This window comes from Aquarana catesbeiana, linkage group LG07, assembly GCF_042186555.1.
Source record: "Aquarana catesbeiana isolate 2022-GZ linkage group LG07, ASM4218655v1, whole genome shotgun sequence".
Classification (NCBI taxonomy): domain Eukaryota; kingdom Metazoa; phylum Chordata; class Amphibia; order Anura; family Ranidae; genus Aquarana; species Aquarana catesbeiana.
Window position 1 is genome coordinate 17,747,561 of NC_133330.1, and position 72,089 is coordinate 17,819,649.

Consider the following 72,089-nt stretch of genomic DNA (forward strand, 5'->3'; position numbering starts at 1 on the left):
TTCTGGGACCCCCAAGTATCAGTGTGTCATTGTTATAGGACCCCCAAGTATCAGTGTGTCATTGTTCTGGGACCCCCAAGTGTCAGTGTGTCATTGTTCTGGGACCCCCAAGTATCAGTGTGTCATTGTTCTGGGACCCCAAGTATCAGGGTGTCATTTTTATGGGACCCCCAAGTGTCAGTGTGTCATTGTCATTGTTCTGGGACCCCAATTATCAGTGTGTCATTGTTCTGGGACCCCAAGTATCAGTGTGTCATTGTTCTGGGACCCCAAGTATCAGTGTGTCATTGTTCTGGAACCCCCAAGTATCAGTGTGTCATTGTTATAGGACCCCCAAGTATCAGTGTGTCATTGTTCTGGGACCCCCAAGTGTCAGTGTGTCATTGTTCTGGGACCCCCAAGTATCAGTGTGTCATTGTTCTGGGACCCCAAGTATCAGGGTGTCATTTTTATGGGACCCCCAAGTGTCAGTGTGTCATTGTCATTGTTCTGGGACCCCAATTATCAGTGTGTCATTGTTCTGGGACCCCAATTATCAGTGTGTCATTGTTCTGGAACTCTGAGTGTCATATTTTACACACTGAGTAAAGTAAATTTCATGTTTTGGCACGCACAAGTTAAATATTACCCATCCAGTTATATTGCATCAGTGTGCCATTGTTCGGTAACCCCTTAAGTGTCAGTGTGTCATTGTTCTGGGACCCCAAGTATCAGTGTGTCATTGTTCTGGGACCCCAAGTATCAGTGTGTCATTGTTCTGGGATCCCAATTATCAGTGTGTCATTGTTCTGGGACCCCAAGTATCAGTGTGTCATTGTTCTGGGATCCCAATTATCAGTGTGTCATTGTTCTGGGACCCCCAAGTATCAATGTGTCATTGTTCTGGGACCCCAAGTATCAGGGTGTAATTTTTCTGGGACCCCCAAGTGTCAGTGTGTTATTGTTCAGGGACCCCCACATGTCAGTGTGTCATTGTTCTGGGACCCCAAGTATCAATGTGTCATTGTTCTGGGACCCCAAGTATCAGTGTATCATTGTTCTGGGACCCCAATTATCAGTGTGTCATTGTTCTGGGACCCCAATTATCAGTGTGTCATTGTTCTGGGACCCCAATTATCAGTGTGTCATTGTTCTGGGACCCCAATTATCAGTGTCATTGTTCTGGGACCCCAATTATCAGTGTGTCATTGTTCTGGGACCCCAATTATCAGTGTCATTGTTCTGGGACCCCAATTATCAGTGTGTCATTGTTCTGGGACCCCAATTATCAGTGTGTCATTGTTCTGGGACCCCAATTATCAGTGTGTCATTGTTCTGGGACCCCAATTATCAGTGTGTCATTGTTCTGGGACCCCAAGTATCAGTGTGTCATTGTTCTGTGACCCCCAAGTATCAGTGTGTCATTGTTCTGGGACCCCCAAGTGTCAGTGTGTCATTGTTCTGGGACCCCCAAGTGTCAGTGTGTCATTGTTCTGGGACCCCAAGTATCAGGGTGTCATTTTTCTGGGACCCCCAAGTATCAGTGTGTCATTGTTCTGGGACCCCCAAGTGTCAGTGTGTCATTGTTCTGGGACCCCCAAGTGTCAGTGTGTCATTGTTCTGGGACCCTAAGTATCAGTGTGTCATTGTTCTGGGACCCCAAGTATCAGGGTGTAATTTTTCTGGGACCCCCAAGTGTCAGTGTGTTATTGTTCAGGGACCCCCACATGTCAGTGTGTCATTGTTCTGGGACCCCAAGTATCAATGTGTCATTGTTCTGGGACCCCCAAGTATCAATGTGTCATTGTTCTGGGACCCCAAGTATCAATGTGTCATTGTTCTGGGACCCCCAAGTGTCAGTGTGTTATTGTTCAGGGACCCCCACATGTCAGTGTGTCATTGTTCTGGAACTCTGAGTGTCATATTTTACACACTCAGTAAAGTAAATATAATTTGGTTTTTGCACGCACAAGTTAAATATTACCCGTCCAGTTATATTGCATTGTTTGGCGTAATCTGCAGAATAAAGACATCACAATGAGGACACGGAGCGTTTTGCTCATCTTGGTGATTCTTCTCTCTCTGGGTCTTCTTCTCTATATTTCACTGAATGCAGCAAACCTCCCAGGTGGGTATGTATGGAGATTCAGGTAGGTACCTGTAAAAGTAACTGCTATTTCACTTCAATGTTAGGCAATAATTACATATATTACTTGCAGAACTAATCAATAGTCAGAGTGTAAATCAGTCAGCTGATCGGTATGGCTGATCAATCAATAGCTATACCGGTACAGGTAAAGGGGAGTGTGGAGACCACAAAACTGGCATGCTGGATTACGCAGCCTATGGACAAATATCCCAATACTGGCAATGTGACCCAGAGACAGGGACCTGTACTAGGGAGAGGAGTCAAAGAAAAATTGATGGGTCAGAATTAAAAGGGGGACAGGGGGTCCGAGACCTGTACTAGGGAGAGGGGTCAAAGGAAAAATGGGGAGGGGGGGGGGTCAGAATTAAAAGGGGTTTCCGAGGGATCTGGCTGCTCATTGGAGCATTAGGTTCTGTAGTACTATACCTGCTGTGTGCTGCTATAAGAACACTGGGATTTGTAGTTCTACACCCGCTGTGTGCTGTTATTGAAGCAATGGGACTACCTAGGTTCTACCTAGGGTGTGTTCCTTGTTATATAGTTTCATAGTTACATAGTAGGTGAGGTTGAAAAAAGACACAAGTCCATCAAGTCCAACCTATGTGTGTGATTATATGTCAGTATTACATTGTATATTCTTGTATGTTGTGGTCGTTCAGGTGCTTATCTAATAGTTTATTGAAACTATCGATGCCCCCCCGCTGAGACCACCGCCTGTGGAAGGAAATTCCACATCCTTGCCGATCTTACAGTAAATAGCCCTCTACGTAGTTTAAGGTTAAACCTCTTTTCTTCTAATTTTAATGAGTGGCCACGAGTCTTGTTAAACTCCCTTCTGCAAAAAAGTTTTATCCCTATTGTGGGGTCACCAGTAGGGATGAGCCGAACACCCCCTGGTTCGGTTCGCAGCAGATCTTGCGAACAGGCAAAAAATTTGTTCGAACACGCGAACACCGTTATAGTCTATGGGACAGGAACATGAATAATCAAAAGTGCTCATTTTAAAGGCTTACAGTGGGGATGGAAAGTATTCAGACCCCCTTAAATTTTTCACTCTTTGTTATATTGCAGCCATTTTCTAAAATAATTTAAGTTCATTTTTTTCCCTCATTAATGTACACACAGCACCCCATATTGACAGAAAAACACAGAATTGTTGACATTTTTGCAGATTTATTAAAAAAGAAAAACTGAAATATCACATGGTCCTAAGTATTCAGACCCTTTGCTCAGTATTTAGTAGAAGCCCCCTTTTGATCTAATACAGCCATGAGTCTTTTTGGGAAAGAAGCAACGAGTTTTTCACACCTGGATTTGGGGATCCTCTGCCATTCCTCCTTGCAGATCCTCTCCAGTTCTGTCAGGTTGGATGGTAAACGTTGGTGGACGGCCATTTTTAGGTCTCTCCAGAGATGCTCAATTGGGCTTAAGTCAGGGCTCTGGCTGGGCCATTCAAGAACAGTCACAGAGTTGTTGTGAAGCCACTCCTTTGTTATTTTAGCTGTGTGCTTAGGGTCATTGTCTTGTTGGAAAGTAAACCTTCGGCCCAGTCTGAGGTCCTGAGCACTCTGGAGAAGGTTTTCGTCCAGGATATCCCTGTACTTGGCCGCATTCATCTTTCCCTCGATTGCAACCAGTCGTCCTGTCCCTGCAGCTGAAAAACACCCCCACAGCATGATGCTGCCACCACCATGCTTCACTGTTGGGACTGTATTGGACAGGTGATGAGCAGTGCCTGGTTTTCTCCACACATACCGCTTAGAATTAAGGCCAAAAAGTTCTATCTTGGTCTCATCAGACCAGAGAATCTTATTTCTCACCATCTTGGAGTCCTTCAGGTGTTTTTTAGCAAACTTCATGTGGGCTTTCATGTGTCTTGAGCTGAGGAGAGGCTTCCGTCGGGCCACTGTGCCATAAAGCCCCGACTGGTGGAGGGCTGCAGTGATGGTTGACTTTCTACAACTTTCTCCCATCTCCCGACTGCATCTCTGGAGCTCAGCCACAGTGATCTTTGGGTTCTTCTTTACCTCTCTCACCAAGGCTCTTCTCCCCCGATAGCTCAGTTTGGCCGGATGGCCAGCTCTAGGAAGGGTTCTGGTCATCCTAAACGTCTTCCATTTAAGGATTATGGAGGCCACTGTGCTCTTAGGAACCTTAAGTGCAGCAATTTTTTTGTAACCTTGGCCAGATCTGTGCCTTGCCAAAATTCTGTCTCTGAGCCCTTCAGGCAGTTCCTTTGACCTCATGATTCTCATTTTCTCTGACATGCACTGTGAGCTGTAAGGTCTTATATAGACAGGTGTGTGGCTTTCCTAATCAAGTCCAATCAGTATAATCAAACACAGCTGGACTCAAATGAAGGTGTAGAACCATCTCAAGGATGATCAGAAGAAATGGACAGCACCTGAGTTATATATATGAGTGTCACAGCAAAGGGTCTGAATTCTTAGGACCATGTGATATTTCAGTTTTTCTTTTTTAATAAATCTGCAAAAATGTCAACAATTCTGTGTTTTTCTGTCAATATGGGGTGCTGTGTGTACAATATGGGGTGCTGTGTGTACATTAATGAGGAAAAAAATGAACTTAAAAGATTTTAGCAAATGGCTGCAATATAACAAAGAGTGAAAAATGTAAGGGGGTCTAAATACTTTCCGTCCCCACTGTATATGCAAGTCATTGTCATAAAAAGTGTTTGGGGACCTGGGTCCTGCCCCAGGGGACATGTATCAATGCAAAGAGAATTTTTAAAAACGGCTGTTTTTTCGGGAGCAGTGATTTTGCTTAAAGTGAAACAATAAAAGTGTAATATTCCTTTAAATTTCGTACCTGGGGGGTGTCTATAGTATGCCTGTAAAGGGGCGCATGTTTCCCGTGTTTAGAACAGTCTGACAGCAAAATGACATTTCAAAGGAAAAAAAGTAATTTAAAACTACTCGCGGCTATTAATGAATTGTCGGTCTAACAATACACATAAAAGTTCATTGATAAAAACTGCATGGGATTTCCCCACAGGGGAACCCCGAACCAAAATAAAAAAAAAAATGTGTGGGGCTCCCCCTAAATTCCATACCATGCCCTTCAGGTCTGGTATGGATATTAAGGGGAACCCCGCGCCATAATTTAAAAAAAAATGGTGTTGGGGTCCCCCTAAATTCCATACCAGGCCCTTCAGGTCTGGTATGGATATTAAGGGGAACCCCGAGCCAAAATTTAATAAAAAATGGCTTGGGGGTCCCCCTCAAAATCCATACCAGACCCTTTAGGTCTGGTATGGATTTTAAGGGGAACCCCGTGCCAAAATTAAAAAAAAATGGCGTGGGGTCCCCCCAGAAATCCATACCAGACCCTTATCCGAGCACGCAACCTGGCAGGCCGCAGGAAAAGAGGGGGGGACGAGAGAGTGTCCCCCCTCCTGAACCGTACCAGGCCACATGCCCTCAACATTGGGAGGGTGCTTTGAGGTAGCCCCCCAAAGCACCTTGTACCCATGTTGATGGGGAAAAGGGCCTCATCCCCACAACCCTTGGCCGGTGGTTGTGGGGGTCTGCGGGCAGGGGACAAGGTGCTTTGGTGGGCTACCTCAAAGCACCCTCCCAATGTTGAGGGCATATGGCCTGGTACAGTTCAGGAGGGGGTCTCTGTCGCCCCCCTCTTTTCCTGCGGCCTGCCAGGTTGCGTGCTCGGATAAGGGCCTGGTATAGATTTTTGGGGGACCCCACGCCATTTTTTTTTCAATTTTGGCACGGGGTTCCCCTTAATATGCATACCAGACCTGAAGGGCCTGGTATGGAATTTAGGGGGACCCCCACGCCATTTTTAAAAAAAATTTGGGTTCCCCTGTGGGGAACTTCCATGCCGTTTTTATCAATTAACTTTTATGTGTATTGTCGGACCGACAATTCATTATAGCCGCGAGTAGTTTTAAATGACTTTTTTTCCTTTGAAATGTCATGTTGCTGTCAGACTGTTCTAAACACGAGAAACATGCACCCCTTTACAGGCATACTATAGACACCCCCCAGGTACGAAATTTAAAGGAATATTACACTTTTATTGTTTCACTTCAGCATTATTAACCACTTGCCGACCGCCTCACGCAGATATACGTCTGCAGAATGGCACGGGCAGGCAAAATCACGTACCTGGTACGTGATTGCCTTCCCGCGGGCGGGGGGTCCGATCGGACCCCCCCGGTGCCCGAGGCAGTCGGCTTTGGTCTGGGAGCGATGAGAGGCGAGACATCCGTTCGTGCCCCCCCCCCTCGCGATCGCTCCCAGCCAATCAGAATCATTCCTCTGCTGCTGTATGCTAAACAGCAGCAAAGGAAATTATGTCATCTCTCCTCGGCTTAGTAATTTCGGTTCTGGCGCAGAGGAGAGAAGACTTCACTGTGAGTGCACCAACAAACACACACAGTAGAACATGCCAGGCACACTTTACACCCCCGATCGCCCCCCAATCACCCCTGTCACACTGACACCAAGCAGTTTTTTTTTTCTGATTACTGCATGGTGTCAGTTTGTGACAGTTAGTGGGGTAGGGCAGTTAGAGTTAGCCCACTTTAGGTCTAGGGTAGCCCCCTAACTCCCCCTAATAAAGTTTTAACCCCTTGATCACCCCCCGTCACCAGTGTCGCTAAGCGATCATTTTTCTGATCGCTGTATTAGTGTCACTGGGGACGCTAGTTAGGGAGGTAAATATTTAGGTTCGCCATCAGGGACCCCCATATACTACCTAATAAATGTTTTAACCCCTTGATTGCCCCCTAGTTAACCCTTTCACCACTGATCACCGTATAACCGTTACGGGTGATGCTGGTTAGTTCGTTTATTTTTTATAGTGTCAGGGCACCCGCCGTTTATTACCGAATAAAGGTTTAGCCCCCTGAACGCCCGGTGGTGATATGCGTCGCCCCAGGCAGCGTCAGATTAGCGCCAGTACCGCTAACACCCACGCACGCAGCATACGCCTCCCTTAGTGGTATAGTATCTGAATGGATCAATATCTGATCCGATCAGATCTATACTAGCATCCCCAGCAGTTTAGGGTTCCCAAAAACGCAGTGTTAGCGGGATCAGCCCAGATACCTGCTAGCACCTGCGTTTTGCCCCTCCGCCCAGCCCAGCCCACCCAAGTGCAGTATCTATCGATCACTGTCACTTACAAAACACTAAACGCATAACTGCAGTGTTCGCAGAGTCAGGCCTGATCCCTGCGATCGCTAACAGTTTTTTTGGTAGCGTTTTGGTGAACTGGCAAGCACCAGCGGCCTAATACACCCCGGTCGTAGTCAAACCAGCACTGCAGTAACACTTGGTGATGTGGCGAGTCCCATAAGTGCAGTTCAAGCTGGTGAGGCGGCAAGCACAAGTAGTGTCCCGCTGCCACCAAGAAGAAGACAAACACAGGCCCGTCGTGCCCATAATGCCCTTCCTGCTGCATTCGCCAATCCTAATAATTGGGAACCACCACTTCTGCAGCGCCCGTACTTCCCCCATTCACATCCCCAACCAAATGCAGTCGGCTGCATGAGAGGCATTTTTATGTCCTCCTGAGTACCCCTACCCAACGAACCCCCCCAAAAAGGATGTTGTGTCTGCAGCAAGCGCGGATATAGGCGTGACACCCGCTATTATTGTCCCCCCTGTCCTGACAATCCTGGTCTTTGCATTGGTGAATGTTTTGAACGCTACCATTCGCTAGTTGAGTATTAGCGTAGGGCAGGGATCCTCAAACTACGGCCCTCCAGCTGTTGCAGAACTACACATCCCATGAGGCATTGTAAAACTCTGACATTCACAGACATGACTAGGTATGATGTGAATTGTAGTTCCTGAACACCTGGAGGGCCGAAGTTTGAAGACCCCTGGCGTAGGGTAAAGCATTGCACAGACTAGGACACACTTTCACAGGGTCTCCCAAGATGCCATATCATTTTGAGAGACCCGAACCTGGAACCGGTTATAGTTATAAAAGTTACAGTTACTAAAAAAAGTGTAAAAAAAAAAAAAACACAAAAAAATATATACAATAAAAAAAAAGTAGTTGTCGTTTCATTGTTCTCTCTCTATTCTCTCTCTATAGTTCTGCTCTTTTTTACTGTATTCTATTCTGCAATGTTTTATTGTTATTATGTTTTATCATCTTTGCTTTTCAGGTATGCAATTTTTTATACTTTACCGTTTACTGTGTTTTATTGTTACCAGAAAAGAAAAAAGTTTAACCCTGCGCTTACCCAACAAGTCAGCAGCTCACACAACAAATAAGGATTTTGTCTAAAAATTACAAGTGCACAAACAAGTGTAGCGCTAGAGGTTTTGCAAACTTATGATATTACGTATACATAACAAGAATATGAAAAAGAAAAGAATAAGTCTCTATCAATTCACAATGTGCAAAAATAAAGTCTCTGGTAATCTTCAGATGTCACTTCAAATACGGAAAATTATTCATAATCCAATGGTTGCATGCAACTTCCTAATCACCACGTGGATAACTCATGCAGAGAATTGAGTGTGATGGACCCTCCACACAGAAGAAATGAAGGCTTACCAGAGGGGTTGGACTCATAGGAACATATGTTCGATGAGTCAACCAAGCTTGTATCACCAACAGGTAATAAAAAGGAAAGGACCTCTCAACTGGATGGCAGCAGAACTCCAAACTTGTCCAGAACCGTGAGGGAACCCTCTTTATAATGGATGGCAACCCGTCCACTGGACCGTCTCAGGGGAATAGCCCATATGAAATAAAAAGGGGCCCCATATGGTGATTAGGAAGTTGCATGCAACCATTGGATTATGAATAATTTTCCGTATTTGAAGTGACATCTGAAGATTACCAGAGACTTTATTTTTGCACATTGTGAATTGATAGAGACTTATTCTTTTCTTTTTCATATTCTTGTTATGTATACGTAATATCATAAGCTTGCAAAACCTCTAGCGCTACACTTGTTTGTGCACTTGTGTTTTATTGTTAACCATTTTTTTGTCTTCATGCCTGCTGGTTTAGGTATCATCTTGGTATCATTCTTTTCAGCCAGCAGTCGGCTTTCATGTAAAAGCAATCCTAGTGGCTAATTAGCCTCTAGACTGCTTTTACAAGCAGTGGGAGGGAATGCCCCCCCCCACCGTCTTCCGTGTTTTTCTCTGGCTCTCCTGTCTCAACAGGGAACCTGAGAATGCAGCCGGTGATTCAGCCAGCTGACCATAGAGCTGATCAGAGACCAGAGGGGCTCCAAACATCTCTGTGGCCTAAGAAACCGGAAGCTACGAGCATTTCATGACTTAGATTTCGCTGGATGTAAACAGCGCCATTGGGAAATTGGGGAAGCATTTTATCACACCAATCTTGGTGTGATCAGATGCTTTGAGGGCAGATGAGAGATCTAGGTTCTAATAGACCCCAATTTTTTCAAAAAAGAGTACCTGTCACTACCTATTGCTATCATAGGGGATATTTACATTCCCTGGGATAACAAAAAAAATGATTAAAAAAAATGAAAGGAACAGTTTAAAAATAAGATAAAAAAGCAAAAAAATAATAAAGGAAAAAAAAAAAAAAAAAAGCACCCCTGTCCCCCCCTGCTCTCGCGCTAAGGCGAACGCAAGCGTCGGTCTGGCGTCAAATGTAAACAGCAATTGCACCATGCATGTGAGGTATCACCGCGAAGGTCAGATCGAGGGCAGTAATTTTAGCAGTAGACCTCCTCTGTAAATCTAAAGTGGTAACCTGTAAAGGCTTTTAAAGGCTTTTAAAAATGTATTTATTTTGTTACCACTGCACGTTTGTGCGCAATTTTAAAGCATGTCATGTTTGGTATCCATGTACTCAGCCTAAGATCATCTTTTTTATTTCATCAAATATTTGGGCAATATAGTGTGTTTTAGTGCATTAAAATTTAAAAAAGTGTGTTTTTTCCCCAAAAAATGCGTTTGAAAAATCGCTGCGCAAATACTGTGTGGAAAAAAAAAAATGAAACACCCACCATTTTAATCTGTAGGGCATTTGCTTTAAAAAAATATATAATGTTTGGGGGTTCAAAGTAATTTTCTTGCAAAAAAAAATAATTTTTTCATGTAAACAAAAAGTGTCAGAAAGGGCTTTGTCTTCAAGTGGTTAGAAGAGTGGGTGATGTGTGACATAAGCTTCTAAATGTTGTGCATAAAATGCCAGGACAGTTCAAAACCTCCCCAAATGACCCCATTTTGGAAAGTAGACACCCCAAGCTATTTGCTGAAAGGCATGTCGAGTCCATGGAATATTTTTTATTGTGACACAAGTTGCGGGAAAAAGACACATTTTTTTTTTTTTTTGCACAAAGTTGTCACTAAATGATATATTGCTCAAACATGCCATGGGAATATGTGAAATTACACCCCAAAATACATACATGTGTGGGACTTTTTGGGAGCCTAGCCGCGTACAGGACCCTGAAAACCAAGCACCGCCTTCAGGCTTTCTAAGGGCGTAAATTTTTGATTTCACTCTTCACTGCCTATCACAGTTTCGGAGGCCATGGAATGCCCAGGTGGCACAAACCCCCCCCAAATGACCCTATTTTGTAAAGTAGACACCCCAAGCTATTTGCTGAGAGGTATAGTGAGTATTTGGGGTCATTTGGGGGGGGGGGGGTTGTACTGCCCTGCCATTTTAGCACCTCAAGAAATGACATAGGCAGTCATAAACTAAAAAGCTGTGTAAATTCCAGAAAATGTACCCTAGTTTGTAGACGCTATAACTTTTGCGCAAACCAATAAATATACGCTTATTGACATTTTTTTTACCAAAGACATGTGGCCGAATACATTTTGGCCTAAATGTACGACTAAAATTGAGTTTATTGGATTTTTTTTACAACAAAAAGTAGAAAATGTCATTTTTTTTCAAAATTTTCGGTCTTTTTCCGTTTATAGCGCAAAAAATAAAAACAGCAGAGGTGATCAAATAACATCAAAAGAAAGCTCTATTTGTGGGAAGAAAAGGACGCAAATTTTGTTTGGGTACAGCATTGCATGACCGCACAATTAGCAGTTAAAGCGACGCAGTGCCAAATTGTAAAAAGTGCTCTGGTCAGGAAGGGGGTAAATCCTTCCGGGGCTGAAGTGGTTAAAATCACTGCTCCCGAAAAAATGGCCGTTTTTAAAACTTCTTTTTGCATTGATACATGTCCCCTGGGGCAGGACCCATGTCCCCAAATACTTTTTATGACAATACCATGCATATAAACCTTTAAAGTTAGCACTTTTGATTTCTCCCATAGAATTTTAAAGGGTGTTCCGCGGCTTTTGAATTTGCCGCGAACACCCCAAATTGTTTGCTGTTTGGCGAACTGGCGAACAGCCGATCTTCGAGTAGAACATGAGTTCAACTCGAACTCGAATTTGTATTTTATTGAAATCATATCCCCTCTCAAGCGTCTCTTCCCCAGAGAGAATAAGTTCAGAGCTCGCAACCTTTCTTCATAACTAATATCCTCCAGACCCTTTATTAGCTTTGTTGTGCTTCTTTTTACTCGCTCCATTTCCAGTACATCCTTCCTGAGGACTGGTGCCCAGAACTGGACAGCATACTCCAGGTGCGGCCGGACCAGAGCCTTGTACAGTGGGAGAATTATCCAGATACACCACGTCTACGGGCCTTCCTTTATCTAGATGGCAACTCACCTCCTCATAGAAGGTTAATAGATTGGTTTGGCAAGAATGATTCTTCATGAATCCATGTTGATTACTGCTAATGATACCATTCTCATTACTAAAATCTTGTATATAGTCCCTTTTCATCCCCTCCAAGAGTTTACATACTATTGATGTTAGGCTAACTGGTCTGTAATTCCCAGGGATGTATTTTGGGCCCTTTTTAAATATTGGTGCTACATTGGCTTTTCTCCAATCAGCTGGTACCATTCCAGTCAGTAGACTGTCAGTAAAAATTAGGAACAATGGTCTGGCAATTACTTGACTGAGTGCCCTAAGTACCCTCTTGTGCAAGCCATCTGGTCCCGGTGATTTATTAATGTTAAGTTTCCCAAGTCTAATTGTAATTCTGTCCTCTGTTAACCATGGAGGTGCTTCCTGTGTTGTGTTATGAGGATAAACACTGCAGTTTTGGTTACTGAAGCCCCCCGATTCCCTTGTGAAGACTGAAGAGAAGAATAAATTCAATACCTTCGCCATCTCCCCATCCTTTGTAACCAGATGTCCTTCCTCATTCTTTATAACGCCAATATGGTCTGTCCTCCCTTTTTTACTGTTTACATACTTAAAGAATTTCTTGGGATTTTTTTTTGCTCTCCTCTGCTATGTATCTTTCATGTTCTATTTTAGCCGCCCTAATTGCACCCTTACATTTCTTGTTGCATTCTTTATATACTCTAAATGCTGATGATGATCCCTCAACCTTGTATTTTTTGAAGGCCTTCTCCTTTGCTTTTATATGCATTTTTACATTGGAGTTAAGCCATCCAGGACTTTTGTTCGCTCTTTTAAATTTATTACCCAATGGAATGCATTGGCTAATGCCCTTATTTAATATGCTCTTAAAGCAAGCCCATCTCTCCTATGTGTTCTTTGTTCCTAAGAATTTATCCCAATTTATGCCTTCTAGCAAGGCTCGTAGTTTAGGGAAGTTGGCATTCCCCTTATGTTTCCTATTTGTGTGATTTATACTGAAGCCAATTGACCTGTCATCGCTGTTACCTAAATTGCCCCGTATTTCCATATCCGTGATCAGGTCTCTATTGTTGGTAATCAGTAGATCCAGTAACGCTTTATTTCTAGTTGGTGCGTCTACCATCTGACCCATAAAATTGTCATGCAAGACATTTAGGAACTGGCGAGCCTTAGATGAATGCGCGGTTACCTCCGCCCAGTCTATGTCTGGATAGTTAAAATCCCCCATTATGATAACACTTTCCATCCTTGCTGCTAATCCAAATTGTGATAGGAGATCTGTCTCCCCTTCCTCCCTCAGGTTAGGTGGCCTATAGTATAGTCCCAGTATTATTTTCCCCTTAGCTTCATCCCTTTGGAGCTCTACCCATAAGGATTCCACCTCCTCCCTAGCTCCCTTAGTGATGTCATCTCTCACATTCACTTGTACATTATTCTTGATATATATAGGCATACCCCTCCAACCAGGTCTCTGAAATTCCCACAAAATCCAAATCCTCCTCGTGCAACAGTATCTCTACTTCACCCATCTTGTCTGCCAGGCTCCTCCTATTATCCTCTTATTGGGTGTTCCGAGATTGCAACTAGGACTTGCTACTATACTTACCTTGGGTTTATGTGCTTTGGTCAACCTACCACTAATGCCCCCAATACTACCCTCTGGAATATGTTCCGCGCTGACTATCTCTACCTCTGGACCCCCCCCCCATCGCCTAGTTTAAAAACCCCTCTAACTTTTTGGCCATCTTCATTCCCAGCTGATCTGCACCCTCCTCATTTAGGTGCAGTCCGTCCCTACTATAGTACTGGTTATTGACTGAGAAGTCGGCCCAGTCCTCCAGGAGCCCAAACCCCTCCTTACTACACCAGCTCTTCAGCCATTTGTTTACTTCCCTAATCTCCGTCTGCCTTTATGGCTCGATGTACCGGTAGTATTCCTGAGAATACTACCTTGGAGGTCCTTTTCCTCAATTTAGCTCCTAAGTCCCTAAAATCATTCTTTAGGACACTCCATGTGCCTCTGACTTTGTCATTGGTGCCAACGTGCACCATGACAGCCGGGTCTTCCCCAGCCCCTCCCAGTAATCTGTCCACCAGATCCATGATGTGCCGATCCCGAGCGCCTGGTAGACAACATACTGTTCGGCGCTTCAGGTCTTTGTTACAGATTGGTCTCTCTGTCCTTCTAAGAATTGAGTCCCCTACCACCAGAATCTGTCTTTCCTTTCCCTTTGCTTGCCCCCCACTCTCACTGGTGGAGTTCTTCCCCCGGCAGCTAGGAGAGTCCCTCAGCTCCAGCAGTGCTGGTCCCTGACTGGTTTCACTTTCACTGGTTATAATTTGCTTTTTATGATGGGGCTGTTTTTCTGCTGGTGTCAGATTATGGGTGGCATCCCTGGACCCTGTGTTGTGAACCTGCGAACATCCACCTATGCCCCAATACCACATGAGACATGACTAGGGTATTAAAGATGATTTGTCTCCATTCTGCTCTGACCATCACTCCCTTCATCCCTTATAAACAACCACATAACCACAAGCTGGAGTTAAATGGCCATAGCAGCTAGACGTGCGATTCCTTTAGTTTCCAAATTAATAATCAGAGAAATTTTTCGTTATTTGGAGATTCGGCTATATCCGAATACCCGAATTACAATATAAACAAATTTTAACAAATGCTCCGAATAACGTAACAAAATTCGTCTGAGTTTCGGAAATTCGAACTGAAATTCTAATCGAATTTTACATTGAACTCCAGTCGAATTCTCACTACACATATTGCTGAAAACAAAGACTGTGTGTGTTATTAGAACACCATTTCGAAATAATGCTGTTTTTGTTAAACCAAAGGTGATTTAAAGAGTCATTGTATTCATTTGATGAAGATTAATTTTTTGTTTGTTCACTTTGCTACATTCGAATCGAAAACAATATAACATTTTCGTTTTAAACAATTCGAAAATGTATCGATTTGATTGTTTTGAATAGAAAAAAAATCGGTAAATGCGAAGAAAATACGAATTCCAAATACAAATTCCGAAAAAGAATTCTGAAAACAAATTGAACTGACCCACCGAATTTAACTAAACGAAATAACTAGAGTAACGAATCAAAATGAAACTAAACTAAACAAATTTTTTCATCATGCACATGTCTACTAGCAAACTTTTATTACCAAACTGTATACATAAGAGGTAAATAACACGTTAAACCCAGTGGAGCCTCAAGGTCCTGGTAGGCATCAAAGAAGAAAGTACCTGCATCCAACTTATTAGGCCTTAAGCACCGACTTAGGGACAACAAGTCGCAGAAACCAACATACCAACTACTGGGAGCCGTACCTCAGACGGGTCTCTATCAAGTATATGTTTGCCCCATACTAACCTACCAGGACCTTGTACCCTGCTTGCTGCCATGATATAGAACCACAGCAAAAACAATAAAGCTTTTTTTAAAAAGTAGGGGGGGGGGATCCCAGAACCAAAATCCAGAAACAAGAAAGGGGAGAGAGGGTGGGAAATTTTTCCCAATGCAGCTTTCCTCTGATTGAAGACGCCCTCAGAACCCTAGCTTGACTACTGTAGCTCTACCCATTCCTGGCCTACACACCAATCAGTAAGTCCCACCGCTTATATATCCTATCATACTAGGCTGAAACCACTCCTTGACCCAAACCCCTTTAACCCCTGTCATGCCGGACCTCCGTCCATGTCTTTTCTCTCCTTTACTCCGGGCCTCTCTTTACTGTAGATACCAGGACCATAACTGACATTTATAAACAGAAAAGTCAGTGCTACTACCCATACACCACCACATAGATAACAGAGCTCCACAGTCGCTGGCTGAGTAGAGTAATGTAGAAATGCCTTAATGACAATCAGTTAAATTTGCATTTTTCAATTGAGTATGATGCTTTTAATATCAACTTTTTAGACATCACTCTAATGGGTGATCCAACTACAGGTGATGTTTCAACGTGCACCTATAGGAAACCGTGCTCTGGTAACACTACACTTTTTGCAGCCAGTTGTCATCCATCCCACGCCATCAATGCCATCCCTTCTGGGGAGTTTATTCGCGCCAAACGAAACTGTTCAACAGACTCAGCCTTTAAGCTGGAATGCAAAGGTCATTCATCAGCGTTTATTGGACCGAGATTATAACGAATCTGTTATCCCCCCGTACACACGATCGGATTTTCCGACAACAAAACCGTGGATTTTTTGTTCACACGGTCACTCAAATGTTGGCCAATAATTCTGAACGTGGTGACATACAAGACGTATGACGAGCCAAGAAAAAGGAAGTTCAATAGCCAGTGCGGCTCCTTCTGTTTGATTCCGAGCATGCGTGGAACTTTTGTGCGTTGGACTTGTATACACACGATCGGAAATTCCGGCAACAAAGTTTTGTTGGCGGAAAATTTGAGAACCTGCTAGCCAACATTTGTTGGCGGAAAGTCCGGCAACAAATGTCCGATGGAGCGTACACAAGGTCAGACTTTCAGCCAACAAGCTCACATCCAACATTTGTTGTCGGAAAATCTGATCGTGTGTACGGGGCATTTATACACCAAGGACTGAAAAGGGTTTGATAATGGACAGAGAAGAATTACTGTCAGATAAACCTAAAACCAAGAGAGAGTATAGGAATAAGAATAAATCTTATAAACCTTACAACTCTAGAAATAGAAGAACGGGCAAACCTATTACGTTTGTAACTAGACATGTGCACACTGAAATATTTCGTTTCGGAATTTAGTTTTCGTCCGAAAAATAAATTTAGTTAGTTACTCCTGAAATTCGTTTTTTATTCATTTCGTTTTTCGTTACAAAATTGCATTCGTCCGAAAATCCAAATGAATTAAGGTCGAATCTGTCATTGAAGGCTTATGGTGTCTGTCGAATGTTCAAAGAAGATTCGACGGAGCAGCTAAACTGTACGACGCCGCAATCGTACATTTCCGGTCGAATTTTCCAGCTACAAGCTAGCTGTAGTAGAATTCTAATGTTGTATGACTAGTAATAATTATATTTATTAATTATTTTACTAGTCAAGCAACATTAGAATTGTTCTATAGCCTATGGGCGGATGCATTTGACCGGAAATGTACGATTGCAGCGGCGCACAGTTTAGCGGCTCCGTCGAATCTTCTTAGAACTTTCGACAGACACCAAAAGCCAAAAATTCGACGTTTGTATGTTTTTCGTTGCTTTGTCGAATCTTCTGCGTTCATGTTGAATGGTCTACTCTACCCCAACAGTCAGCCAACTTTCACATTCGTTTCTCAATTCTCAAAGTGCAATGGCGGGCGCGGGATCCGACGTTGTGTCAGATATTGATATGGCATTATAATATAGAATCTATAATAATAAATGACCCCCCCCCCAACAACACGGGCAGCCTCTGAGGCTATCACAACACTAGCAAAACTAGTATCACTATCAAGTTCACAACACTAACACAATAGCAGCAGATTATTATGAAAAAGTTAAGTTGAACTGTAGCTTGCTTCACTATTGTTCTGCTGCTGTGATTATGCTTAATTGCTAAATAATTCAGGTTCTCTGACAAACGGACCAGCTAAGATTGACTGTCTTCTGAAATGATTCAGTGTGTGTGTCTCTCTCTGCTAGCAAATCGTAAGTGAAAGTAAGTTGGCTGTACGTGTGTACTTAGTTCTAGCTATTTTACTGCCCCTCCTCTTTGGTTACAATCGGCCAATAACATTCATCATCATCATCATTATTTTTACTTCCCCCACCCAATTCCAGCAGCGATCTTTTCTCTCTATGTCGAATCTTTTCTCTCTATGTCGAATTATCTTGGACTAATAGAGTTCAGGTTAGGCACATTCGACCACAGGTTCGATGGACACAGATCGTTATTGTCAGCGTCATGTCGAATCTCCTATCTATATCGAACTGTTGTCGCAACAAAAACGAAAATAAAGCATTTGTTTATGTCGGGTCTTTCGGTTTTCGTATTCTGCGCTTTCGTTATCGTTTGTTAAAACGATGACGAAAATACCTGAAATTCGGACAAAACGCATTTGGGCGAAAACGAATGCACATGTCTATTTGTTACTACATTTTCCCAAGAATTTCATCAAATAGTCAGAATAATAAAAAAGAATCTGCCAATACTGTATACAGATAAAGATTTAAGTGGGATTTTACAAGCAGGTTGCCATTTTTCTAGCTGACGTGCGTCCACGTTAGGGACTGCACTATCACCCAGTCTTTTCTCATCTAAACAATGCCAACCCACCTGGCTCTCCTATCCTGGAAGTTACCATTGTAATACAAAAATCTGTAGGTACTGTAATTTGTGTCTTTTGGGTAAAACGTTTGTTGCCACAGCCACAGATGACGGGTTCATTATACAGCAATACATCAACTGTGGCACAAACAATGTAATTTATCACCTGTATTTTATGCCACCTCCAATATGTTGGTTGTATCACACGTCCTTTGAGAGCCCGTATAAGGGAACACTACTGTGACACAAATAATCCAAATGCTAAAAATATTTTGAATGCAACAGGTTACTTTAGAGAATGTCATCAGGGCGATCCTTCCTCATTCAGCTTCAGAGGAATAGAACGATTGTCTCACTCGCCCAGAGGAGGTGACAGGGAGAGAGGCATGGTGCATTTTTAGATTAAAAACTAGATGCCTCAGGGGTTAAACCTGAGGTGGGATCTGGACTTGCACTTACATTAAGAATGCCTCTCCCCAGAGCCTCCTCTCTCTCTCTTCCTTTCTTTCTTCTGGGTTTTTTTTTTCACATACGTACCTGGATTATTATTTTCATCTTTTTTTATTTAATGTTTTTTGAATTTCATGGTGTACTCCTTTATGCATATGTCTATATGTGTATAAATGTATGCACATGTGTGTACATACGCGTGTGTACACACATGTGCATATTGTCACTACAAGTTGTGTGAAAATTAGTGGCATACACATGGATCACCCTATATGTATTGCAGCTGATTCTCTTTTTTAGATAATTGCCTGCGGTCAATTAGGACAACCAATGGGTGGAGCCTGTGATCTTTAGAGCTACTATTTGTTTCAAAGTTTTATGTCTGTAATGTGGTTATGACTAAGGCCTTATAGGTTGAAACGCGTCAACTGATTTAACCAGCGTTTGTTCACTGTGGCTATTCAATAAAATGAAGAAATTTTAAGAGCAACAACCGGAGTGCGGATAATTTTTTCTACATTACTCTACTCAGCCAAAGTTTTATGTCTGTAATGTGGTTATGACTAAGGCCTTATAGGCAAAAACCTGTTAACTGACTTAATCAGCGTTTGTTCACTGTGGCTATTCAATAAAATGAAGAAATTTTAAGAGCAACAACCGGAGTGCGGATCTTTTTTTTCTACATAACTGACATTTAACCTCTGTTTGTTATAGACGTCCTATCCACTTTTGTGTTTTGAAACACCACCAATAAACACCCCTAATAAACACACCAAAAAGCACCCACACTAAACAAACCCAAAAACACCCCCCCCATAAAGACCCCAATAAATACCCACAAAAAACACATCCAATAAATACCTCCCAAAAGCACCCTCAATAAAGACCCTCAGAAAACACTCCCAATCTATAAACACCCTGGACGCTATATTACTTCTATTCGGCCGCGGTTTGTTCCCTCTCTTTGCTTGTGTTCTTCACTGATTTCTTCCAAATTTGTTCCAGAATTATTCACAAAGTGAACAAAATTGTTATTTTTGTAAACAATTTGCAATATAATAAACTGAAGTACCGCAGAGGGTGGCGACTTCCAGGTAGGAGAATTGTGAAGTTTTTTCATTTTGCATTCAATAATCAGAAGATCAATTATTTGTCAAATCTGATTTTTAAATATTTGATCGGTAGAATATTATCATCACATTACACAGGTTTCTATAATCTGTGGCTGGCTCCCACAAAGTGAAACTGTTTTCATTTACTTTAAAGCCAAAATTATTACAACCAGTTCACAAGGATAAATGTAGTATTTGTACTGCACAACAGTTCTCCTCCTCACTGCAGGTCCAGTATAACGAAACACTGGAAGTGAAGTCACTGGAGGAGCCAGTGACGTCACTTCCGGTGTTTCGCTATGGATCCCCGTTTTGAAAAGAGATATTGGACTCAGGGGTTTTTCCATTTTTTGAAGGTGAGCAGGAACTTTACACTGAGGTGGTGGTGACTTTTTCGTTGGAATTTTTTCTTCACACATTTTGTCACATCTCTTTTTACCTCTACTCACAGAGGAAGGATTATTATTATTATATATAATTGTTGTTTACAGTTACACAACTTTTGTTTGCCTATGGATAGTTAGTACAAACTAAAATATTCCACGCTTAGGACAATACTTAAAAGAGAACTGCAGCCCCCCCCAGAAAATGGAAAAACACCGAGGTGAAATCCAAAAATTAATAAAAAACTCTAGTGGGGAATGTGGCGCTGTTCAAAGGTGTATATTATTAAAATGATACCATAAGGAATGTGTGGTGACAATATGTGAAAAATACTGTAAACAGATGTATGAATGTTAAACGAAGCGTGTCATGTGTATACCAGAAATGTAAAACATCACATAGTATGAAAACCAAAAGTGCAAATGCGTTGTAAATGATCATAAAAGTAATACATACACTCAAAAAAGTAAAACATAACCAATATATAAATGTGCGTGATATTGGTGTGAGTTAGCAAAATTGCAAAAGAAACGCACAAAGATGCCCAAAAAATGCACAAGTATCATCAATGGTGTGATAAATAACTAATGTGATAGTGCACCCAAATTTTCAAAAATCAAGTCCAAATGGTGTAGGTGTCCAAGCAAAATTAAAATTCTACATAAAAAATCTGTGAAAAGTGTCTTGGCATTCCAAAAAGGTCCCATATAAATTATTGTGATCGTTGTGTAAACTTTTCTTCTGGAACCCCCGCTTGTGTCCCCACTCACCGGAAGACCCAACCCCTGCAGGGGTAATGGGCAAGTAAAAGTAAATCTACTGGTAGGAATCAATCGGTGTCCCCCTCTGTGGTTCCGTAATCTCCTTCCTGGTTGGGTTGTCACTGGTCCTTTAAGAAAGTCCACCAGAGCGTATCCATATATATGGAGAAGAGAGGAGCCTCATAGTGTAAATCCAAAAAAATTTTATTATTTTAGCCAGTCAGCTTACATAAAAATGAAATCATTAAAATAGGTAAAACAAATAAATAAAGTCTGACTAAAGAAATAGCACTGTTCCGCTGGCTGGTGGAGAGCCGGTAGTTGAAACAGTAATGAGGCAGCGGCGTGCGTTCCACGGCCGATCTGCCAAAAACTGGAAGTGCACGAACAACAGACTGTGCAGCGACGTATGCGTACCGTGACCACGCCTTACGCGTTTCGTCATCAAGACGTCATCTGAGGCGCGGCCATCTTGGTACACCATACGTCCATATATACAACAGGGAGGCGCCGCGTGTCCAATCAGAATGGTAAAAGAGCCGCACTCCACCCAGCGGGGAATGTTAATTGCGCTCTATTGGAAAGATTAAGACGTGACCCACTGCCCCAGCATCCCCTGGTGGAAAGGAATAAAGACTGCAAAAATGATATAAAAAGATGTGTGACAGCTGTCTCAGGGGGGCGCCTCTGTGCAAACAAAGCAGAAGCAATGGGTGACAAGCACACAGATAAAAGTGCCGTTCGCCCGCATATGATCACTAAAACAACAAGAAAACAAAAAACACGTATCAAATGCCACCACTCATGAATAAAAAGTATTAATTAAAATGGTGGTAGAGAAATGTGAAAATAACATTTACAAAAATATACAAAGATATATATGGTTCGATATTAGACCAAAAATGTGCTAAGCATTGTTTAGAATAATGCATCTGTAGAGAACATTATTAGATCAAAAAATATTAAAAAGTGTAAGAACCAAATTAATATTACATATGAAAAACGAATGTGAGTAAGGGGGCAAGAGATATAAAAATTTATATTTGCGCCATTAAATGTTAACTAACGTGGATCATCCATAAACAATATCTCACATACATGAATAAAAATGAGGGAACTCCAGTTCCTGGTGAAACCTTCTATTATTGCAAAACGGATGTGGAAACTGTAAAACCATCTAAAAATGTGCACATTGGAAAAAATGTAAAAAAAGAAGAAGAAAGAAGGGGAAGAGGAAGAAGAGGAGGAGGTATATAGTACCCACTATGGTTTTATGTGGAGTTGATATCGATTAATTGGCCCTGAAAGGGCTGGCAAAGGAGGCTATGTTGAATATGAGGGAATGTAAACAAATATCATGAAATGAATAGAATTGGTAAGAAATACAAGATTTATTGTGGAAATATATGCGAATACATATAGGAGGGTCACTGGTATGTGTTATGTATCCTATATCCGATATAAATTGGTACAGGAGTTAGGAGGTAGAGCTAGAAATTCGATAAGAAGCAATTTAAATCAATGTCCACGTTATGTCCTCTAGGCACCAAGCTACTTTTTATTCATGAGTGGTGGCATTTGATACGTGTTTTTTGTTTTCTTGTTGTTTTAGTGATCATATGCGGGCGAACTGCACTTTTATCTGTGTGCTTGTCACCCATTGCTTCTGCTTTGTTTGCACGGAGGTGCCCCCCTGAGACAGCTGTCACACATCTTTTTTATATCATTTTTGCAGTCTTTATTTCTTTCCACCAGGGGGTGCTGGGGCAGTGGGTCACGTCTTAATCTTTCCAATAGAGCGCAATTAACATTCCCCGCTGGGTGGAGTGCGGCTCTTTTACCATTCTGATTGGACACGCAGCGCCTCCCTGTTGTATATATGGACGTATGGTGTACCAAGATGGCCGCGCCTCAGATGACATCTTGATGACGAAACGCGTAAGGCGTGGTCATGTTGGTACGCATACGTCGCTGCACAGTCTGTTGTTCGTTCAGTTACGGTTTTTGGCAGATCGGCCATGGAACGCACGCCGCTGCCTCGTTACTGTTTCAACTACCGGCTCTCCACCAGCCAGCGGAACAGTGCTATTTCTTTAGTCAGACTTTATTTATTTGTTTTACCTATTTTAATGATTTCATTTTTATGTAAGCTGACTGGCTAAAATAATACAAAATTTTTGGATTTACACTATGAGGCTCCTCTCTTCTCCATATATATGGATACGCTCTGGTGGACTTTCTTAAAGGACCAGTGACAACCCAACCAGGAAGGAGATTGCGGAACCACAGAGGGGGACACCGATTGATTCCTACCAGTGGATTTACTTTTACTTGCCCATTACCCCTGCAGGGGTTGGGTCTTCCGGTGAGTGGGGACACAAGCGGGGGTTCCAGAAGAAAAGTTTATACAACGATCACAATAATTTATATGGGACCTTTTTGGAATGCCAAGACACTTTTCACAGATTTTTTATGTAGAATTTTAATTTTGCTTGGACACCTACACCATTTGGACTTGATTTTTGAAAATTTTGGTGCACTATCACATTAGTTATTTATCACACCATTGATGATACTTGTGAATTTTTTGGGCATCTTTGTGCGTTTCTTTTGCAATTTTGCTAACTCACACCAATATCACGCACATTTATATATTGGTTATGTTTTACTTTTTTGAGTGTATGTATTACTTTTATGATCATTTACAACGCATTTGCACTTTTGGTTTTCATACTATGTGATGTTTTACATTTGTGGTATACACATGACACGCTTCGTTTAACATTCATACATCTGTTCACAGTATTTTTCACATATTGTCACCACACATCCCTTATGGTATCATTTTCTACGGATAGTTAGTGTTTGCAGTACTGTGCACTGTGTATTAAGTTGGGTTTAAGCGCACTTTTACTATTTTTATTTACTATTCATGTATGTGGTATCGGAGCACATTTAAATAGCTGCAGCTGAACTATATAATTTCACTTATTAATTAGGTTCTTATCTTATCTGTATCAGCGCTTAAGTAAATTATTTTGAATGGTTAGAACTAGGGTTTTAGTATCTAGAATTAGGGTTAAAATCAGACTTAAGGGTGTCTGTGAAGAATCTCATTTATCTGGGCCATGGTATATCTAGTAATAGTCACGTTCAAGTGGACTTCTGTTTTGGTTCTGAAATGTTGAAGATGTTTCGTAGCTTACTCAAGCCACTTCTTCAGTTCTCACCAGTTTTAGCGTATACAGTACATCTCAAAATGTTTGCCAATATATCTGTGACGGTTCCCATATATCTAGGTCATGGTCTATCTAGTAGTTGTTAGTCACATTCAACTGGACTTCTGTTTTGGTTCTGTATTGTTATAGACGTTTTGTAACTTATTTAAACCATTTCTTCTGTTCTCATCAGTTTCAGGGTATACATCTCCAAATGATTGCCAATCTGTCTCCGAAGATTCTCATTTATTCAGGTCACGATACATCCAGTAATAGTTAATCCAACTAAAGTTAGGCATAAAACTATGGTTAAAACTAGGGTTCAGCCTAGGGTTAGTGCTAGAACTAGGGTTAGAACAAGTTGGAACTAGAGTTAGGGTTATAATAAGGATTCAAATTTGAGTGTGGGAAAGATTTACAACCAAGGTAAGGTTTGGATGAGCACTGGATTTGAGGTTAAACTAGAATTTGAGTTAGAAATAGGGTTAGAATTATAATTACGGTTAAAATTAGGGTTGGGGCAGTACTTGGGATGGGGTAATCTTAGAATTAAGGTTAGATCTAGGGTAAGATTTGAACAAGAGTTACAATTTGGTTCAGAGTCAGAATGAAATTGTAAACTAGGTTTAGGATTAGAAATAGGGTTAGCGTTAGAACTAGGGGGAATGTTAAAACTAGGCCTAGGACTAAGATTAGAACTAGAGTTAGAGTATTTAGAATTAGTGTTCAATGCACAATGAAAAAAAAAATATTTAGTTTCATTTCAGATTAATTTGTTAAGTAAATTGTTTCATTTCATCATATTGATTCTTAGAATGATTCATTTTCGTAAATTTGGATTCATTTCGCATGCTCGTTGTTCAGAATCGATTCGTAATCTCGGAAGTTATTTGGGAAGATTGGCTATATTAACTTTAAAGTGTTAATTCGTTTTTTCGGGAGATTACTTATGCACTCCGAGTCATTCCTGCTATTTTAACCCTCAAAGAGAAATAGATTGAGCTGATTGGGCGATATTGACTGGAGTAATGAAATTAACGAATGGAACGAAATTAATTTCAGATTCAATTGTTATGTTATGATTCGTAGATTCTGATGGATCCACCTCCATCCAAGCTAAACACACGTAGGAATCATCTTTCACTTTTATACCTTTCTGTATTTATTGAAATATGTTTCCATTTCCCATGTAGTGCACTTTTTATAATAATGAGAAATGTTAATGCTAAAAGAATTGACTGATTATCCAAGAGACAAAGACTACCGCACCCCTGAAGTATCAGTGTGTCATTGTTCTTGGACCCCCAAGTGTCACTTGGTGGTCCACAACAATGACATACTGACACTTGGGGGTCCACAACAATGACACACTGACACTTGGGGGTCCACAACAATGACACACTGACACTTGGGGGGTACCCAAATGAAGACACACTGACACTTGGTAGTCCAGAACAATGATACATTGATACTTGGGGATACAGAACAATGATACACTAACACTTGGGGGTCCCAGAACAATAACACACTGAGTGTCACACCGAGTGCCAAAATGTTGTGTCATTGTTCTGGAACCCTGAGTGTAAATGATTTTTCTGGGTACCTCAAGTGTCAGTGTGTCATTATTCTTGTACCCCAAGCATCAGTGTGTCATTGTTCTGAATTCCCAGGTGTCAGTGTGTCTTTTTTTGGGGGCTCTCACATGTCAATGTGTCTTTGTTTTCTACCTCCAAGTATCAGTGTGTCATTGTCTGAGTGCCATGTCAAATGTCAGAGTGCCATGTGTTGGTGTATGGTGTAGTAACAATATGAATTTGGACCTCCACCACTAGCTTTTGAATCTTTTGGCTGTTCATGGACATGTTCTTGGACCCCCAATTGTCAGTGTGTCATTGTTCTGGGACCCCCAAGTGTCAGTGTGTCATTGTTCTGGACCCCCAAGTGTCAGCATGTCTTTGTTGTGGCCCCCAAGTGTCAGTGTGTCATTGCTCTTGAGCCCTGAGCGTCAGTCATTGTTTTGGGGCCCCAAAATGTTGTGTCATTGTTCTGGAACCATGAGTGTAAATAATTTTTCTGGGTACCCCAAGTATCAGTGTGTCATTGTTCTGCGACCCCCAAATGTCAGAGTGCCATATGCCGGTGTACGGTGTAGTAACAATATGAATTTGGACCTCCACCACTAGCTTTGGAATCTTTTGGCTGTTCATGTACATGTTCTTATGCTGTGTACACACGGACGGACTTTTCAGCATCAAGCGTCCGACGGTCTTTCCGACGGACTTTCGACGGAGTTACGACGGACTTGGCCACACACGAACGGACTAAAGTCCGTTCGAAAGTCCGTTCCTTTGAACGTGATGACATACGAACGGATTTTTCGATCGGACTCGAGTCCGTCGGAAAGATTTGAAACATGTTCTAAATCTAAAGTCCGTCTGATTTTCAACAGAAAAAGTCAGCAGAAGGTCCGATGAAGCCCACACACGATCCGATTGTCCGCCGGATTTGTTCCGTCGGACCAGTCCGGTCGAAAACTCCGCCTGTGTGTACACGGCATTAGACCCCTAACTGCCAGTGTGTCATTGTTCTGGAACTCTGAATCTCATATTTTACACAATGAGTCAAGTAAATATCATTATGTTTTGGCACACACAAGTTAAATATTACCCATCCAGTTATATTGCATTGCTTGGCATACTCTGCAGAATTAAGACATCACAATTAAGACACAGAGCGTTTTGCTCATCTTGCTGATTCTTCTCTCTCTGGGTCTTCTCTATATTTCACTGAATGCAGCAAACCTCCCAGGTGGGTATGGAGATTCAGGTAGGTACTGGCATGCTGGATTACGCAGCATATGGACAAATATCCTAATACTGGCAATGTGTGACCCAGAGACAGGGACCTGTACAAGGGAAAGGGGTCAGAGGCAAAATGGGGATCAGAATAAAAAAGGGGGCCAGGTAGTCCGAGACCTGTACTAAGGAGAGGGGTTAAAGGAAAAATGGGGGGGGGGGGGTCAGAAGTAAAAGGGGGTTCCTGAGGGATCCGGCTGCTCATTGGAGCAATAGGTCTTGTAGTTCTATACCTGCTGTGTGCTGCTATAAGAACACTGGGATTTGTAGTTCTACGTCCGCTGTGTGTTGTTATTGAAGCAATGGGACTACCTAGGTTCTACCTAGGGTGTGTTCCGTGTTGATCCATATAATTGGCATTTTATCATGGGGTTGATTTTCTGCTGGTTTCACCTGCGAACATTCATCTATACCCCAATACCACATGAGACATGACTAGGGTATTAAAGATGATTTGTCTTCATTCTGCTCTGACTATCACTCCCTTCATCCCTTATAAATAACCACATGACCACAAGCTGGAGTTAAATGGCCATAGCAATCTTTTATTACCAAACCGTATACATAACAGGTAAATAACACGTTAAACCCAGTTTTAATGGAGTCTCAAGGTCCTGGTAGGCATTAAAGAAGAAAGTACCTGCGTCCAACTTATTAGGCCTTCAGCCGCCACAGCACCGACTCAGAGACAACCAGTCTCAGAAACCAACATATTAACTACTGGAAGCCGTACCTCAGATGGGTCTCTACCAAGTATATGTTTGCCCAATACTAACATACGAGGACCTTGTACCCCGCTTACTGCTATGACAAAGAAAAACATCAAAAACAATAAAGCCTCTTTAAAACAGTAGGGGGGAGGGACCCCAGAACCAAAATCTAGAAACAAGAAGACGCCCTCAGACCCCTAGCTTGACTACTCCCTATAGCTCTACCCATTCCTGACCTAGACATCTGTAGCAAGGTCTCCGGCCTCCTTCGATCTAATGAGAACCTCCAGGGCCAGAGATAGCTGACATCCTTCAGTATATGGTGGGTTGTGATGCATAGTGGGTGTAAGGTGGATAAAGCTATTGGGTGCCAGACACTTGAATGCAAAGAGATGTTTATTTCTCTTGCAAACTTTTTGTTGGAAAGAGGGTTAGGGACAGGATACCCTTAAGTAGTTGCAAGTTCAATTAGCAGACTCCGAGACTTCAATAGGAGGACAGCCGTACAGGAGAAGTCATCCAGCAAGACGCCACATCTGCACATGCAGGAATGCTGTCTCCTATGGCAACAGTCTTTAACCGTTATTAACACAAAGCGTAACAGTTCTTTCACCTTCACTACAACTTCTCCTTGTAGTTTTGTAGTTCTGAGCTCCAGGTCTCTCACTAGACCCACTGATTCACTGCCACTGAATCCCTTGGGCTCCTCCAATCTTCACTGTAGTATCTTCCTCAAGCGTCACCCCAGCCTCTCTGCTGGGTCCCTAGCTTGGCACTCCTGATGCTTCTCAAGACTCACCCCACTGGCCTGTCTGGTCCCTGGCTTGGCACACAAGGCTGCTCTGCAAGTGTCACCTACACTGGCTGGATCCCTGGCTTGATCACCGCCTCAAGTTTCCCAATTTTCCACCGTGGCTGTTCGGTGAGAATACTGCTTCGGTACTTGCTTCAGTTACTCACTGTGGTCCCTGGTAATAAGGTGGATGGTTCCTTAGTGGCGACAGCTTCCCCTCTACCTCCGACCACTGACAGGTTCTCCGGCCGGCAGAACCGTCACTTCTGGTTTGACTGCAAGCCGCAATCCCAACCCTACGCTGCTCTCTTGCTTCTGGATAGGCCCTCAGACAGCCTAGCAGCCAGATGCCCCCGGGATAGGCCCAATCTCTGGCCTAGCAGCCCGGGCAATACGACACATGTCCACCCAGACAGCCGTCCAGGTGGCACAGAACATAGATCACCTGACTCCACCTGAATATATATAGTCGCTCCCAGCAGGCCATGGGATTCAAAGAAACCCTTGCCCATTGGCTGAGATACCCACATACCCATAACTTGACCTTGCGTTGCCCTTTTCATATCCAGCACCACCAAGTACCCGGCCACCTAGTGTTGGTAGAGACAAGTGCAACCAAGCCAAACTTAGGGAGGAATCAGTAGATCTCTAACAATCATCCAGGGTAGCTACTCCTGGAAAGTAAATTTGTGAGGAGCATCTCTGCCTAAACTCCAGTGTGCTACACACCAATCAAGTAAGTCCCACCACTTATATTTCCTATCAGACTAGGCTGAAACCACTCCTTGACCCAAACCCCTTTAACCCCTGTCATGCCAGACCTCCGTCCATGTCTTTTCACTCTTTTACTCCGGGCCTCTCTTTATTGTAGATACCAGGACCTTAACTGACATTTAACCTCTGTTTGTTATAGACTTCCCATCCACTTTTGTGTTTTGAAACACCACCAATAAACACCCCTAAAAACACCTCTTATAAACACTCCAAAAAGCACCCACACTAAACAAACCCAAAACACCCCCCCCCATAAAGACCCCAATAAATACCTCCCAAAAGCAGCCTCAATAAAGACCCTCAGAAAACACTCCCAATCTACAAACACCCCGGACGCTGCATTCTTTGTACTCGGTCGTGGTGTGTTCCCTCTTTGCTTGTGTTCTTCACTGATTTCTTCCAAATTTGTTCCAGAATTTTTCGCAAAGGGAACAAAATTGTTATTATTGTAAACAATTTAAAATATAATAAACTGAAGTACCGCAGAGGGTGGCGACTTCCAGGTGGGAGAATTGTGAAGTTTTTTCATTTTGCATTCGATAATCAGAAGATCAATTATTTGTCAAATCTGATTTATAAATATTTGATCAGTAGAACATTATCATCACATTACACAGGTTTCTAGAATCTGTGGCTGGCTCCCAAAAAGTGAAACTGTTTTCATTTACTTTAAAGCCAAAATTATTACAACCAATTCACAAGGATATATGTAATATTTGTAAAGCACAATAATTTTCTGTTAAAAATGTTCAATTTACAAACCTAAATATCTTCGGTGTGTGGGATCAGAATTTCTTCACATGAAATGTATCAATCCTTACCGAAAGTTTCTATTTCTCATGAATCAGAACTTTATCTCAAACATCAGTTTTAACATCTCACAGATCAGTACTTTAGCTCAACAATTTGTGGTTGTATCTCATGAATCCAACCTCAACACTGACTCTAGTCCCAACACTATGATAAATCATATGCAGTGTTTCTGCTGATCTCAACATGTTTGCCAAAAAGTAATAAGTACGAATACCTTCAATTCCCCTAAAACGCTAACTCGGTTTAGGACTAGGGATTAGGTTTGAGAAAGAGTTAGAATGAGTGCCAGGGTTAGAATTATGAGGCAAGAGAAATGTCACCAGCACACCAGGGAAGTTCATAAAAGGTTCACATCACAGCAGAAGATAGCAACCTTTCGGAGCCATGCAGGACCCCTTCATCAGGCATGTGACGTTAAGCGGTCCTGCGTGGTTCCAAAACATTGCTATCATCTGTGTCATTGTTCTCGGACCCCCAAGTGTCAGTGTGTTATTGTTCTGGGATCCCCAAGTGTCAGTGTGTAATTGTTCTCGGACCCCCAAGTGTCAGTGTATCATTGTTCTGGGACCCCCAAGTGTCAGTGTGTCATTGTTCTCGGACCCCCAAGTGTCAGTGTGTCATTGTTCTGGACAACCAAGTGTCAGTGTGTCTTCACTTGGGGACCCCAAGTGTCATTGTGTTATTGTTCTGGGACCCCCAAGTGTCAGTGTGTCATTGCTGTGGACCCCCAAGTGTCAGTGTGTCATTGCTTTTGAGTCCTGAGTGTCAGTCATTGTTTTGGGGCCCCAAAATGTTGTGTCATTGTTCTGGAACCCTGAGTGTAAATGATTTTTCTGGGTACCTCAAGTGTCAGTGTGTCATTATTCTTGTACCCCAAGCATCAGTGTGTCATTGTTCTGAATTCCCAGGTGTCAGTGTGTTTTTTTGGGGGGCTCCCACATGTCAATGTGTCTTTGTTTTGTACCTCAAAGTGCCATGTGTCGGTGTATGGTGTAGTAACAATATGCATTTGGACCTCCACCACTAGCTTTGGAATCTTTTCACTGTTCATGTACATGTTCTTGGACCCCCAAGTGTCAGTGTGTCATTGTTCTGGACCCCCAAGTGTCAGCGTGTCTTTGTTGTGGACCCCAAGTGTCAGTGTGTCATTGTTCTGGACCCCCAAGTGTCAGCGTGTCTTTGTTGTGGACCCCAAGTGTCAGTGTATCATTGCTCTTGAGTCCTGAGTGTCAGTCATTGTTTTGGGGCCCCAAAATGTTGTGTCATTGTTCTGGAACCATGAGTGTAAATAATTTTTCTGGGTACACCAAGTATCAGTGTGTCATTGTTCTGCGACCCCCAAATGTCAGAGTGCCATGTACCGGTGTACGGTGTAGTAACAATATAAATTTGGACCTCCACCACTAGTTTTGGAATCTTTTGGCTGTTCATGTACATGTTCTTAGACCCCCAAGTATCAGTGTGTCATTGTTCTGCGACCCCCAAATGTCAGAGTGCCATGTGCCGGTGTACGGTGTAGTAACAATATAAATTTGGACCTCCACCACTAGCTTTGGAATCTTTTGGCTGTTCATGTACATGTTCTTAGACCCCCAATTGTCAGTGTGTCATTGTTCCGGAACTCTGAATGTCATATTTTACACACTGATTAAAGTAAATATCATTATGTTTTGGCACCCACAAGTTAAATAGTACCCATCCGGTTATATTGCATTGCTTGGCGTACTCTGCAGAATAAAGACATCACAATGAGGACACGGAGCGTTTTGCTCATCTTGCTGAATCTTCTCTCTCTGGGTCTTCTTCTCTATATTTCACTGAATGCAGCAAACCTCCCAGGTGGGTATGGAGATTCAGGTAGGTACCTGTAAGAGTAACTGCTGTTTCACTTGTTCACTTGTTTCAATGTTAGTCAACAACTACATATTTTACTTGCAGAACTAATCAGAGTGTAAATCAGTCAGCTGATTGGCATGGCTGATCAATCAATAGCTATACCGGGGGTGTGGAGACCACAAAACTGGCATGCTGGATTACGCAGCATATGGACAAATATCCCAATACTGGCAATGTGTGACCCAGAGACAGGGACCTGTACATGGGAAAGGGGTCAGAGGGAAAATGGGGGGGTCAGAATAAAAAAAGGGGCCAGGTAGTCTGAGACCTGTACTAGGGAAAGGGGTTAAAGGAAAAATGGGGAGATCAGAATTAAAAGGGGGTTCCTGAGGGATCAAGTTGCTCATTGGAGCATTAGGTCTTGTAGTTCTATACCTACTGTGTGCTGCTATAAGAACACTGGGATTTGTAGTTCTACACCCGCTGTGTGTTGTTATTGAAGCAATGGGACTACCTAGGGTGTTTTCTGTGTTGATCCATATAATTGGCTTTTTATCATGGGCCTAATTTTCTGCTGGTGTCAGATTACTGGGTGGCATCCCTGGACCCTGTGTTGTGAACCTGCGAACATCCATCTATACCCCAATACTAGTGGGATTAGGTTTAAGAAAGAGTTAGAATGAGTGTCAGGGTTAGAATTATGAGACAAGAGACATGTCACCAGCACACCAGGGAAGTCCATAAAAGGTTCACATCACAGCAGAAGATAGAAATCTTTCGGAGCCATGCAGGATCCCTTCATCAGGCATGTGACGTTAAGCAGTCCTGCGGGATTCCAAAACATCGCTATCATCTGCTGCGACGTGATCATTCAATAAAGCGTTGAACCCATTTATGGAGTTCCCTGGTGTGCTGGTGACATATCTCTTGCCTTGAAGACTTTCTGGTCTCCAGTCGGCGGATGCTGCAGCACCCACCTACTTTTCAGCCATTTTCAGGAATGCGTGCATTGGGAATATTGCTTTGGACATGTTTTTCAAAAAGCAGTAAGTACAAATACCTTCAATTCCCAAATAAGGTTTGAGAAAGAGGTAGAACTAGCATTAGAGTTAGAACTATGAGGAAAGAAAAATGTCACAAGCACACCAGGGAACTCCATGAAAGGGTTCAGTGCTTTAGTGAATGATCACATCACAGCAGAAGATAGCAATGTTTAGAAGCCATACAGAACAGGCATATGACATTAAGGGGTCCTGCGTGACTCCAAAACATCGCTATCTACTGTTATGATGTGATCATTCAATAAAGTGTTGAACCCTTTTATGGAGTTCCTTGGTGACATATCTCTTGCCTTGAAGTCTTTCCTGTCTCCAGCCAGCGGTCACTGCAGCACCCACTTACTTTTCAGCCATTTTCAGTGACGTGTGCATTAGGAATATTGCTTTGGACTTAGGGATAAAACTATGGTTAGGGTTTAAACTAGGGTTTGGGGTTAGAACATAGATTAGCTGTTAAACGTTGGAATTAAGGCTAGAGCTAGGGTCAAGACCTGAACAAGAGTTAGAACTAGGGTCAGAATTAGAACTATGGTTAGGGTTTTAACTTGGGGTAGAACATAGGTTTGAAAAAGGGTTTGAGTTGGTCTTAAAATTAAGTTAGAACTAAGGTTAAGATTTGAACGAGAGTTAGAACTAGAATCAGAGTTAGAACTGAAGTTTAAACTAGTATTATGATTAGAAGTAGAGATAGAGCTATAAGTAGAACTAGGGTTAGAGTTAGAAATGGGGGCATGGTTAGAGCTAGGGTTAAAGTATCTAGAATTAGGGTTAAAATCTGATTTAAGGGTGTCTGTGAAGAATCTCATTTATCTGGGCCATGGTATATCTAGTAATAGTCACGTTCCACTGGACTTCTGTTTTGGTTCTGAAATGTTGAAGATGTTTCATAGCTTACTCAAGCCACTTCTTCAGTTCTCACCAGTTTTAGCGTATACATCTAAAAATGTTTGCCAATATGTCTGTGACATATATCTAGGTCATGGTCTATCTAGTAGTAGTTAGTCATTCAACTGGACTTCTGTTTTGGTTCTGTAATGTTAAAGACGTTTTGTAGGTTATTTGAGCAACTTCTTCTGTTCTGACCAGTTTCAGGGTATACATCTCCAAATGATTTTCAATATGTCTCTGAAGATTCTCATTTATTCAGGTCACAATATATCTAGTAATAGTTAATCCAACTAAAGTTAGGCATAAAATTATGGTTAAAACTAGGGTTCAGCCTAGGGTTAGTGCTAGAACTATGGTTAAAACAAGTTAGAACTAGAGTTAGGTTTATAATAAGGATTCAAATTAGGGTGAGGGGAAGATTTACAACTAAGGTAAGGTTTGGATGAGAGCTGGATTTGAGGTTAAACTAGAATTTGAGTTAGAAATAGGGTTAGAATTATAATTACGGTTACAATTAGGGTTAACGCAGAACTTGGGTTGGGGTAGCCTTAGAATTAAGGTTAGATCTAGGGTTAAGATTTGAACAAGAGTTAGAACTTGGTTCAGGGTCAGAATGAAAGTGTAAACTAGGATTAGGATTAGAAATAGGGTTAGAGTTAGAACTAGGGGGAATTTTAAAACTAGGCCTAGGATTAAGATTAGAGTATTTAGAATTAGGGTTAAAAACTGTTTTAGGGATGTCTGCGAAGGATAGAGATGTGCACAATGAAAAAATGTATTTAGTTTAGTTTTGGATCAATTTGTTAAGTAAATCATTTAATTTCATCACATTGGTTCTTAGAATGATTCGTTTTCGTAAATTTGGAGCCATTTAGTATGTTCGTTGTTGGGAATCGAGTCGTATTTTTGGAAGTTATTTCGGAAGATTGGGTATATTAACTTTAAAATGTTAATTTGTTTTTTCGGGGGGTTACTTATGCACTCTGAGTCATTCCTGCTAGTCTAACCCATAAAGAGAAATGGAATGAGCTGATTGGATGATATTGACTGGAGTAACGAAATTAACGAATGGAACAAAATTAATTTCAGATTCAATTGTTATGTTATGATTCAGAGATTCTGATGGATCCACCTCCATCCAAGCTCAACACAAGTAGGAATCAACTTTCACTTTTATACCTTCCTGTATTTAATGTTTCCATTCCCCATGTAGTGCACTTTTTATAATAATGAGAAATGTTAATGCTAAAAGAATTGACCGATTATCCAAGAGACAACTAAAATAAAAGAATCTGAACCAATTCGGATCATTCGTAGTGTCGCTACGTTATTTTGGATGCTACAAACATTAACAAGAGGCCCAAACTATCGCATCCTGTCATCCAAATTAAATGGATGAATATAAATAAACTATTCATTTTATATATATAATTTAATTAATTGAAATTCATTACTATTCTGATTCGGGGATTTGGATTATTATATTATTATTATTATACAGGATTATACAGGAGTTTACGTAGCGCTTTAAGCAGTTTACATAGCGCAGTTCTCTGAATAACAAAAATTTTACCCGAATTTCGTTTTGTAACAAAACAAATCATAAATGTCTAGTGAAGGGCCTTATTTGTCCGGTAGTAATATAATCACATTTAACCGGACTTAAATTTTGTTTTTGTAAAGGCATTTTCTCACTTATTCAAGCAGCTTCTTCAGTTCTCACCAGTAAGTGTGTGTAAGCTGCGCTATACCTCCAGTGATACATCAAATTAATCAAATATATCATTAAAAAAAAAATTTAAAAAAAGTCGGAAAACTGCTGCTATAATTTGTGTGAAACACAATCAGTGATAAAATTAATAACAACTGTTGTGCTTAAAAAGTGCTAAACAGTAGTGTTGAAATAGTGTTGAAAAAAGTGCTTAACCTGCGTATTCCCAAAGAAAGGTGTTTTATCTTGTGCAAAAAAGCTGCAAATCTTCGTGCTCAATCACCAACCAAAAAAAATCCCTTCTAGGACCACACTCCCTGATGGTTTTTGACACCCTAAGCACATACCAGCGTCTCCTGATAATGTCCTAGTGACGAAACACGCAGGGGCGCACACGCACGGCACTACGTCATTTCCACTTCCTGCCAGGTGGAACACAAACTGGCTTTTACAAGCCATTGGAGACTCAGGATGAGTGCGACTTGATTCAGATTGACAGCAGATAGTTCCTGGTGCCGGATAGGCACCCAGAAAATGTGAGTGTCCAAAACTTGTATTTGTATAATAAAAGGTGTTATGCGATGATACCCTCTCTGGTTTCCTTTGTATGAATAAATGTGACCCAGATGGGGAGCAACACGAGAGACTGACCAGTCACATTAAGTGTGTTTTGACCTACCTTAGTATATGCTTAGGGGGTCAACAACATTCGGTGTGTGCGGTCCTAGGAGGGCCTTTTTTGGTTGCTGACTGAGCATGAAGATTTGCATATTTTTTTGCACAAAATAAAGCACTTTTACTTGGGAATACGCAGGAGGAACACTTTTTTTCAACAGTATTGCATTTTTTTAAGCCTGTTTAGCACTTTTTAAGCACAACTTGCACTTTATATAGTAATTGTCACTTTATAATTACAGACAATAGCACAGCTATTGTTATTAATTTTATCCCACAAACAATTGCCAATTTTGTGTCACGGTTCCCATTTGTTCAGGTCATGGTATATCTAGTAGTAGTTAATCCAGCTAGGGTTGGTGTCAGAAACCATGAAATCAGGCTGAGACAGAAGTACAGTTAAATTACACTTGTTTAATAATAAAAGTAAAAAGAACAAACGTAGTCAAAACATAGCCAAACTTCAGTAACCGGAAAGGATAGTCAGCCAAGCCAGAAGTCAGGGATCAATGTAGTGGAACAGCAAGCAGGATCTGGAGCCAGAAGGAATGTCAGCAAAGCAAATCTTAAACAGGATCACAGGAGAGAGTTTCTGTGATGTTGACCAAGGCGAAGGCAGAGATCCACTGGGCTGAACGGCTTAAGTCAGCAGGACTGAGGAGCAGGATATCATCAACAGCTGAGTAACTGTGGAGAGATAGGAGCTGGCAATTAGCCAACAGCTGAGCCGCCAGCTCTGAGAAGGAAGGGCTGAGCCCAGCCCTGACAGTTGGGTGTAGAATTACAGTTAAAACTAAGGTTCAAACAAGGGTTAGAACAAGAACTAGTGTTAGGGTTAAAACTAGAGTTAGGGTTAGAATAAGGATTAAAACTAGGGTGATGGGTAGACTTAGAACTAGGGTACAGTTTGAAGTTGGGTTCAGGCTTTGTATGTGCTGGAAATGTGTATTTTATTTTACTATACAATTCCTCTTTTCTGTGTTTACAACAAAACACCTTTCTAATTTAAAAAAAGAACTTTGGTTCGGAGGAGAACTGGAAGCCCCACTCCATGATAAGTTGGCGATTCCGGTGGCTCTTTGAGGGTGATTCCGGGAAAATCTACTATCTGTTTAACCAATATGAGTCCAATCAAGAGCTTATTAACTCTTTTATATTTCTCAACACTTTACACAAAAATTGGTAGGTTTTAAACACACATTCTTGGGATTAATTCATATTTTCATTTTTTTCAGCTCTTAAATTACGGAGTTTTGAGTCGGAGAAGGTCACAATTCCCACCATCTTCCTCATCACCCCAACGTACACCCGTCTAGTCCAGAAAGCAGAACTGACTCGCCTCTCCCAAACGTTTCGGCAAGTCCCAGCCCTGCACTGGATTGTGGTGGAAGATGCCCCACAAAAGACTCAGCTAGTCGCGAACCTCCTGCAGAACTCAGGGATCCCGTACACTCACCTGTGCATCCAGACCATGGAAGGGGTGACCAAAGCCCGTGGGACCTTCCAAAGGAATTTGGGCCTCAGCTGGCTGCGGGAGACATTTTACCCTGAGGATGCCCCCGAGGGAGTGGTGTACTTCGCAGATGATGACAATACCTACAGCCTGGAGATCTTTGAAGAGGTGAGCCGTGGGGATGTGTACCATGTCTCAGTGTCATCCACAGGGGGGGGGGGGTCAGGGAGGCTGCACTGACCTGTCTCATTCTAAATGCAACCAAGTGTCAGCTTGGCCCATACACACACCATATTGTGCTACCAGTGCGCCAACTCTGGGCATGTTTAGCTGCAATAAGTTGGCAAACACCAAACTTTTTTGTAAATCATTTTTTGGTGAGTAGAACAAAATGAGCACCCAAGTCCATAGGTAAAATGGTCTAACAGGGTTTATCTGTGGGGAGTAAAAAGCAAATCTCTCTGTTGGACAATGATTTGATGAGAGATCTACCTGTGTATGCCCTGTCTTAGACAGATCTTACAGCATGTTCTGTATCAGGGGTCTCCAAACTTTCTTGACAAAGGACTAATTTACTATCCTTCAGACTTGAGTGGGGATAGTGGGAGTAGACAATGCTTCAGGCTTGGTGGTCAGTGGGAGAAAAAAAAATACATAGTGCCTGTGGTCAGCAGGAGAAGGAATAGTGCCCCATTGTTGGTGACAGTTGCAGGTATTATGCCCCACTGTTGGTGTCAGTGGAAGGATTGGTGCCTCATCGTTGGTGTCAGAGGGAGGAATTGTGCCTTGTATAAATGGGAGGAACAGTGCCCCTAGGGGATAGAAAAAGACAAGCAATGGGCCACATATGGCCTGCAGGCTGCAGTTTGGAGACCCCTGTTCTATATAATAGGGATATATTTACTGGATTACTTTATAGTTTAGCCACAACACAGTCTTCGACTCGAAAGGTCTTATACAGCAAGGCCCAGCAAAGGACAGGGAAAGTCTTACACCTCCTAAACACCTGTACTGGGAGTTGTTCTTCCTATAGACCACCAATGTAATGGACGGTCTTCCCCCTCACTCATCTAAGTACACAAAAACAAAGAGCGCCACTCTAAGTGCAACATGCAATAAAAGACCGTCGTTTTATTTGTACAATTGGCAACTTACAGTGTAGTAGACATCAAAAACGCATATCAGATCTGCTAGGGGTCGGAAAGGCAGTTGCGCGGGGACCCTCGTGTGGAGGCAAGGATGTCCGCACCGTATAGGGTGGACACCTGTTTTCTTCACCATCTACACATGCTGCATACCACCTGGCCAGACACCCTGCACACTACCCGGCTAGACCCTATATGGTGCAGGCATCCTTGCCTTCACACGCGGGTCCCATCGCGACTGCCCTTCTGACCCCCTGGTGGGTCTAATATGTGCTTTGATGTCTCGTACACTACAAGTTGTCAATTGTACAAATAAAACCATCTACTACTTGCTATGCTTTGACTGCATTGCCCTTCTCATCACCAATGTAACTGACAGTTTTCTCCCACTGACCATCATTGTAATGGACAGTCTTCCCCCCTTTTCACCACCAATGTAATGGACAGTCTTCCAACTACTCACCACCAGTGTAACAGACAATCATCGTCCTAATGACCACCAATGTATATACAGTATCTCACAAAAGTCAGTACACCCCTCACATTTTTGTAAATATTTTATTCTATCTTTTCATGTGACAACACTGAAGAAATGACACTTGTCTACAATGTAAAGTAGTGAGTGTACAGCTTGTATAACAGTGTAAATTTGCAGTCCCCTCAAAATAACTCAACACACAGCCATTAATGTCTAAACCGCTGGCAACAAAAGTGAGTACACCCCTAAGTGAAAATGTCCAAATTGGGCCCAAAGTGTCAATATTGTGTGTGGCCACCATTATTTTCCAGCACTGCCTTAACCCTCTTGGGCATGGAGTTCACCAGAGCTTCACAGGTTGCCACTGGAGTCCTCTTCCACTCCTCCATGATGACATCACAAAGCCATAGTTGCCAACATCGTAAAAAAAAAAAATGTGGGACACTTTTTTGGCTGTAGGCGGAGCCGTACAATAATTAGGGGCGGGGCATTCGTTTGCAGGCGTGGATTAGGAAAAATATACAAGTGCGGCGCGCGTAGCAAAAAAATGGGCGTGGTTTACGCGACATGGCGGGTGTGGCTTAAATGGGCGTGGCTCAAGAGGGCGTGGTTAGAGTCTGAGATGAATGAGGGATGGAGAGGGAAAGGGGGAGAGGGGGAGAGGGGGAAAGGGGAGAGGGAAATGACGAGACAGCAGCCCTAGATCCTACACAATAAAAATATGTGTATTCTAGAAAGTTTAACAATCAGCAGATAAAGATACTCCAAGCACCGGGTGTTAGCACTTCAATCATCCCGGCACCATGGTTGTTATGGTGTCAGGATGATTGAAGTGCATTATTTCTATTATTACATTGTAATATAAAATTAAATCATTCAACTCACCATAATGCAGAATCAGTGGGAGCCCTGAGCGTGTCACTAGCCACGTCGCCTGCCACCAGCCGTCCGTCCTTGCGTCAGATGTCCCAGCAGAGTCCGTCCTTGCATCAGGTGTCCCAGCAGAGTCCGTCCTTGCATCAGGTGCCCCCAGCGGAGCCCCCCTTACATCAGATGTCCCCATAGGAGCCCCCCTCACACCAGGAGTCCCCCGGCGGTGCCCCCCCTCACACCAGGAGTCCTCGGCGGAGCCCCCCCTCACACCAGGAGTCCTCGGCAGAGCCCCCCCTCACACCAGGAGTCCTCGGCGGAGCCCCCCCTCACACCAGGAGTCCTCGGCAGAGCCCCCCCTCACACCAGGAGTCCTCGGCAGAGCCCCCCCTCACACCAGGAGTCCTCGGCAGAGCCCCCCCTCACACCAGGAGTCCTCGGCAGAGCCCCCCTCACACCAGGAGTCCTCGGCGGAGCCCCCCCTCACACCAGGAGTCCTCGGCAGAGCCCCCCCTCACACCAGGAGTCCTCGGCAGAGCCCCCCTCACACCAGGAGTCCTCGGCAGAGCCCCCCTCACACCAGGAGTCCTCGGCAGAGCCCCCCTCACACCAGGAGTCCTCGGCAGAGCCCCCCCTCACACCAGGAGTCCTCAGCAGAGCCCCCCCTCACATCAGGTGTCCCCAGTGGAGCCCCCCCTCACATCAGGTGTCCCCAGTGGAGCCCCCCCTCACATCAGGTGTCCCCAGTGGAGCCCCCCCCCACATCAGGTGTCCCCAGTGGAGCCCCCCCCTCACATCAGGTGTCCCCAGTGGAGCCCCCCCTCACATTAGGTGTCTCCAGTGGAGCCCCCCTCACATTAGGTGTCCCCAGTGGAGCCCCCCCTCCCATCAGGTGTCCCCAGTGGAGCCCCCCCTCACATCAGGTGTCCCCAGTGGAGCCCCCCCTCACATTAGGTGTCCCCAGTGGAGCCCCCCTCACATTAGGTGTCCCCAGTGGAGCCCCCCTCACATTAGGTGTCCCCAGTGGAGCCCCCCTCACATTAGGTGTCCCCAGTGGAGCCCCCCCCTCACATCAGGTGTCCCCAGTGGAGCCCCCCCCTCACATTAGGTGTCCCCAGTGGAGCCCCCCCTCACATTAGGTGTCCCCAGTGGAGCCCCCCTCACATTAGGTGTCCCCAGTGGAGCCCCCCTCACATTAGGTGTCCCCAGTGGAGCCCCCCTTACATCAGGTGTCCCCAGTGGAGCCCCCCTTACATCAGATTCCCACAGCGGTGCGCCCCCCCTACCTCAGAGGTGTCCTAGTGTGTCTGCCGGCCGCATGGCTAGGACCCCCGCCCCTTTCCCTAACAGACTGGTAGCGGGGCGGGGGGTAGGCGGGGCGAGGCAGAGGGTGAGCGGCGACGCAGGAGCTCCGTCTAGCCCCCCTAGCCGTCTTCCTGAACTTCTTTAAGATGGCGGCCGGCGGAGACAATGTCTCCGCTGGCCGCGGACCTCTAGCGGCGGCGAAAATCGAGAACCGGATTTCTCGGGACATTTCCTGGGACACCACAAATTCGGGAATGGAGTCTAAGTCCCGGGAATGTCCCGAGAAATCCGGGACAGTTGGCAACTATGCAAAGCTGCTTCTCCATCTTCTGTTTGAGGATGCCCCACAGATGCTCAATAGGGTTTAGGTCTGTAGACATGCTTGCCCAGTCCATCACCTTTACCCTCAGCTTCTTTAGCAAGGCAATGGTCATCTTGGAGGTGTGCTTGGGGTCGTTATTATGTTGGAATACTGCCCTGCAGCCCAGTCTTCAAAAGTAGGGGATCATGCTTGGCTTTAGTATGTCACAGTACATGTTGGCATTCATGGTTCCCTCAATGATCTGTAGTTCCCCAGTGCCGGCAGCACTCATGCAGCCCCAGACCATGACACTCCCACCATCATGCTTTACTGTAGGCAAGACCCACTTGTCTTTGTACTCCTCACCTGGTTGCCGCCACACACGCTTGTCACCATCTGAACCAAATAAGTTTATCTTGGTCTCATCAGACCACAGGACATGGTTCCAGTAATCCATGTCCTTAGTCTGCTTGTCTTCAGCAAACTGTTTGCAGGCTTTCTTGTCTATCATCTTTAGAAGAGGCTTCCTTCTGGGATGACAGCCATGCAGACCAATTTGATGCAGTGTGCAGTGTATGGTCTGAGCACTGACAGGCTGACCCCCCACCCCTTCAACTTCTGCAGCAATGCTGGCAGCGCTCATACATCTATTTCCCAAAGACAACCTCTGGATATGAAACTGAGCATGTGCACTAAACTTCTTTGGTTGACCATGGAGAGGCCTGTTTTAAATGGAACCTGTTCTATTAAACCGCTGTATGGTCTTGGCCACCGTGCTGCAGCTCAGTTTCAGGGTCTTGACAATCTTCTTATAGCCTAGGCCATCTTTATGTAGAGCAACAATTCTTTTTTTCAGATCCTCAGAGAGTTCTTTGCCATGAGGTGCCATGTTGAACTTCCAGTGACCACTATGAGAAAGTGAGAGCGATAACATCAAATTTAACACACCTGCTCCCCATTCACACCTGAGACCTTGTAACACTAATGAGTCACATGACACCTGGGGAGGGAAAATGGCTAATTGGGCCAAATTTGGACATTTTCACTTAGGGGTGTACTCACTTTTGTTGCCAGCAGTTTAGACATTAATGGCTGTGTGTTGAGTTATTTTGAGGGGACAGCAAATTTACACTGTTATACAAGCTGTACACTCACTACTTTACATTGTAGCAAAGTGTCATTTCTTCAGTGTTGTCACATGAAAAGATATACCGTATTTATCGGCGTATAACACGCACATTCATTTTAAGAGGGAAGTTTCAGGAAAAAAACTTACATTTTAAATAAGGAACTTTGAAGCAAAATAAGGGTCAGTGCCCATCTGCAGCCTCACCATTGCCATTAATGCAGCAGCCTCACCATTGCCATCAATGCAGCAGCCTCACCATTGCGATCAATGCAGCCTAATCGATGCCCATCTACAGCCTAGGGGGGACAGGGAGGGGGGCGGGACAAGCGCCGACAGATTAAATACAGTGAGAATCTCCTATGATAGACAGAACAGTGGTCCAATGGTGGCCTAGGAGACGGGACTTCCTATTACAGAGGCTGCCAAGTAAACATTAGATCATTTTTACATGTAGGAGAGAATTGTCAGATTTGGCCTGGGTGGCAAGGGGTTAATTACCATAAGTAATATACAAATAATTATTATATATTGTTTTTAAGGTAATTTACTATATTTTCAAAATCTGTACTCAAGCAGGTGACTTAATAGACAAAAATTACTGAAGTTTGAAGTTATAACTTCCAGCCAGTAATTTCACAGTAAATTGATAAATAAATTATTATCTTATAACATATAACATAATAATATACGATTTAGCTTGTACCTTTTCAGCAGGCAGCAGATTCTCATTCTCCCTCTTAACTGTGTGAGAAAAACATGGGATTGTGGGTAAATCTTATACCCATAAACACATGTTTTGCCTTCTCGTTAAGAGGGCTGGGCTGGAAGGGAGCATTTGTCTTTTTAGACACGCCCCCTTTTATGACACTGCAGTGAGAGGAGAGCCTCCACTGCAGCATTTTTATTGGACAGCTTGGACCAATGGTACGAAGCTCGATAGTTGTTTTTTTTTTTTATGTTCTGTGTGTATCTATCGTATATACTCGAGTATAAGTCGGCCCGAATATAAGCCGCGGCACCTAATTTTACCACAAAAAACTGGGAAACCGTATTGACTCGAGTATAAGCCTAGGGTGAGAAATGCACAGCTACTGTAAGTGAAAAAGAGGGTCAACAATGCCCATTTGCAGCCTCACTGTGCCCATTTGCAGCCATTTGTCTCTGGACCCAAAGGGTCCTGAAATTACATTGTTGCAGATGGACACAGTTGACCAAATTTGGGGCCCCGTATCTCAGAGCCACTTGGTGCTAGGAAACCCAACTTTGGTGTGCAAACCCAGTGGAGCTAGCACTATAACATATCCAAAGCTGGGGTTCCTAGCACCAAGTGGCCCCGAGATACATAACCCCAAAGTCGGTTCAGAAAATGTCAAGCACTTTTCTGCAGCAGAGAATGACATTTTCTGAACCGACTTTGGGGCCTCGTATCTCAGGGCCACTTGGTGCTAGGAACCCCAGCTTTGGATATGTTATAGTGCTAGCTCCACTGGGTTTGCACACCAAATTTGGGGTTCCTGAGATACGGGGCCCCAAAGTCGGTTCGGAAAATGTCATTCTATGCTGCAGAAAAGTGCTTGACTCGAGAATAAGCCGAGGGGGGCACTTTCAGCACAAAGAAATGTGCTGAAAAACTCGGCTTATACTCAAGTATATACGGTATATAAAATATATGAGTTTCACTTTTTGAATTGAATTACTGAAATAAATTAACTTTTTGATGATATTCTAATTTTATGAGATGCACCTGTATGTAGTTCAGATCAAAATGAGGGACAAATGAGGAGGAAAGAGGGACAGAGGGACTTTGTTCCAAATCAGGGACAGTTGGGAGCTATGGATGTCCAGTGCACCCCACTCCCCTTACTTCAAATGTCTTTGAGCACCCCCCCACCCCCCCCCACGATCAGAAGTTAGAGTCCCTCACCCTCTCCTACATCAAAGCGCACCACCCCCTTAAAGCGGAGTTCCACCCAAAAGTGGAACTTCCACTCATCTAATTCCTCCCCCCCTCCGGTGCCACATTTGGCACCTTTCAGGGGGGGGGGGGTGCAGATACCTGTATTAGACAGGTATCTGCACCCACTTCCGGGAATAGACTCCCGAGTCACGCCCCCTCCCGGGAAACACACAGGTCCCAGGAGATAGCGGGGACCACTTAGGACGCGCAGCGCGGCTCGCGCATGCGCAGTAGGGAACCGGGAAGTGAAGCCGCAACGCTTCACTTCTTGATTCCCTCACCGAGAATGGCGGCGGCAGCAGCTGAGAGCCGAGCTATTGCTCGGCTTCGGCTGCCGACATCCCTGGACCCTGGGACAGGTAAGTGTCCGTTTATTAAAAGTCAGCAGCTGCAGTATTTGTAGCTGCTGGCTTTTAATATTTTTTTTTTTTCAGGTGGACTCCCTCTTTAACTTGTGTTGCTGCCGGGAAGAAGCTGGGGGTGGGGCTGGGGAGCAGAAAGTCTGCAGGAGGACCAGAGGAGGGCTGGAGTCTGCTGAATGCGGATGACCAGGGGAGGCGGATAGAAGGGGGTGCTAGAGAGGCGTAAGATCTGTATGAGGAGTTCTGTGTCTTCCTCTCTGCTGAGACGGGAAAAAGAGGGGGTGGGGAGGAGATATGAGCCTCTCTGTGTCTGGTGGAGGAGTTCCGTCCTCCTCTCTGCTGCTGACTGCTGAGACAAGTTGGGGGCAACAATGAGGGGGTTGTCGCAGCTGCAGGAGAGGTGCGAGGGTCACATGAAAGGGGAATGTTTTTTTTTTTTTTCTCAACAAAAGTGGAGTTACTCTTTAAGCAAATAATTGAACTTGGAGAGCTTAAACCAGTTCAAAAAATTCATTGAAAGACGGAGGTTTTGGTTAATTATATTTGCAATCATTTGTGAAGCACCTTCCTTCATAGCTGGTCCAACACACACCTGAAAAAAAGTACTTGGTAAGTGCTGATTAGCTCATTGACACTGGTCCTCTTTACAGATGAGATACACAAAGAAGGTCTCGGTTTGGCCCGTGGCTTTTGTTGGGGACCTCCGCTATGAATCGGTGAAGGTGAACGTGGAGGGGAAGGTGGTCGGGTGGTTGGTGAAATTTGTCCCAGAGCGGTCATTCGCCATAGACATGGCCGGATTCGCCATTAACTTGAAGCTAATCCTGGAGAAGCGCAAAGCAACGTTTCGTCTGGATTTACCCGGGGGGTACCAAGAGCCCAGTCTACTGCAGGACCTGGTGACAATGGAGGAGCTGGAGCCCAAGGCTGACAACTGCACCAAGGTAAGTCGCCAGGTACTCCAATACTCCTCCACACTGGGGGGGGGGGGGGGGGTGGTTCTTTGCTATTATTCCACTATCAAAAATATAACTTACAGCAGGATTTGATGAGAATTTGAAGTATATCTTGACAATTCTTGTTTAATCGGCAGATTTTGGTGTGGCACACAAAGACTCAATCTCCAAGTCTACGCAATGACAAAAACTTCACGGACAAAAATGTTGAAGTTTAAGTGATGTTTAAAAAAAAAAAAGTGATAAGTGATCGAAATTGAGACACATCACCCGGGAAGGAGAGACGTAACGATGAAATATTTGTGTGTTTATGAATTGACTGGAGCCAGACGGAGATGGAAAAGACCAGGCTGACCCGAGAACAACGGCCCAGGGTCGCAATATTCATACATGGATCTATGTACAAACATTTGATGAAATATAGACTTCCTTGCCCAATGGATGAAGAGATATCTCTGTTACCTAATTCTGTCATAGAGGACTTTGATGTCTTGCACAGATATACACTATATTGTCAAAAGTATTGGGACACCTGCCTTTACACGCACATGAAATTCAATAGCATCCCAGTCTTAGTCCATAGGGTTCAATATTGAAGGTAAGGCTCTCATTGGCTTTAAAGGGGTTCAGCTTAATGTACAGAACTTTGGCACAGTTAGGTGAACCTCCCACAAGCCAAACCCAGGTACAGTATATTACCAAAAGTAACATGAACTTTAATGACATCCCAGTCTTAGTCCGTAGGGTTCAATATTGAGTTGGCCCACCCTTTGGCAGCTATAACAGCTTCACCTCTTCTGGGAAGGCCGTCCACAAGGTTTAGGAGTGTGTCTATGGGAATGTTTGACCATTCTTCTAGAAGCGCATTTGTGAGGCCAGGCACTGATGTTGGACGAGAAGACCTGGCTCGCAGTCTCGGCTGTAATTCATCCCAAAGGTGTTCTATCGGGTTGAGGCCAGTCAAGTTCCTCCACCCCAGGCTCGCTCTTCCATGTCTTTATGGACCTCGCACTGGTCCAAATCATTTAGTTGAGGGAGTGATTATGGTGTTGGGTTAATTTTTAGGGGGTTGGGCTTGGCCCCTTAGTTCCAGTGAAGGAAACCCTTAAGGCGTCAGCATACCAAAATATTTTGGACAATTTCATGCTCCCAACTTCGTGGGAACAGTTTGGGGATGGCCCCTTCCTGTTCCAACATGACTGCGCACCAGAGCACAAAGCAACGTCCATAAAGACATGGAGGAGCAAGTTTGGGGTGGAGGAACTTGACTGGCCTCAACCCGATAGAACACATTTTGGTTGAATTAAAGCGGAGACTGCGAGCCAGGCTTTCTCGTCCAACATCAGTGCCTGACCTCACAAATGCGCTTCTGGAAGAATGGTCAAACATTCCCATAGACACCCTCCTAAACCTTGTGGACGGCCTTCCCAGAAGAGTTGAAGCTGTTATAGCTGCAAAGGGTGGGCCAACTCAATATTGAACCCTACGGACTAAGACTGGGATGTCATTAAAGTTCATGTTACTTTTGGTAATATACTGTACCTGGGTTTGGCTTGTGGGAGGTTCACCTAACTGTGCCAAAGTTCTGTACATTAATTAGAGATGAAGCTGTTATAGCTGTAAAGGGTGGGCCAACCCAATATTGAACCCTACGGGACTAAGATTGGGATGTCATTAAAGTTCATGTGCGTGTAAAGGCAGGCGTCCCAATACTTTTGGTAATCTAGTGTGTGTACAGATGCATGACTTAGAGTTGGGAGACGTGTCGGTTTGCTGGTCTCACCTTGAATTCTGTGACCTCCAATCTCCACAGCGGCTGCACAGAATCTTCTCCTATTACCTCTGAAGGCAGAAAAATCAATTTCCTCTCCGATTTCTGTGTGTGGAGTCAGCAGGACCACAAATCACTCAACACGGCGTCTGCGGCGGTCCGCGTGTGACAGCGCAGAGGACAGGCGTCCCTCCATTGGATTACATTATCATATCATCTTTAGGACACGTCCATGAAAACAGCGACTTCAAACATTCCATAATTATACAATAATCTGCTTCTGGCATTACATAGGCTGGAGGACTACGAAGAAAATGATTAATGGCAGCCAATCAAATCCCATTCTGTAACTGTAAAAACTATTAGATGGAATTCGATCGCTTGCCTTCATTATAAAAGTACAAATTACAAAGGTCAAAAACTGATGTAGGATTTATGTAGATTATATATTAACCACCTTCAGCTCCAGGAGATTTACCTCCCTTCATGACCAGGCCATTTTTTTTGCGTTACGGCACTGCGTTACTTTAGCCGACAATTACGCGGTCGTGCGGCGCTGTACCTAAAGTAAATGTTTGTCCTTTTTTTTCCCCCCACAAATAGAGCTTTCTTATGGTGGTATTTGATCACCTCTGCGGTTTTTAATTTTTTGCGCTATAAACAAAAAAAAAAAAACGACAATTTAAAAAGAAATTTATATTTTTTACTTTATGCTATAAAACATATCCACAAAAAAAAAAAAAAAAAATCCAATTTCTTCATCAATTTAGACCACTATGTATTCTGCTACATGTTTTTGTTAAAAAAAAAAATCCCAATAAGCGTATATTGATCAGTTTGCGCAAAAGTTATAGCGTCTACAAACTGTGGGATGTATTTATGGAATTTTCATTTATTCATTTTTTTTTTTTTACTAGTAATGGCGGCGATCAGCGTTTTTTAGCTGGTACTGCAATATTGCGGCGGACACTCTGACACTTTTTGGGGACCAGTGACACTAATACAGGGATCAGTGCTAAAAAAAAAAAAAAAAAAAAAAAAAGCACTGTCACTGTACTAATGAGAAGGGGATAACATCTGGGGCGATCAAAGGGTTAAATATGCTCCTAGGGAGTGATTACTAACGGGGGGGGGGGGTGCTGTAACTGGAGGAAGACAGAAATCTGTGTTCCTGCTTAGCAGAAACACAAGATCTCCATCTTCCTCCTTCACAGAACAGCGATCTGCCTTGTTTACATAGGCGGACCGCCGCCCTGCCTCTCCAGAGAACGATCGGCGGGTCCCAGGGGACATCGTGTCCGCCCGATCACAGCGGGAGCGGGTCGCGGGCGGGACGCGTGTTCCCCAGTGCACAAAATCACCTACCGGTACGTGATTTTTGCGCAGGAAATTTCGGCGGCTAAATGACACTTTTTAGGGACCAGTGACACCAATACAGTGATCAGTGCTAAAAAAAAAAAAAAAAAAAAAGCACTGTCACTGTACTAATGACACTGGCAAGGAATGGGTTAATCACTTCCGGACCGCCGCACGCCGATGTACGTCCAAACTTTGAAGGGGGATACCGTTGTTACGGCAGCAGCTAGCTGCCATAACCCCGGTATCGCCGTTTTCGTGCGGCGGTCGGCTTTCTGATAAAAGTGGTCCCTGCGGCGGATTCGCTGCGAGATCACTTTTATCGGTGAAGGGAGAGGGCCCCCCCCTCCCGCCACGATCCGGTGGCCTCCGCCGCTTACCGGAGCCGTCGTAGCGGCAGAAGCGATCGCGTCCGCCTCTGTCCTGTGCCTGGAGACGAGTGAGGCTAAGATGGCGCCCACTCGTCTCCATGACACTGCTGGGCGGAAGCGACGTCAAAACGTCACTCCCGCCCACGCCTCTTAAAGGCACATTTTTTTCAATGTCATTTTTTAAATTTTAGTGTAAATATGAGATCTGAGGTCTTTTTGATCCCCCATATCTCATATTTAAGAGGACCTGTCATGCTTTTTTCTATGACAAGGGATGTTTACATTCCTTGTAAAAGGAATAAAAGTGACACTTTTTTTTTTTTAAACAGTGTAAAAAAAAATAAAATAATGTAAAATAAATAATAAAAATAATTATTTAAAAAAAAAAAAAACCCCCCGTCCCGACGAGCTTGCGCGCAGAAGCGAACGCATACGCGAGTAGCGCCTGCATATGAAAACGGTGGTCAAACCACACATGTGAGGTATCGCCGCGACCGGTAGAGCGAGAGCAATGATTCTAGCCCCAGACCTCCTCTGTAACGCAAAACATGCAACCTGTAGAATTTTTTTTAAACGTCGCCTATGGAGATTTTTGAGGGTAAAAGTTTGACGCTATTCCACGAGCGGGGCGCAATTTTGAAGCGTGACATGTTGGGTATCAATTTACTCGGCGTAACATTATCTTTCACAATATAAAAAAAAAATTGGGCTAACTTTACTGTTGTCTTATTTTTTTGTTCAAAAAAGTGAATTTTTTCCAAAAAAAGTGCGCTTATAAGACTGCTGCGCAAATACGGTGCAAAAAGAAGTATTGCAACGACCGCCATTTTATTCTCTAGGGTGTTAGAAAAAAAAAAAAACAATATTTAATGTTTGGGGGTTCTAAGTAATTTTCTAGCAAAAAAACCTGTTTTAAACACCAAAAATCCAAAACGAGGCTGGTCCTTAAGAGGTTAACCGGGGGCGATCAAAGGGTTAAGTGTGTTCCTAGGGAGTGATTACTAACTGTGGGGGGGTAAATGGCTTAACTGGAGGAAAACAGAGATCTGTGTTTCCGCTTAGCAGAAACACAAGGTCTGTATTTCCCTCCCTCACAGAACGGCGGTCTGCCTTGTTTACATAGCCAGACCGCCGTTCTGCCTCTCCTGTCAACGATCGGCGGGTCCCATCGGACATCGCGTCCCGCTGATTGGCTCCTGCTGTGCCCAATCGCAGTGGAAGCCGGTCACAGGCGGCGGCACCGCACCCCCGCGCTCCCAGTCCCGGAAAGAAAGGGGCAAAGTGCGGGTAGGTTGTTTTTGCGCAGCCGGGCCACCCTGCCGCAGTAGATGTGTGGTGGGCGGTCCGGAAAAAATATTCTTTTGGAATCATGAATTCAAATTTATATCGCTGCACCGCATGCAGAGGCGTCTTTTCCGGGAACTGGAGATTATTGGCTGACATCCATGTGAGGCTTTTAGAGGGTGACAATGGGCGAGCGTACGTGAATGCCCACCGCGGACATCGTCATATCGGGTCTGAAGTCGTGGGAGGAATGTCATTTAGAATTTAGGATCTGGAAGAATCAGATTGCTTTGGGATGAAGATAATTCTGATTCGGCTGGAAGAGAATTTCCTGCTGCCGGGTATAAATGACAGAATAATAAAGATATGAGACCATACCGCCCCCTTGTGTCTTTTTGTGAGATTACATCACACCACCTCCACCACCACCTTCAATGCTATGCAGCACTTTACAGTATAGTGCCCATAGATTCGTTCACAGCTGTTCCTGTCCAGCAAGGGAGCTTCCCATCGAAAGTCCATTCCATGTTCCTAGATATAGCCGCACCAACTTGGGAACACAATTCACAAACCAGTATGTAGAACATATACTGTTTGCCTATAGAGACCTCTAAAGATATGGCCCCCCAAAAAAAATTCTACATAGGGAGGGAGAGAAAATCTTTCTTTCTAGAGTCACTGCAAGGAATCATTTCCTTATACAGTCACAGCAAAGAAGTCTTTCCTCCTACAGTCACCGCAAAGAAGTCTTTCCTCCTACAGTCACCAGAAAGAAGTCTTTCCTCCTACAGTCACCGCAAAGAAGTCTTTCCTCCTGCAGTCACCGCAAAGAAGTCTTTCCTCCTACAGTCACCGCAAAGAAGTCTTTCCTCCTACAGTCACCGCAAAGAAGTCTTTCCTCCTACAGTCACCGCAAAGAAGTCTTTCCTCCTACAGTCTCTGCAAAGAAGACTTTCCTACTACAGTCACCGCAAAGAGGTCTTTCCTCTTAAGGTCATAACAAAGAAGTCTTTCCTCCTACAGTCACCACAAAGAAGTCTTTCCTCCTGCAGTCACCACAAAGAAGTCTTTCCTCCTACAGTCACCACAAAGAAGTCTTTCCTCCTACAGTAACCGCAAAGTAGTCTTTCCTCCTACAGTCACCGCAAAGAAGTCTTTCCTCCTACAGTCACCGCAAAGAAGTTTTTCCTAATACAGTCACCGCAAAGAAGACTTTCCTACTACAGTCACCGCAAAGAAGTCTTTCCTCCTACAGTCACCGCAAAGAAGTCTTTCCTCCTACAGTCACCGCAAAGAAGTCTTTCCTCCTACAGTCACCGCAAAGAAGTCTTTCCTCCTACAGTCACCGCAAAGAAGTCTTTCCTCCTACAGTCACCGCAAAGAAGTCTTTCCTCCTACAGTCACCGCAAAGAAGTCTTTCCTCCTACAGTCACCGCAAAGAAGTCTTTCCTCCTACAGTCACCGCAAAGAAGTCTTTCCTCCTACAGTCACCGCAAAGAAGTCTTTCCTCCTACAGTCACCGCAAAGAAGTCTTTCCTCCTACAGTCACCGCAAAGAAGTCTTTCCTCCTACAGTCACCGCAAAGAAGTCTTTTCTCTCACAGTCACCGCAAAGAAGTCTTTCCTCCTACAGTCACCGCAAAGAAGTCTTTCCTCCTACAGTCACCGCAAAGAAGTCTTTCCTCCTACAGTCACCGCAAAGAAGTCTTTCCTCCTACAGTCTCTGCAAAGAAGTCTTTCCTCCTACAGTCTCTGCAAAGAAGTCTTTCCTCCTACAGTCACCGCAAAGAAGTCTTTCCTCCTACAGTCACCGCAAAGAAGTCTTTCCTCCTACAGTCACCGCAAAGAAGTCTTTCCTCCTACAGTCACCGCAAAGAAGTCTTTTCTCCCACAGTCACCGCAAAGAAGTCTTTCCTCCTACAGTCACCGCAAAGAAGTCTTTCCTCCTACAGTCACCACAAAGAAGTCTTTCCTCCTAAAGTCACCGCAAAGAAGTCTTTCCTCCTACAGTCACCGCAAAGAAGTCTTTCCTCCTACAGTCACCGCAAAGAAGTCTTTTCTCTCACAGTCACCGCAAAGAAGTCTTTCCTCCTACAGTCACCGCAAAGAAGTCTTTCCTCCTACAGTCACCGCAAAGAAGTCTTTCCTCCTACAGTCACCGCAAAGAAGTCTTTCCTCCTACAGTCACCGCAAAGAAGTCTTTCCTCCTACAGTCACCGCAAAGAAGTCTTTCCTCCTACAGTCTCTGCAAAGAAGTCTTTCCTCCTACAGTCACCGCAAAGAAGTCTTTCCTCCTACAGTCACCGCAAAGAAGTCTTTCCTCCTACAGTCACCGCAAAGAAGTCTTTCCTCCTACAGTCTCTGCAAAGAAGTCTTTCCTCCTACAGTCACCGCAAAGAAGTCTTTCCTCCTACAGTCTCTGCAAAGAAGTCTTTCCTCCTACAGTCACCGCAAAGAAGTCTTTCCTCCTACAGTCTCTGCAAAGAAGACTTTCCTACTACAGTCACCGCAAAGAGGTCTTTCCTCTTAAGGTCATAACAAAGAAGTCTTTCCTCCTACAGTCACCGCAAAGAAGTCTTTCCTCCTACAGTCACCGCAAAGAAGTCTTTCCTCCTACAGTCACCGCAAAGAAGTCTTTCCTCCTACAGTCACCGCAAAGAAGTCTTTCCTCCTACAGTCACCGCAAAGAAGTCTTTCCTCCTACAGTCACCGCAAAGAAGTCTTTTCTCTCACAGTCACCGCAAAGAAGTCTTTCCTCCTACAGTCACCGCAAAGAAGTCTTTCCTCCTACAGTCACCGCAAAGAAGTCTTTCCTCCTACAGTCACCGCAAAGAAGTCTTTCCTCCTACAGTCTCTGCAAAGAAGTCTTTCCTCCTACAGTCACCGCAAAGAAGTCTTTCCTCCTACAGTCTCTGCAAAGAAGTCTTTCCTCCTACAGTCACCGCAAAGAAGTCTTTCCTCCTACAGTCTCTGCAAAGAAGACTTTCCTACTACAGTCACCGCAAAGAGGTCTTTCCTCTTAAGGTCATAACAAAGAAGTCTTTCCTCCTACAGTCACCACAAAGAAGTCTTTCCTCCTGCAGTCACCACAAAGAAGTCTTTCCTCCTACAGTCACCACAAAGAAGTCTTTCCTCCTACAGTAACCGCAAAGTAGTCTTTCCTCCTACAGTCACCGCAAAGAAGTCTTTCCTCCTACAGTCACCGCAAAGAAGTTTTTCCTAATACAGTCACCGCAAAGAAGACTTTCCTACTACAGTCACCGCAAAGAAGTCTTTCCTCCTACAGTCACCGCAAAGAAGTCTTTCCTCCTACAGTCACCGCAAAGAAGTCTTTCCTCCTACAGTCACCGCAAAGAAGTCTTTCCTCCTACAGTCACCGCAAAGAAGTCTTTCCTCCTACAGTCACCGCAAAGAAGTCTTTCCTCCTACAGTCACCGCAAAGAAGTCTTTCCTCCTACAGTCACCGCAAAGAAGACTTTCCTCCTACAGTCACCGCAAAGAAGTCTTTCCTCCTACAGTCACCGCAAAGAAGTCTTTCCTCCTACAGTCACCGCAAAGAAGTCTTTCCTCCTACAGTCACCGCAAAGAAGTCTTTCCTCCTACAGTCACCGCAAAGAAGTCTTTTCTCTCACAGTCACCGCAAAGAAGTCTTTCCTCCTACAGTCACCGCAAAGAAGTCTTTCCTCCTACAGTCACCGCAAAGAAGTCTTTCCTCCTACAGTCACCGCAAAGAAGTCTTTCCTCCTACAGTCTCTGCAAAGAAGTCTTTCCTCCTACAGTCTCTGCAAAGAAGTCTTTCCTCCTACAGTCACCGCAAAGAAGTCTTTCCTCCTACAGTCACCGCAAAGAAGTCTTTCCTCCTACAGTCACCGCAAAGAAGTCTTTCCTCCTACAGTCACCGCAAAGAAGTCTTTTCTCCCACAGTCACCGCAAAGAAGTCTTTCCTCCTACAGTCACCGCAAAGAAGTCTTTCCTCCTACAGTCACCACAAAGAAGTCTTTCCTCCTAAAGTCACCGCAAAGAAGTCTTTCCTCCTACAGTCACCGCAAAGAAGTCTTTCCTCCTACAGTCACCGCAAAGAAGTCTTTTCTCTCACAGTCACCGCAAAGAAGTCTTTCCTCCTACAGTCACCGCAAAGAAGTCTTTCCTCCTACAGTCACCGCAAAGAAGTCTTTCCTCCTACAGTCACCGCAAAGAAGTCTTTCCTCCTACAGTCACCGCAAAGAAGTCTTTCCTCCTACAGTCACCGCAAAGAAGTCTTTCCTCCTACAGTCTCTGCAAAGAAGTCTTTCCTCCTACAGTCACCGCAAAGAAGTCTTTCCTCCTACAGTCACCGCAAAGAAGTCTTTCCTCCTACAGTCACCGCAAAGAAGTCTTTCCTCCTACAGTCACCGCAAAGAAGTCTTTCCTCCTACAGTCTCTGCAAAGAAGTCTTTCCTCCTACAGTCTCTGCAAAGAAGACTTTCCTACTACAGTCACCGCAAAGAGGTCTTTCCTCTTAAGGTCATAACAAAGAAGTCTTTCCTCCTACAGTCACCGCAAAGAAGTCTTTCCTCCTACAGTCACCGCAAAGAAGTCTTTCCTCCTACAGTCACCGCAAAGAAGTCTTTCCTCCTACAGTCACCGCAAAGAAGTCTTTCCTCCTACAGTCACCGCAAAGAAGTCTTTCCTCCTACAGTCACCGCAAAGAAGTCTTTTCTCTCACAGTCACCGCAAAGAAGTCTTTCCTCCTACAGTCACCGCAAAGAAGTCTTTCCTCCTACAGTCACCGCAAAGAAGTCTTTCCTCCTACAGTCACCGCAAAGAAGTCTTTCCTCCTACAGTCTCTGCAAAGAAGTCTTTCCTCCTACAGTCTCTGCAAAGAAGTCTTTCCTCCTACAGTCACCGCAAAGAAGTCTTTCCTCCTACAGTCACCGCAAAGAAGTCTTTCCTCCTACAGTCACCGCAAAGAAGTCTTTCCTCCTACAGTCACCGCAAAGAAGTCTTTCCTCCCACAGTCACCGCAAAGAAGTCTTTCCTCCTACAGTCACCGCAAAGAAGTCTTTCCTCCTACAGTCACCGCAAAGAAGTCTTTCCTCCTAAAGTCACCGCAAAGAAGTCTTTCCTCCTACAGTCACCGCAAAGAAGTCTTTCCTCCTACAGTCACCGCAAAGAAGTCTTTTCTCTCACAGTCACCGCAAAGAAGTCTTTCCTCCTACAGTCACCGCAAAGAAGTCTTTCCTCCTACAGTCACCGCAAAGAAGTCTTTCCTCCTACAGTCACCGCAAAGAAGTCTTTCCTCCTACAGTCACCGCAAAGAAGTCTTTCCTCCTACAGTCACCGCAAAGAAGTCTTTCCTCCTACAGTCACCGCAAAGAAGTCTTTCCTCCTACAGTCTCTGCAAAGAAGTCTTTCCTCCTACAGTCACCGCAAAGAAGTCTTTCCTCCTACAGTCTCTGCAAAGAAGTCTTTCCTCCTACAGTCACCGCAAAGAAGTCTTTCCTCCTACAGTCACCGCAAAGAAGAAATGAGCTAATAGAATATACATGGAATAATTCACATAAGAAATAAGGGAGTGAGCACATGAATGGAGGAGTGTGGATATAGTATATCTATATGAAAAACCTTATAGAACTTTCTATGATCTCTGGATGTACTGTATACAGAACGCCCCAAATATACATCAAACTTCATGTCACTTTCCTGGTTTTTTTTTGCCTACCGGGAACTTTTACCCCCCTACCTGCCCAGGCCTATTTTCAGCTTTCAGCGCTCTCACACTTTGAATGACAATTGTGCGGTCATACAACGCTGTACACAGATGACATTGTTATTTTTTTCACACAAATAGAACTTTCCTTTGGTGGTATTTAATCACAGCTGGTCTCTTTATTTTTTGCTAAACAAACAAAAAAACACCTAAAATTTTGAAAAAACAAAACAAAATGTTTTTTATAGTTTGTAAACAGGTAATTTTTCTCCTTCATTGATGAGCACTGATGAGGCAACACTGATGGATAATAATGAGGCTGCACTGATGAGGCTGGACTGATGGGCACTGATGAGGCTGGACTGATGGGCACTGATGAGGCTGGACTGATGGGCACTGATGGGTACTAATGAGGCAACACTGATGGATAATAATGAGGCTGCACTGATGGGCACTAATGAGGTAACACTGATGGATAATAATGAGGCTGCACTGATGGGCACTAATGAGGTAACACTGATGGATAATAATGAGGCTGCACTGATGGGCACTGATGAGGCTGCACTGATGGGCACTGATGAGGCTGCACTGATGGGCACTGATGAGGCTGCACTGATGGGCACTGATGAGGCTGCACGGATGGGCACTGATGAGACTGCACTGATGGGCACTGATGAGGCTGCACTGATGGGCACTGATGAGGCTGCACTGATGGGCACTAATGAGGCTGCACTGATGGGCACTAATGAGGCTGCACTGATGGGCACTAATGAGGCTGCACTGATGAGGCTGCACTGATGGGCACTGATGAGGCAACACTGATAGGCACTTATGAGGCAACACTGATGGGCACTGATGAGGCTGCACTGATGGGCACTGATGAGGTAACACTGATGGGCACTGATGAGGTAACACTGATGGGTACTAATGAGGCTGCACTGATGGGCACTGATGAGGCTGCACCGATGGGCACTGATGAGGCAACACTGATGGGCACTGATGAGGCTGCACTGATGGGCACTAATGAGGCTGCACTGATGGGCACTAATGAGGCTGCACTGATGGGCACTAATGAGGCTGCACTGATGAGGCTGCACTGATGGGCACTGATGAGGCAACACTGATGGGCACTGATGAGGCTGCACTGATGGGCACTGATGAGGCTGCACTGATGGGCACTGATGAGCACTGATGAGGCTGCACTGATGGGTACTGATGAGGCAACACTGATGGGCACTGATGAGCAACACTGATGGGCACTGATGAGGCTGCACTGATGGGCACTGATGAGGCTGCACTGATGGGCACTGATGAGGCTGCACTGATGGGCACTGATGAGGCTGCACTGATGGGTACTGATGAGGCAACACTGATGGGCACTGATGAGGCAACACTGATGGGCACTGATGAGGCTGCACTAATGAGGCTGCACTGATGGGCACTGATAGGTGGCACTGGTGAGGCTGCACTGATGGGCACTGATAGGTGGCACTGATAAGGCTGTACTAATGGGCACTGATAGGTGGCACTGGTAGGCAGCACTGATAAGTGACACTGATGATGAGGCGCTGCTGGGCACTGATTGGCAGTACTGATGGGCACTGTTAGGTGGCACTGGTGAGGCTGCACTGATGGGCACTGATAGGTGGCACTGATAGGCACTGATAAGGCTGTACTAATGGGCACTGATAGGTGGCACTGATAGGCACTGATAAGGCTGTACTAATGGGCACTGATAGGTGGCACTGGTGAGGCTGCACTGATGGGAACTGATAGGTGGCACTGATGGGCACTGATAAGGCTGTACTAATGGGCACTGATAGGTGGCACTGGTGAGGCAGCACTAATGGGCATTGATAGGCACTGGTAGGCAGCACTGATAAGTGACACTGATGATGAAGCGCTGCTGGGTACTGATTGGCAGTACTGATGGGCACTGTTAGGTGGCACTGGTGGGACCGATGTCCCTGTAACAGAAGTTTTCTTCCTTTTTTCCTCACACAGCGCAAGGGGAAAAAAGCCAATAACCGGCTTTTGTTTACTTCCGTGATCAGCTGTCATTGGCTGACAGCTGATCACATGGTAAAGGGCCGCTGTGATTGGCCCTTTACCCTGATCTGTGATCAGCCAAGTCCCGAGGACTCGTGCCACCCCATTCACCGCATGGCGCGCGCAGGCAGCGCAAACATGGGAGGATGTTCATGAATGCCCTCCTGGCATTTTAAGCTGGCGCTATAGTCGAAAGACGGCGCCAAGTGGTTAATGGAATACCATAACATGCAATATGGCTCACATACACCGATCAGCCATAACTTTATAAGGCACCCACCTAGTATTGAGCAGGTCCCGCTTTTCCCACCAAAACAACCCTGACCCAATGAGGCATGGACTCCACTAGACCTCTGAAGGTACGCTGTGGTATCTGGCACCAAGCCGTCACTAGCAGATCCTTTAAGTCCTGTAAGTTACGAAATGGGGCCTTCAAGGATCAGACTTGTTTTCCAGCACATCCCACAGATGCCCACTTGGATTGAGGTTAGAGGAACTTGAAGGCCAAGTCAACACTTCAAACTCATTGTGCTCCTCAAACCAATTTTTGCAGTGTGCCAGGGAGCGTTATCCCGCTGAAAGAGGTCACTGCCATCAGGAAATACCATTCCCATGAAGGGGTGGACTTGGTCACCAACAACGATTAGGTAGGTGGTACGTGTCAAGGTAATATGCACATGAATGACAGGAGCCAAGGTTTCCCAGGAGAACATTGCCCAAAGCCTCACACTGCCTCCGCCTGCTTGTCTTCTTCCCATACTGCATCCTGGTGCCATCTCTTCACCAGGTAAGTGACGCACCCGGACATCCACATGAAGAAAACGTGATCCATCAGACCAGGCCACCTTCTTCCATTGCTCTGTGGTCCAGTTCTGAAGATCATGTGACCATTGTAGGTGCTTTTGGCTGTGGACACAGGTCAGCATGGGCACCCTGACCGGTCTGCGTCTACACAGCTCCGTACACAACAAACTGTGAGGAACATTTTTCTGCTTTCAACACATCAACTTCAGGGACAACATGTTTACTTACTGCCTAATATATCCCACCCACTTTCAGGTGTCGTTGTAACAAGATAATCAATGTCATTCCCTTTACCTGTCGGTGTCCCTCACTCTGTCCCTCCTCTTCAAGGACCTCTCCATATGCTCAGCACTATCCCTATTCAGCGGCTTCCTCTCCCTAACCTACCAATCACCTTAAACACTCCCAAATAACAGGAGATCCCCTATTTAAAGGCTCCCAGGTTAAGATGGCCGCTTCAACTCTCACAAGAACTCGGCATTAAATCAGATGCCTGCCTTCCCAGGGAGGAGTGATGGCGTCTCTAAGGGGCCAACTTCTCTTATAGACTCCTCTTCCCCATCAACAATGGCATAGTGCCACCTACAGGCCGGAAAAGTACCTTCACCTGCCTACAAACAGCTCCACTGTGTTCCTGGGGGGACCTGCACAATTCTTAGTGTCAGTGGCCTACCAATAGCGATAGCGGCTCCACCACCTACTATGGGGCCCTGGGTGGAAAGGGGAGGCACATAACCGTCATATTATTAGGATTGCAGAGGCTGCTGCTGACGCTGACCCTGTACCCCCTGTGACGCTGACCCTATACCCTCCATGTAACACTGACCCTTTACCCGTGTGACATGAACCCTGTACCCCCTGTGACGCTGACCCCGTACCCCCTGTGACGCTGACCCCGTACCCCCTGTGACGATGACCCCGTACCCCCTGTGACGCTGACCCCGTACACCCAGTGACACTGACCCCGTACCCCCTGTGACGCTGACTCCGTAGGAGGCTACTGTGAATTGTCTGAGGGTCTGAGGGTGGGCCCAGATGCATAGCTGTAACATGTCTGTCGCTACTGCATTCTGTGCACTTGATGACAACTTTACAGTCTTTAGCAAAATGTCCATAACAAGCACAGCACCTGTAGCATATTCCAAGTTTCTGAAGAATCTCCCTGCACTCCTGTAACGTCTTTGCCCTAAGCCCATGACATTTGTTTAGGAGGTGAGGCTTCTTGTGAATATGGCACTGACAATTAGGGTCTTTATCTCTGTCACCCGAATTGCTCTGGTGAGCAGGAGAGGATACGGGTGGTGAGATGGCTGTCCTTTTAACAGATATTGCTCTATTAAAGTCTCTACGTTTAGCTGCTATGTTATCATACCTTGATGAAGATGATGATGAAGCAGGCAAGTTGGGTTCACTGAAGCTGGGATCGTTTCTCATCCAGGCTTGATCACTGATGAACCTGCACAAATATGCAAATGGAGGAGAAGATTCGTTATAGTCTCTTTTGTACCTTGAGCCTTGTTGTGCCCATTTCTCTTGCAGGCCATATGGCAGTTTAGACACCACTGGATTGACACCATGAGCAGTGTCCAGGAAGCTTAGTTCAGGTAGATGCGGGTCTGTCTTTGCCAACTCCAGCTCCATGAGAAGATCACTCAGATCTTGGAGCTTGCGGTAGTCTTTGTTCCCTATTTTTGGGAAGTTTTGCAGTTTCTTGAATAGAGCACTTTCTATGGCTTCAAAGCTACCATAGGCTTGCTCAAGTCTTGCCCATGCAGCAACAAGACCTGCATCTGGGTGGTCAACATGCACTGTTCTCAGTCTTTTAACACGATCTGCAGATTCTGTCCCCAGCCACTTTATGAGCAAATCAAGTTCCTCCTTGGTAGTAAGGTTGAGATCAGCAATGGCAGCTTTGAAGGTTGATCTCCAGGCCCTGTAGCTCTCCGGACAGTCGTCAAACCTTGAGAGGGTAGCTCACGGCGTACTATATATCTGGCGAAGTCATTCAAGTCTGATCTCTCAATCTTTGGTGCCAAAGTAACTTGTGGAACCCCTCGGGTGTGAAAGTTCTTTGGTGAAGTAGGGTGAGGTTTACCAGGATGAAATGATGTTGTAAGAGCGTTTAACTGTGGTGTAGTCCCTAAGGCTTGTGCTGGCTGTGGCTTGAGCTGTGGCTTGTCTCTAGTAGTCACCTTGTCAGCAAGAGGTGATGCAGTTTGTTGCATTGATGCACTTGTATTGTAGACTTGAAGAGGCTCAGGCATTTGGAGCTGAGAGGTCTCTGTGTTGTGAGTCAGAACAGTGTTGTTAGTAAGACGTACAGGAGATAACTCTGTATCATTGCAAATGTTATGCTTTAGTACATATTCACTGGTGTGATCAACTGGGTCTTGCAGTTCCGCTTGAATGGACCAGTCTGAGATAGCACTTTCTTCCATCGCTTGTTCAAGAACTCTCAGCCTTGCTAGGGCAGCTGCTTCTTCCTTTTCCATTTGCAGAATCTTTAATTGGGAATCTGTCTCTGCTTGTTGAGCTTCTATCTCTGCTTGCATCTTTGCCTTTTGTGTTTTTATTTCCGCTTGGTGAACTTCCATCTCTTGGTGAGTTACCATCTTTGCATGGTGAGCTGCCTTTTGTGTTTCTACTTCTGCTTCCTTTCTGGTAAAGGAGCTTTGCACTCTTTTTGATTCCACATCAGCGCGGGCCTCTATTATCTTATCGCTTAATGTTGAACTTCTGGAGTGAGAGGATCTAGAAGAACGTGCAGTGTGCTTGGTTGATGTGGATCTGTGAGATTTGGTCCCACTGCAGCTGAGCAATGCGGAGTTCTGCCTTACACTGGGCTTTTTGCACTAAGAGATCCCTTTGTTGGTTTAGTGCATCAGTCCTGGTCAGTTCTGCTGAAGAGTCCTCTATATTACAGTCCTGCAAGAAAGCTGTGTATTTTGCAAACAGCCACTGGTAGCGTTCGTACGCGGCAGATAAGCGATCTATAGAGTCTCTTAGTTCAGCTGGTCGATCATTAAAGTGTGACAAAACTGACATGCAGTGTGAAGTTCTGTCCCATAAGTCTGACAGATTGCTGGAGAACTCATCTCTAGTGGTTTCATAGTTTTCTATGTAGGTAGATGTGTAGGTTTTATTGTACATTTGGGTCTTACACTCTGTTCGGCAATATCTGCAGAATCTGCTCCCTGTACATCTGCGGGTTCAGAGGCATGATGAATCTGCATTGGTACAGCCACAAAAGGGTGCTCAGAGTCTTGTCTAGACATTTTTCACGTTTTTGCAAGAAATGGTACTGTCTCTTTAAAGTGGTGTTCCGGCCTGAAATGATAGTTTTTAAATAAAAATAACCCCTATAATAAACAAGCCTAATGTATTCTAGTAAAGTCAGTCTGTAAACTAAGGTCTGTTTAGTTTGTTATTTTATAAACTTACAGCAGGCCGTGGCCATCTTAAGTGTGGGCATCTGAAGCCAGACTGTATTTCTTCCTGGATCTCATCCTTGCAGATCTCGCACATGCTCAGTGCAGCACAAGCAGTGTAATAGGTTTCAGGTCAGGTTTCCATAGCAACAGCAGTGTCAGAGGAAGTTGCCGCCCCTTCCCAGAAGGCATTGCAAACAGGAAATGATGCGATGGGCCACGGCCAGGGAGGAGGAAGTGAAAAATGAATATAGCAGATATACAGTAGGTGCTGAGAAATTTTTTTTTTAAATATCCAATTCGTTTACATTACACAGTTTAGTGAGGGATGCTGAAGAGTTGTAAAAGTGGGTGGAACTCCACTTTAAGAAGACAAACAGCAGCTTAGACAAGTGGGGAGACACAGTTCAATGTAGAGAAACAGTTTTTAACATTCACATGAGGTGCGGTAAACTCGTACGACCATGTGCTTCACAAGATGGCGGATGGCACTGAGCTTGATTGCAGATCAGGCGCACACATATGCACAGGCTGTGGGAATTCTATACATATTTTGACTATTCTGACTCCGATTGTGAGACTGTCCCTTGTGAGACCTCTATGCCTGGCCTGTATAAGATATAATCACTGAGGACAATCCTCATCAGATAGTTTGAACTCACCAAATACCGATTCCATCCATAAGATGCTTTTATTCTGAACATCAGGTTACAGCAGATGACAGGATACAAACAGGTGAATAGGTTGTAGTATTTATGCGGTCAAAAGATGATATTGTCTGTAGCTTACAATACAGAATACATGTGCCCTGCTACATGTGGCTTGTTGCTGCATCCATGACACAGGAAGTACAATCACAGGAAGAAGGGTGGAGCATTACATATAAAGGAAGTATGTCATAACATGAGGGAAAATAAACTTGAGAAAACAAGTGCATTACCACAAAAGGTCACTAGATGCCAGCATGTGAACTAAATATAAACGTTCATAGAAAATGGTTAGGAAAACAATCTATATAAATTCTATTCCCTGTTGGAGCAGCACAACAACAGTCCCTCCTCTTTGTCATATGCTTCCATGTATCCCTCATTGAATCTTGATCTTTTTCTTACTCCTGGATATTAATCAGTCTTTACAGTACATATGAGTCCATAAATAGGAAAACATGACTTGACTTGTAGACTCTATTCTTCAGGAGGGATGACTTAGAGGAGGACATAAAAAGCTGGTTTCCTCTGTGTCTTCTACGTGGGTTGGGCTTTGGGGCGTCTCATCTCAGCGAGGAAGATGTGGTCATCTGCTCGGGCTTTGTTCACTCATCCAATCAGGCAACAGTAGCACCTCATCACAACATATAGAAGGAATAGAAACAAAAACAACATGAACATATATACCCCTACTTCCTTCAACCATGATCTGCTGAAAAATAAAAAAATCCCCAAAGATTCCCAGACCCTTAACAGGATTCCAACCTTCACTAGCTATAGCTCTGGCTTTGCGTTGCAGGGATCTAACCTTATCCATATGGGCCTGAACTTTGTCACTAGTATCCCCAATCCAAGGGTCTTGATCTGCTGTTGTTCCTGTGGGATCTTCCTTGCAGCTTCAACAATTACATTGAACATCCCATCCACACTCGATGAGAAATTGTTCAATAGTTTCATAAGCCCCCACCCTGTAGAGGAAACCATGCCAAGACCTGGTTGGGGTTGGTGAACAATTCCCTTCTAGCTGTTCCTGCCACTCTTACCTTCTCTTGCGCCTCACGATTGGCCGCTACATAAGATGCTGGGACGAGTTTCACCAGGATGCATGAACCTCTTGCATTAGGGGGAATTACCTTATAAGCTGTAGACCTGCATAAGTACCAAACTAAAGTTGAAGCACATTTGTGGGCTACTATAACTCATTTTATCCTCTAGAAATGTACTGTTAAGTTCTTTTGACAAGTGTCTGTTTGAACTTTTTTACTCGTTTTTTTCAAAATTCCTCATACCAATCTGAACATCATAGATAACATGTACCGCTGTCATCGCTGGGGTACTAAAGCTTGGTGGAGATTGAGAGTAGACCCAGCAATTGGTCATGTTTGCTTTCTCAGCTAGTTGGAGAATACACTTTAAACGATAAGTTGGGATGCTTTTCATCTTTACCCTTGCTAAAATATACTAAACTAAAAAATATAAACAATGATACTCCTCATTCTTTGGTGTGGTTGAGCAGCTTCTTGCTCTGGCGTGGATCTAGTTGTCTCATCCCCCAAGCAAAAGACCCAGTCACCTAGTTGGAAAGAATCTAAACCGGTTATTGTGTCAGGGCCCAGGAGGGACTCATGAACCCTGTTGTGGACCTTTTGAAGTTCACATTACAGTGCCCGCACCTACCTCATCAGCTGAGAATGTCAACAGCTGATGAGGAAAGTACAACCCTGTTTTTGGTTAACCTCCAAACAAACCTCTTATGGAGATAACCCAGACATGTGGGAACTCAATGAATCCTTTTTCACTCTTCACCAACTTTGGTCACTGAACCTGTGTGTGGCTTACCATCTGGAGTGTAATACCTGGAACCATTGACAAAAAGGTTCTTAGTGTCTGGGATGGGAGCCTCCTTCACCAGACTGCTGGTTGCTGATTCAAATTCCATGAAAGAAAGACAGTCGCAGAACATGTCGTCCTACAAGGTCACAAACTTGGTTAGAATTAGAAAGGTTAGTATTATTGGTTTGAAAATGGTCATTCTTCCAGCACCTACGGCCAAGGTGGTGGCGAATGGATGGCCTTCTCGGGTATTCGAAATCAGTCGAGGCACGAGGCAGGGTTGTCCTCTCTCCACATTACTTTATGCTTTAGCTGCGGAACCTTTAGCCATGTCTATCCGAACATGCCCTGAGATTGTAGGCCTGCAGATGGGCTCCCTGATCAGCTTATATGCTGATGATACATTATTATATCTTGCAGACTCTGGCCCTTCTCTTCAAAATGCACTTCAGCTTATAGAACGTTTTGGAACGTTCTCTGGATTAAAAATCAATTGGGAAAAGTCTCAAATCCTCCCCATAGACAGCTTTCCACCACCAGAACCACAGATAAAAATTCCACTCCAAAGAGTAAACACTATAAAATATCTAGGAATTTACATATCTAGGAACCCGGCCGATTATATCTCCCTTAATATTGAACCCCTCTATACACTAGTCAGAGCCAAAACACGCATATGGGCTCGCCTTCCATTGGGGATATGGGGCCGTATAAATCTGATTAAAATGGTTCTTCTTCCCAAGATACTTTACGTATTATGGCATACTCCAATCTATCTCAAATTAAAATACTTTAAATCGCTTGAAGCTCTTCTTAAAACTTTTGTCTGGGGAAACAATAGACATAAACTCGCATGGCAAGCGCTCAAAAACCCAACAGACATGGGAGGCATGGCCCTACCAGATCTCAATCTCTATTATATTGCATCCCAATTATCTCAATTATTTCACATAGATAAGACAGACAACACACGCTTCCAGATACTACTAGGCACGAAAGGAACACAGCTCACCGGTGACTCGCTTTATGCAATCTCGGCGGGCTGCAAGAGAACTGAACCAAGAGGAGACGTTGAATCCTTGATCTATCACTACAGACATATTTGGGACCTTGCTTCCACCAAATTGGGGCTACCTCAATACAATGATTATACACCAATATGGCATAACAGAGACATGATGGAATTCCTACATATCCCTGAACCCGAGGTATGGGAAGTAAAGGGTGTATATTACTTGCACCACTTGTTCTCAAACGGTACTCTCAAAACATATAACACACTCCAAGAGGAATTCTCGCTCCCAAATTATATGTTCTTCAGGTTCTTACAAATAAGACACGCAACCCAAACACAATTCTCCCGTGTCACCCCCATATCTGATCTCCATCCTATTATGGCCATAGTCAAGAGCACGGATTCTCGTGGATTGATATCTGCATTTTATAACATGCTCTTGGCGCCTATCTCCTCCAAGATAGCGTTTGCGCTAAAGCCCCGCTGGGAGAGAGAGGTGGGACCCATGGAAAATGAGGAGTGGGAGGAGGCCCTAGAGACCTGCAAAGTGGTATCCCCAAAACTCTCCGATAGATTATCACAGATCTACATAACACATAGATCGTATCTCACCCCTATACAAGTAGCTAGATATAAACGTAACCAGTCCACATTATGCCCACTTTGTGCACAAGAATCTGGCACGTTTTATCATCTACTATGGACATGTACTAAAATTTAGCAACTATGGCAACGGGTCATAACCTTTCTTCACGACACCATGGGTTCTCCCATAACACTAGACCCGAAACAATGTCTTTTAGGGATATTTCCAGACACAGTAGATAAATTTACTAAAATATTCTTACACGAAGTTTTATTCTCGGTTAGGAAAATAATTGCATGAAAATGGATGAGGCCCATTCCTCCCAGCTTCGCAGAGTGGAAGACAGAAGTTAACATTACATTACCCTATAAGAAGCACATATACATTAACAGAGGATGCGCATCCAAATACAATAAAATTTGGGATCGTTGGTTACAAGAATCAGAAACGTGCAATTAAATAAGACACTGGTTAACATTTTGAACACTTATCTGCAAGATGTGCTGCTTTCAGTACGGTTATATCCAACAAACTTTTAGAACAATGTAACTCTGATCATACTACACCTTGTCTATAAATGCACCTGTATCAGATGTTTTATTGCTCCCACAGATCTTGAAATACATTTTAAATATGCAAATGTTCTCTCGATTACATGTACTATGTCTGTATTCAAATAAAACTTTTGTTCAACGAAAAAAGAAAATGGTCATTCTTACCTTTATCACCCCATTTTCTTCCTCATTATAAACCGGAGGAAGAGACGCAGGGTTTAGAATGGTGCAGAAAAAAAAAACAACGAAACAGCCTATTATACTTTTACCCTCTTTTAGGCGTATGTATTTATGCATGTGTACAGCTATCTACATACACCTTCAGAAACTCACCAGACCTAAAAAAGTTACTTATAACTCTATCCTTCATCTTTAACCTGCAAAGAAAGGCAACCAATACAATATTCCTGTATGTTGGTAAATTGTCACTGACATTCTCCAAAACCGACAACAACAAAACCCTCTGTAACTCTTATGCCGCGTACACATGACCGGACTTTACGGCATACTTGGTTCGGCGGACTTTTCGACGGACTTTAAGACGGACTTTCCGAATGAACGGATTTGCCTACACACGATCAACCAAAGTCTGACGGATTCGTACGCAATGACGTACGACCGGACTAAAATAAGGAAGTTGATAGCCAGTAGCCAATAGCTGCCCTAGCGTCGTTTTTTGTCTGTCGGACTAGCATACAGATGAGCGGATTTTTCAACCGCACTCGAGTCCGTCGAAAATATTTGAAACATGTTTCATTTCTAGGTCCGTCAAACTTTTGGGGGAAAAAAGTCCGCTGGAGCCCACACACGATCGAATTGTCCGACGGACTCCGGTCCGCCGAACCAAGTATGCTGTAAAGTCCGCTCGTGTGTACGCGGCATTGGTTTCACGTTCCTACAAAAATACAATGGCCGCAACGTGTAAAAGGGCCGCCGCGATGGGTTCTAACATATTGCTACATACAATTAGAAGACTAAAACATGAGTCAAACATTTAGATACAAATGTGAGGGAGATATTTCATAGTCTCCAAAACAAAAATAAAAAAACTAGACGGAATGGGAAAAACATGAGGGCAGCTCGAAAACTTTGCATGGGCCAGCCACACAAAGTTGAAAAACAGGGAATTTTAACCACACAAACGTGTACTACACATCCATCCACCTACTCATCATTACAGATTTCTGAAGCCACAGTCGAGCTACTTTCAAGGTATTTTTATTCTGGGGTCTCGTACCTCCAGACATCAAAAGTACCTTCCAAAGGAATACACCTTACTGTACCCTCTGACCATATATGCCAATCTTTAAGGGGTCTCATGTCCGGAGCCCGAAATCCAGACCTCATGTACTATCCAGGTGTCTGACTGGTGTGGAGCCTAATTTTTTTCCTCCAACGCATGGACGGCCAACATGACTTATGACGATTTGAATCGCTTATGATGTGTCCCTACATCCAGGGCACCCTCGCACTAGCTTTCAGAGCAGTACTGCCTAGTGCCCAATTTTACAGTACTGGCACCCAGCGTTTCCGATTATTATACACAGCCTCCCAGTATGCTAGAATCTACTCCTCACGTTTATGCTAATATAATCGCGCACTGGAATTCTGACTGTTAAACATGTCCCGACCGGTCTCACGATATACAGCCCTCTAAACGTGTTCGTCAGACAACCACAAAGCACCATGAAATCCTCCACTATTCAAAACAATATTATGGCTTCTTTCTACCTGCATCTAGATGTTACGACAATAAAGTGGATGCCTCCTGTTTACTCTCTACCCAAAACTGTATTACAGTATAAAACTTATACAACTGGAATTAAATTTAAAAACCAAGGTGATTTCCATTGTCCTTCCAAACACAAGTCCCTTGGTCCACATGCTTGTTTCAAAGACCCCAAGCCCCTCCCACCAACTTCCTGTTGATACATCACATCCTGCAAAGAACTTCCTGTTGATACATCACATCCTGCAAAGAAATTCCTGTTCTCTGCTGATCTCTAAAAACCCATCTAACTGGTTTATTTACATATCAATGGACAAGAAGGGGGAGGGAGGAGGGGAAGCCTAGCTTCCCTGAACTTCATATTATGTCTATTACACAAAAAAATAGCTATGGCTACTGGACTGTATAACATCATATAGGAAACCTCAACATATCTAAAAACCTTTTGTCCAGGAAAGGGTGGAATAAACCCCCATATTGCAAACGGGAGGGACTCCCATATCCCCTGGGCAGTCAGACCACTGAAACTCCTGTAAAAAGATGACTCAACCTCACTAAATGCGGCCCAAAAGCAGAGCAATTCCACCAGAACCAAAACTCAGTAGAAAGGAAATGGCAGCAATCGAAAATCAGACCACGACCACATGGTGATGAAATCCGTACTACAACAAAATGGCCGACAACAATTGGACTATGACCACATGGTGATGAAATCCAGACTACAACGAAATGGCCAACGACAATCAGACCACGACAAAATGGTGGCATTAACACATGAAATGCAGTCGCTGATCCTGCCAAAACCAGCACAAACCAAAATTTCTACACTAGAAAACTGAAATTTCTCCCCACGAAAACTGACTACACAATTGAGACACTAAATTAACACTTAACCGTAGACAAACACTTTATGCCGCGTACACGCGATCGGATTTTCCGTTGGAAAAAACTTGGGTGGTTTTTCCTATGGAATTCCACTCAAGCTTGGCTTGCATACACACGGTCACACTAAAGTTCTCTGAACTTTCGACCGTCAAGAACGCGGTGACGTACAACACTACGACAAGCTGAGAAAATGAAGTTCAATGCTTCAGAGCATGCGTTGAACTGTTTCCGAGCATGCGTAGGAACTTTGCACGTCGGAATTGGTACAGACGATCGGAATTTACGATCGCAACTTTTTCCGACCGAACAATTGAGAACCTGCTCTCAATCTTTTGCTGGTGGGAATTCCGCCAGCAAAAGTCCGATGGAGCATACACGCGGTCGGAATTTCCAACCAAAAGCTCACATCGGACTTTTGCTGGCGGAATTTCCGATCGTGTGTACGGGGCATTAGGCTACATCAACTAGGGCCCATAGGAGGCCTAAAACACAGGCTATCCAAACAACACATTTAAAAACGCCAATATTACATAAAACACAAAATAACACAGGTTCAACATACACTCGTTCCCAAATATAAAACCATACTTAGCTCTGAAAGTTGGAATATCAAAAGATACACAGGACGAAGACAATGCTGCTTGCATGCTTGATCTTTTCATCTCAAAACAAAAGAACTCCCCCATGCTATCACTAATGCTATTGGCCAGAAACCTGTAAAATATGTCTCAGCAATGCATGGCTGCCCTTCCCCCCTCAGCCACATGGCCACTTGAATATGCGGCAGCCATTTTCAAACCAAACCTTTTCTAAAGGACCATCAAAGTCCACCAAACCATCTGTGTTTTGAGTCAGTTAAACAATCTACTTGTTGGTCCCAAACGTAAGTAATAATCACAATTCATACATTTATATTTCTCATATACATCACAAACTTATTACACAACATACAGTTACTTATCAGCCTGCTCAGTCATACACAGCATACAGTTTAGGTTTGTATTAAATGGGACCTATAGAGGATTTAAATATAGGTACTCCCCGAATTAATAGGTGTACAGAGGAGAATTTTTAGCTGGACTTTTTAGGTGCCAGAAATAGGAATTACTTAAATAATTTCAATCCATAATAAATATAGAAAAATAAATTACACAATTTTTATTAATACATACAATACATAAAAAGATTAAATATAGATAATATACGTATGTGCACAGATATATCCAAAATTCGAAATAAGATACAGAATATATCGTCATTCGAAGAGTCGCATTGGAGCGATTATCATGACATGTTTCGTCACCTAGGACTCATCAGGGTATACTTTAAGAACAATGGATGTGACACTGCATATAACAGAAACAGAATTAAAATTAAGACTATTCCAATAGCTAGAAATCCAATAAAAAATGAAAAGGGAAAGAAAAAGAAGGAAGGAAATGATGGCAGCCTGCCAACTGTCATGCCAGTCAACAATCGCTCACCCAATATGAAGATCTTATTTCTGCGACTCGATGTCAAGTCACATTGGGCCGTTAATGGGTGGTGCACATGAAGAAAATGTGTCATTCGTGACTTAGGAAGAGACTCTTGGGTTGAATCTAGCCAAGAGAATAGTGTGCAAATTAGTGAGATAATAAGAAGAGGTAGGAGGAAATAAATCCACTAAATAGGTAAATGGGGGAGGGGGAGGGAGGGAAGGGAAAGTGGCTGGTTGGGAGAGGGTGAAGGGGCAAAAAAAGGGGAGGGGGAAAGGGGGGAGGGGGGAAGAGGGAGGAATGAGCAGGACAGAAGGAATGGGAAAAGGGGGGGGGGGGGACAAGGGGAGAAGAATCGATGGGGATAGCAGGGATATGGAAAAATGGGGAGAAGGAAAAAGGGGGGGGAAGGGAATGGAGATAAAAATGATAGTTAGTATTGAAGAACCATGTAAAAAATGTGTAATAAATAAAGGTGAAGTGCTGTGAAG

The 72,089-nt window shown here is 44.0% G+C and overlaps 2 protein-coding genes across 5 annotated transcripts; both read left to right on the forward strand.

Moving 5' to 3' along the window:
• Positions 1-1,991: 1,991 nt before the first annotated feature.
• Positions 1,992-46,585, forward strand: LOC141102380 (galactosylgalactosylxylosylprotein 3-beta-glucuronosyltransferase 1-like). 4 transcript variants are annotated; one of them, XM_073591335.1, is made up of 4 exons: positions 1,992-2,107; positions 37,340-37,725; positions 45,755-46,048; positions 46,198-46,584. In XM_073591335.1, the coding sequence occupies exons 1-4, from the start codon at positions 2,017-2,019 to the stop codon at positions 46,276-46,278; spliced, it is 852 nt and encodes a 283-aa protein (XP_073447436.1). In that variant the 5' UTR covers positions 1,992-2,016; the 3' UTR covers positions 46,279-46,584. The 4 variants fall into 4 exon arrangements, with proteins under 4 accessions (XP_073447436.1, XP_073447437.1, XP_073447435.1 ...); XM_073591336.1 differs by having other exon boundaries at positions 2,035-2,129; positions 46,198-46,583; XM_073591334.1 differs by lacking the exon at positions 1,992-2,107 and adding an exon at positions 31,632-31,775.
• Positions 46,586-50,927: 4,342 nt separating this feature from the next.
• Positions 50,928-56,699, forward strand: LOC141102844 (uncharacterized). The gene is made up of 3 exons (XM_073591872.1): positions 50,928-51,005; positions 53,997-54,836; positions 55,330-56,699. Exons 1-3 carry the CDS (start codon positions 50,928-50,930, stop codon positions 55,921-55,923), a joined length of 1,512 nt encoding a protein of 503 aa, XP_073447973.1. The 3' UTR covers positions 55,924-56,699.
• Positions 56,700-72,089: the final 15,390 nt, after the last annotated feature.

Excerpts from the sequence above, each read along its gene's own strand:
- LOC141102380 (XM_073591333.1), top strand. The coding sequence starts at position 31,685 with ATGAGGACACGGAGCGTTTTGCTCATCTTGCTGAATCTTCTCTCTCTG. Across the intron at positions 37,726-45,754 it reads GCCTGGAGATCTTTGAAGAG|ATGAGATACACAAAGAAGGT; the intron begins GTGAGCCGTGGG and ends TCCTCTTTACAG. Across the intron at positions 46,049-46,197 it reads AGGCTGACAACTGCACCAAG|ATTTTGGTGTGGCACACAAA; the intron begins GTAAGTCGCCAG and ends TTTAATCGGCAG.
- LOC141102844 (XM_073591872.1), top strand. The coding sequence starts at position 50,928 with ATGAATTCAAATTTATATCGCTGCACCGCATGCAGAGGCGTCTTTTCC. Across the intron at positions 51,006-53,996 it reads GATTATTGGCTGACATCCAT|TCTTTCCTCCTACAGTCACC; the intron begins GTGAGGCTTTTA and ends ACCGCAAAGTAG. Across the intron at positions 54,837-55,329 it reads CCTACAGTCACCACAAAGAA|GTCTTTCCTCTTAAGGTCAT; the intron begins GTCTTTCCTCCT and ends CACCGCAAAGAG.